This window comes from Schistocerca cancellata, chromosome 1 (assembly GCF_023864275.1).
Source record: "Schistocerca cancellata isolate TAMUIC-IGC-003103 chromosome 1, iqSchCanc2.1, whole genome shotgun sequence".
Classification (NCBI taxonomy): Eukaryota; Metazoa; Arthropoda; class Insecta; order Orthoptera; family Acrididae; genus Schistocerca; species Schistocerca cancellata.
The window spans coordinates 611,637,162-611,709,250 of record NC_064626.1 but is presented as its reverse complement, the minus strand read 5'-3'; the positions used below and the strand labels follow the sequence as shown (position 1 = coordinate 611,709,250).

The window sequence follows — 72,089 nt, the reverse complement described above, 5'->3', positions numbered from 1 at the left end:
GCTTACAGTTGTTGGCAGATCTTACAAGCAGATGTGAGTTGTACAGTGGTTGCTTCCGGAGCTTTCTGACATTGTACTTCTACACACAACTCCTGTAAATTGGGTCCCATTCATATCAGACTAATTTTATCGCTAAGACATCAATCATAATGATCCTCAAACCATGTACCACGATTCAGTCGTATACCATAGTCAATTACATAAATGTCTGTACACGAAAATGCGCTACAGTCATTCTTAAAAATTTGTGGACAATGTGGCTTAGTTGGTTGAGTACTATTAGCACATTCATTCCTTATATTCAAATAGCAGATACCATGGCATAAGGTATTGTCAGTAGATTCATACTATAGATACCGATAGCTTCCAAATAGCTGTAGATGTAGAAGACTCGTAACCGCAGATACTCAGTTAGTTTACTACAGTAACCATAAACTCTTATTGGTAACAATATTATTCTTTAACTAATACTGATTTTCACTGTAAGTTTGTCTTGGTGTGATGGAAATTTGATACTGATGAAGACAAAACATAAACGCCAATCATCCTTCCAATAAACAGAAACTGAACTAATGCCCAGGCCGGCATTGCATTTTTCAGCGGTTTTTGGACGATTCCTCGTGTAAATCGTTAGTGTTTTGAGTTATACGAAAGACTTCTAAGATGTCCAGCAGATTCATGAATGGCGACGGCTGAGAAATCTGAATATGTGTGCGATTTGTGAAACATGCTCATAATCGACTGGTGGGGTAGTGGGATTTCTATCAGCAAACTTACACACTTCCATAGGCTTTTAAATAATTTTCCAATAAATGTCCATATGATTCTCCCACAGCAAGGGTGCGTACTTGTGCAGGACGTCTTTAGGCTGGTCAAGATAGCAGATGTCAGGGGCTGGATGTGAAATGGCCATATGCGCGGTTTTCGGCGTCAATTGTACAAGCTTGCTACCTTGTAAGACATTGAAATACGTTCGTCTGTAGTGAAGATAGTAACAGCAATTGTTGAACTTAAGGGTTATTCAAGGTCATGAGGAGCGTGATTTTATAAAGGCTATCCCGAAATACTTCAGACGGAGTTCACACTCGGAATATTTTATGTGAAGCGCGAATATGGTTCCAGAACTGAACAATTCTTGCACTGTTCAGTGCAGACTACATAACACTTTACCTCAAAACGATAACAACTTACTCTCAAACTGTAACAAAGTGCCCCCATATCAGCAGTAAATCGCCTCCCACATTGTAACAAATTGCCCCAAAACTGTAAACAAGATGAATGACATCGCAGCCTGCATGGTAAGCGGTCCAAGATGACAGGCCTGGCAGTATGTCCATCTGCATGCTTCTAAGTTAACAACTCCACGATAGCGATGCAAGTTGATCATCCATGATGTCATCAATGAAGTCGGCATCCAAGATGAAGGATCTGGAGATACAAATCAGTTCAAAATAGTTGTTCAAATTTCTGTAGCACTGTGGTCGCTTACTCCCACCACTCCTCACCATAAACTTGCCAGGCAAAATCCGATTGATCGGTACACGCCGGTGAAATGTTAATAATCATAAAGCACCATCAGAGATCTACCGTCTCCAGATAGAAATATCTAACACATGAAACTGTATCAACCCCATCTCAGCGTCTTTAATATTGGCAGGGTATTTTCTTTTTTTTCCAACACAACAGCTCCCGGACATAGCCAACGCAGTGCCTGATATAACTGAGCACCAGAATAAATCAAGTCAATACTCAGACATGTTCCCTGATTTTTGTAGGAGACAGAATTGTTTCCAGACTTCTGAATTTCCAATACATAGAAATTATGCACAGAGTGTCAAGCCACCAGCATTGTACAGTGCATCTGAAAGCGAAACTGTGAGTTCCCAATACGGAAAAAATTAATTAACGTATCAGGTGAAGATATGGATGCAGTCTTACCTGCAATAAACAACATAAATGTGATTTATGAAGAAGTGAGGGCTGTACCGAGCGCATGATCTTCACAGTCTAACAACACTCGTTCATACGGCCACAAAAATTGGCGTTCTGAACACTCTGGAAGCTACTTCCACTGCAGACAGCGGCGAGGATCAGATAATTGTTAGCGCTCGTGAAGTCACCGTCTGCAATGTGAAGAACATAATGAAAAATAGCAATCGTGACCAAATCAAAATTATCACCAACTGAACCTCTGGTTGCAAAACTGATGCAGTAACAGACGTAAGCACCTGTCTATAAGACATGAGCAAGGGGTAACCATCATTGAGGTTCATTCCTATGTCGCTCAAAATAAATTATCAAACTACACTCCTGGAAATTGAAATAAGAACACCGTGAATTCATTGTCCCAGGAAGGGGAAACTTTATTGACACATTCCTGGGGTCAGATACATCACATGATCACACTGACAGAACCACAGGCACATAGACACAAGCAACAGAGCATGCACAATGTCGGCACTAGTACAGTGTATATCCACCTTTCGCAGCAATGCAGGCTGCTATTCTCCCATGGAGACGATCGTAGTGATGCTGGATGTAGTCCTGTGGAACAACTTGCCATGCCATTTCCACCTGGCGCCTCAGTTGGACCAGCGTTCGTGCTGGACGTGCAGACCGCGTGAGACGACGCTTCATCCAGTCCCAAACATGCTCAATGGGGGACAGATCCGGAGATCTTGCTGGCCAGAGTAGTTGACTTACACCTTCTAGAGCACGTTGGGTGGCACGGGATACATGCGGACGTGCATTGTCCTGTTGGAACAGCAAGTTCCCTTGCCGGTCTAGGAATGGTAGAACGATGGGTTCGATGACGGTTTGGATGTACCGTGCACTATTCAGTGTCCCCTCGACGATCACCAGTGGTGTACGGCCAGTGTAGGAGATCGCTCCCCACACCATGATGCCGGGTGTTGGCCCTGTGTGCCTCGGTCGTATGCAGTCCCGATTGTGGCGCTCACCTGCACGGCGCCAAACACGCATACGACCATCATCGGCACCAAGGCAGAAGCGACTCTCATCGCTGAAGACGACACGTCTCCATTCGTCCCTCCATTCACACCTGTCGCAACACCACTGGAGGCGGGCTGCACGATGTTGGGGCGTGAGCGGAAGACGGCCTAACGGTGTGCGGGACCGTAGCCCAGCTTCATGGAGACGGTTGCGAATGGTCCTCGCCGATACCCCAGGAGCAACAGTGTCCCTAATTTGCTGGGAAGTGGCGGTGCGGTCCCCTACGGCACTGTGTAGGATCCTACGGTCTTGGCGTGCATCCGTGCATCGCTGTGGTCCGGTCCCAGGTCGACGGGCACGTGCACCTTCCGCCGACCACTGGCGACAACATCGATGTACTGTGGAGACCTCACGCCCCACGTGTTGAGCAATTCGGCGGTATGTCCACCCGGCCTCCCGCATGCCCACTATACGCCCTCGCTCAAAGTCCGTCAACTGCACATACGGTTCACGTCCACGCTGTCGCGGCATGCTACCAGTGTTAAAGACTGCGATGGAGCTCCATATGCCACAGCAAACTGGCTGACACTGACGGTGGCGGTGCACAAATGCTGCGCAGCTAGCGCCATTCGACGGCCAACACCGCGGTTCCTGGTGTGTCCGCTGTGCCGTGCGTGTGATCATTGCTTGTACAGCCCTCTCGCAGTGTCCGGAGCAAGTATGGTGGGTCTGACACACCGGTGTCAATGTATTCTTTTTTCCATTTCCAGGAGTGTAAATGAGACTGGAACGTGCCCTGCTGGGCCAGTCTGTAGGACCGTGCAGAATTACAAGCATTTGAAGAGATACGACATTGGTGTGAACATGAGAGACTTGTGCCTGGAGCACACAGAGCGTAATAAGCACAGGGACACCATATGCAATTTTCTGTAAAAACCACAGATAATCAGATAGTGGAGTAGCTATTATGGTAATTCTTGACATGTGAGCACAGTTAAGTGCTGCATTTGCTGGTCTATTCAAATGTACCACTGAGCAACAACATGTAAGGACATTATTATACATTTAGGAATGTTTCTACTCACTTACATAGATTCAATGACATTAGCGACAGATAGTGGCACAAAGGGTGTTCAAAACGTTTTGCACAATTGTGTCTAATTTTTTTTATTCTTTGCAGGTGGAGAATGAACTTTTTTGTGAACATACTTGGAACATTTATCTATATGTTGGTACCAGTATATGAAAGTATTTTCTTTTATTTACTGGTGAGCCATAATAGACCGTGAAGTAGACTGTGCAAAAGTTTTTGAGTGCCCGTTTTTGACTCTCGATATTTCTTGGAGAATTTCGTGTGAGCTGTCCGTTACTGGAATGAATTTAGAGACACTGTGACACTCAGCACATGCGCTATGTTCAATTTGCACAGTGAAATATGAATAGTGCATGCAATGTTTATATAATGTATTTTGCAACTGTGACACTAGTGCCATATTGCAGAGTGGTTGGTATGCAGACTAACTGGTGTTCACTGCTGTAAGTGGGTGAAGCCATTGCGAGGCCCACTCTGGAAAGTGGACACATACAGGCATGAGCAAGAAATCTCTCTGTTCATGAGGCAAGAACGATATTTTCGGCCTGATCACCTCTGATTTAAAAGCAAACTAAACAAAAGACACCATTAGTCAGTGCCACATTTTTCCGCATTTGAATGTCATGATAGTTGATTGCACCTATTATTACATATGTTAATGTGCTATTAGTACAGATGTTAATGTGTATGTTAAATATATTGCGTTTTTTTTTTTTTTTTTTTTCGTTTTGTGCACCTCTACTGAATAAGAATGAACTGATCATGAAATTTCTTTCAAGAAGAACAGTATATTTTATTGGTCTAGTCCTTGTTGTAAGATGTTTTCGTTCATGTTCCAAACATTACAGTATTGCTGCCTGCGAGTTGTGCCTCAATTCTGCCACTCCCTAGTTGACCATGTTCTGGCTGATTGTCAAGATCTTGGTATATTTTCAACCTAGCAACTATATACCAGAAATATGTAAACACTAGATGTTATAGTTATGGAAGTTCATGTGTGTAGCCATTCAGATAGGCACATATACTTTTTGCAGTGCTGTATGTCTGTTTAAATTCATCAATTTGCCTGTAGAACAGATAATGTAAATAAATACTATCACTGTGACATCTATGTAGCTGTTTTTCTATCTAATTAGTCAGCTAATGACATCGTAACTACATGAACTTGCTATATTGCTATTTATCTGTGTAAACTTGTGAATTTATCGTAGGACAGATTGATGTAAAAATTAACACTATGGTTATGGTGTGAATGTGACTAAATTGAAGCTGCTTACAATTTACTATTGTTTAACAAAGAACCTTATTCACTGCCACCTCTAAAGCAATAGATAATCATTCTCTACTGAGTATTTAATGTTTGGAGTAATACAATATAAACTGATGGAATTGAAGAGAGGAAAAGAATGGCTAAATGATGTTAATTGTCTCCTTTCATTACACCACATAAAAATGCGCATGAGGTGCAGAATTGTATCTAGACCATGTTTCACCATTTTTTTTCTTCGCATAACTACATTTCTATTCAGTTATTGATTCGTGAAGCACATAAGCTAATAAACCATTTTATACCTCATCAATGACAATTTCATTTATCATTTATCTACCTCAAATAACAAGATTGTAGTCTTCTGTCTTTACTCAGTCTGGCACTGGCACTGCAAAGAGCTGGAAGCTATTCTTGAATAGTCTCATTAATTGCACATTATATGCCTGAGAGCTGCAAATCAGTGGTGTGTGATGCCCAGGAACACCAAGATTAAACTAAGGTAAAAGGAACAACAAGCATTTCTCATTTTTACTTAGAAACTTGTATGTTACTCATTGTTCACTAATTACAGCATTTCCCATAATCAACCAAGCAACTATGAGAACTAATAGGTAAAGGAAATTAGTGAGACACTTATACTCACAGCCTGTGTTGAATGTGTGACTGACTGAATCTGCGAAAGAAGCACGGTCTCAAAAGTCTGATTACATATCATTGAAAATGAATTAACTAACAAATACAGGGAATACTCTCAGTTAACAACATTGTTCTCATATGTCACACATTACCAAGAACTGCCACTGACTAAAATTTGACAACAGTAATATACATGACAAATGGTGTGGTATGTTATAGGATATATTTCACAATGTCATATTAACTGACAAGCATGTCACTACTGTAGAAGTGCACACTATGCCACTGGTAATGGGCTATAAAACCAAAAACAGGTTTTGGCAAATAAAACATTTCTAGTGAATTTCAAGGTGTATAAAAGTCATCTTTTAATACACATATGAAGCTGTAGAGCAACAAGCATTCAAGATTTTTATTTATTACTTTTTCAATTACTTTTTTTTGGATTGGTGATAAAAGTAACACCAAAAATGAGGATCACAGAGGAGACAAAGTGAAGAAATTCTTCTGTCTTGGAGGCAAAGCAACACTTGGCAGATGAAGAAAGGAGAACATAAAAAAAGAGTATCACTGTCAAAGTGGGCATTCCTTGCCAAAATCAGTCTAATACCCTTAAACAATGGCCTTAATTTGATTAATAAATTCTTGAGAATGTATTTCTGGAGTGCAGCATTATATGGTGGTGAATCATGGACAGGTGGGAAACAAACAGAAAAGAATCAAAATGTTTTGAGACATGGTACCATAGAAGAATGTTAAAAGATTGGTGGACAGATAATGTAAGAAATGAGAAGGCTCCCTGCAGAATCAGCGAAGAAGGGACCATATGGAAAACACTGACAAAAAGGGACAGGATGATAGGACACATGTTAAGACATCAGGGAGTAACTTCTATGGCGCTAAAGGGAGCTGTGGAAGGAAAAGCTCTATGGGGAGACAGAGATGGGAACACATCCAACAAATAATGGAGGATATATGGTGCAAACGCCACTCTGAAATAAAGAGGTTGTCACGAGAGAGGAATATGTGGCAAGTCACATCTAACCTGCCCGATGAGTGATAATGCAAAAAATTCTCCTGTAAACACAATTTTTATCCACATCATGTTAGTCTATGATCACTTGAAATTTGGAAGTGGCTAAGAATGGGTACATCTTGTAAAATTTCTTTATTTTATAACATGTACTAAATTACGATTTTAGTTCCATTTGGTCCTTGCCACATCATTATTTTCTGTTTGGTTTCCTTTATAACAATGTGTTAAGGACGAATATGTTATTCTTCTTCGAAGTTTCTACTATCGTTTCTGCAGCAATAACCAAAATTTCCCACTGAAGAATCATACTTCAGTTTTTATCTTACTTTTATAATTTCCCATTATTATCTTGTAATGGGATCTGCTACCAACTACCACCTTTTGCAACAGTTTATATCTTGTCATCAGAATGTCACTACATTGTTGCATAAGTTTTGAATAACTACAATGAAGTGTTTTCATATTCTGAAAGTCAATAATTTTAATATTGTTTTTAGTTTTCTGGTTTAAAATAAGACTTACAACTTCAATTTTCTCATGGCTCTCTTTATGTAAATAAAGCACATGACCTGTTTTTCCTTATATATGATCTTCCCTTACTTGTCACATTTCTGATAGCCCTTTTACACCTTACTTGAACTTCTCTAACGTACTTTCAGATCCTCAAGTTTTGCAATTCATTGTCCCTAAGATAGATTCGGTTGGGTATATAAGGTCCACATTAAAGTGTCCGCACCTGACATGAGAGTGTAACCTGTGAACAAAACCAGACACTCAATGTTCAAATCAGGGTCAATATTTGAATAGCAGTTGGGCAAGATTTAATGGAATTCATGCAACTGAGCTGCAATGACTGCCTTAATCCATAACCATCAGCACCACAGACCTCGTAACATGCTTTCTGCACCTCTGGTGGTGCTCCTTAGCCGTGAGCTGCAAAGCCTCGGATCTGCTATCAATATCCTCCACTGGCAGGAATATTAAACACATGAGTGTCTATTTTAATAAACTTTGTGCATAATGTGTGGACATTAAAACAGTTTGGAATGACCCATGTCCGGAATCCATTTCCCGAGTTCACTCAGTCCACTATTCCTAAAAGTATTTAACCAAGGCTAGAATACTGACATTCCCGGAACTTGGACGGCGGTATGGTCTCAAATACCTTTACTTGTTCCACAAAAGCTTTCCAGGCTTACAAGAGTGTTGTGTGATAAGTGCTAAACCTCTACAGAACTACACTCACATCATTCACAATACATCTGTTTGAGGAGTTGCATATTCTGAGTCACCAGGTTGCTTGTAAAGTGTACTGGTGAGTAGCCCATTCATAATTGTCATAAAGATTGCACTTCATGGGTATGAATGTTTGAATCATACATTCGGATTTGTTATTACAAGCTCTCCTCCAGTTCTTAGTGGTTATCTTTTGCAGCCTTGCCTTTCGAATCTGCAGTTTGTCATCTCAACTTCCAGATTTTCACATATTTTCATAATCACATCTCACCAGTAGTTATATGTTTAAAAGGCCATTTACACACTGTTTTTCTGTATGAATGCATAGTTATCTTACTCAAGAATTATTATATGGTACACAAGAAGTTATTAAGGAGAAATTTCTTTAACTTACATTTGAAAATACTTTGGTATCTGTAATTTATTTCCACCATTAGATTGTCAAACAGTTTTTATAACTATGTATTTCACAACTATATAACCAATTAAAGGATAATGCAGGTCATTTTCTCCTTTCGTGCTATGAATATCTCGGTCATTCTCAAACTGAGCTGAATTATTGATAAATTTTGTAAATGCACTGTGAGGCTGCAGTTAACATTCCCAGCTGCTTAAGAGATGACTGCAAAATGTAAGTTTGTGAACTGCACCCATAATTTTAATTACTTTCTATGCCTAAATGACTAAGTTAGATGTTACCTCAGACTATTAAAGTAGTCATCAGTGAATGAAAATGTGCAAAATATGTCAACTCACTAAATTCTTCACCTCCAAAGTTGGCAGTTATTCTTATGGTGAAAGTAGCCAAAATAAAATATTTTAGCTCATCTACTGCATCATTTTTCCAGTTTAAGTTTTCATCAGTAGGAATAACTATGAACTTAGACCTCTCCACCCTGTTAATTATTTCTTGTTGATATAAAGTATACCATGACTAATTAGGAATTTGTGTTAAATTGGACAAACTTTTTTTTTAATCATAAAGAGAAACTATACTGGATATTATTGATGCCAAGCTCATTTATTGTAAGATGTTGGACAACACTTAAAAATGCATGAAATAAACTTTTGTGCAACATAGAGTTTAGTCTTGAAACAATAGAAGCTCTGAATTTTTCAGGATGCATTTGGAGCTACTACCATGGATGCTGCTCCTCACTGGCTTGATGGAGATTAAGAAGACTACGTCAACCAAGTCTTGAGTGCAGATCGAATAATGGACCAAGAAGAAGGAGCTTCCAGTGAAGAAGAGGAAGTCAATCACAACAATGTATGTACACAAAAACAAGTTTTTACATTTCAAAGTGAATTTGTACGTATTTACCAACTTTATTCACATTAATCTATATTACTAAAGATATTACCTTACACTAAAAGAATATAACAAGAAACGATAAAAGAAAAGTCCACAAGAGTTTTAGACAAAAATAAATACTGGGGATGAAGATGTTGAGGCAGCAACATCACACCAAGTCCCTATTTGGCTGCAGTGGAACATATCATTGTACATCCAGATGACAGCACCAAATAACTAGTAATGTATGTTCCATTTTACAGTAAATGTAGCATATTAATTTCCAGTTCAGTGCCAATTTTGAATACATACAGCAATGTATGTGTGCATTGGTGCCTACATCAAGCCTTTTTAATGTGCCCTTTGAAAACATAAGTTTAATCACATTGTTTATTAAAATATAATATATATTTAATTGCTACATACACTCTGCATTATATTCCTAATTATAGCTTCAACATATCAACAAAAACAATCAACTTTTGAAAAAATAATTTAACGGGGTAGATAAAAGATCGACTCACCAGGCAGCGGCAGTAGAACACACATATAAAGATTAAGGAAATTTGAAAGCTTTTGGAGCCAGTGGCTCCTCCTCCTGGCAGAAAGACTGAAGGGAAAGGATGACAAAAAAGGGAAGAGTTTGCAAAACCTGCCTAGAGCCCTGGGTCATGGAAGACTTACCGGACAGGATGAGAAGGGAAGACTGATTGTTGCAGACTGTACTGTGAGTGATTTGAAAACTTCACAGCTTCAAGGTAGAAGACAAGAAAATAAGCCAAACAGCCGTTACTGACAAGATATCATGCAACAGTTAATCAGAGATGAAAGCTAAGTGCATTGTATGCAGAAGATGTGGCGTGCAGAGAAAATAGACAGGTCAGAAAATAAAAGATACGTAACTAAAAGGGAATAAAGAAAGGGAAGTAAGAAGGTGGGGGTGCATGGTTTGGGTGGGTTAGTAAGTTCTCGTGAGAGGCCTGATGTTTTGAGGGACTGTAGGTCAGTTCCTGTCACAGGAGTGGGATCCTGACAGCAGACTATGACTTCCTAAAATCAAGCCCTGAAATAAGGCCCATTCTGTCCAGCATTTTGGCCACAACACCTAGAGTAGCTTTGCATCCCTCCCTATCTCTGCAATATTCTGGTCAGACCCTATGTGCCTTCTGCACCCATTCCCCTAACTTACAGCTCTCCCGAGGAGTTCACAAATGTAAAATTAGAGAGATTCGAGTGCGCACGGAGGCATTCCGGCAGTCGTTCTCCCCGTGAACCATATGCGACTGGAACAGGAAAGGGAGGTAATGACAGTGGCACGCAAAGTGCCCTCCGCCACACACCGTTGGGTGGCTTGCGGAGTATAAATGTAGATGTAGACACTCCTCCAATTACCACCTATACCAGCCCCGTAAAATGACGAATGTTGTGTATCAACTGTCAAGCAAAAATTCTTTGGGCTTTTACATTGGTATGACTACCACCAAGTTATTAGTCAGGATGAATGAGCATAGACAGAGTGCACACTGGAAACACACAATATCCTGTAGCAGAGTATGATCTGCAACATCACAATCATGACCTCAGTGGCTGTTTCAACAAATGTGAAATCTGGATTCTCCCCCACACCAGCTTCAAGATGTCCTTGGTTCTCAACAACCACTTAATATATGTTAATTTCTTCAGTCTCTGCATTTCTTCTCAGCAACTATTTCTTTCTCCCATCTCTTTTGCTTTTCTATAACTTTTATTTTCTGACCTGTCTATTAAACCCAACATCCCACCTCTACCACATATACTGCACTTAGCTTTCCACCCTTATTAACTCTTGTTTGACGTTTTGTCAGTGTCTTGCTTCTTACCTGTCTCTTGTTTAATGTTTTTTCAGTGTCTTGCTTCTTACCTGTCTTCCATCTTTAAGGTCTCAGGTTTTCAAATCTCGCCCAGTGCAGTCTTCTCGTCCCATCAAGTAAGCTTCCCCTGAGCCATGCTCCATGTGACTTTTCAAAACTCTTCCCATTTCTTAACCTCGCCAGTCCTTTTCCTTCTCATCCCATCGAGTAAGTCTCCCCAGAGTCAGGTTCCACGTGACTTTACCCAACTCATCCCACTTCCTAAACCTCACCAGTCCTTTTCCTTCTCATCCTGTAAGTCTCCCCAGAGCCAGGTTCAAATGACTTTTCCAAACTCAAGTACATCTCAATTTAGACTCATCTGAAAAGACTGTTGTGTTCCCCATCTCTTGCATCCATGTCACATGTGCTTTTGTCCAACAGATTCCACGTGACTTTTCCAAACTCTTCCCATTTCCTAAACTTCGCCAGTCCTTTTCCTTCATCCCTCTTCACTTCCCTTCATCCATTCTGCTAGAAGAAAGAGCCTCTGGCTCTGAAAGCTTGCAAATTTTCTCAATTTTTGTGTGTGTTTCCCTCTGCTGCTTTGGTGAATAGAGTCTTTACTTATGGCTTCACATAACTGGACGCCTATGTTACACACAAAGGCAAAAATTCTTACCTGCACTGTGATGCATGAACACCATGCCATCAAAGTCATGCTGATAAAAATTTAGACTCATCTGAAAAGATTGTTGTGTTCCCCATCTCTTGCATCCATGTCACATGCGCTTTTGTCCATTTTGACTGCTGTTCATGTACTGTTTTTGTCAATAAAGGCTTCTTTCTAGGTCAATGGGCAGCTTCCAGCAGTCTGTTCCTAACAGTTCTGCTGGTTACTGAGATGTCACAAATTTCTTCCAAGTCTCACTTTAATTCAGTTGATGACAGGCAACAACCCATGAGAGAAAGTCTTTTCAGTATCTGATCCTGTTTCATCTAAATCTACATACATTTTTTGTATGCCACAGTACGATGCCTGATGGAGGGTATCCTGTACAACCACTAGTCATTTCCCTACTTGTTCTACAGGCAAATAGAGCAAGCAAAATTATGATCGTCTATATGACTCCACATGAGCCCTAATTTCTTCTATCCTATCACTGTGGTCCTTAAGCGAAATGTACGTTGGCAGTAGTCATTCTGCAGTCAGCTTCAAATGACAGTTCTCCAAATTTTCTCAATAGCGTTCCAAGAAAAAAAAAAAACATAGCCTTCCCTCCATGGATTCCCATTTTAGTTCCCAAAGCATCTATGTAATACTTGCACATTGCAGCAGTACTCAAGTACAGGCTGCACTAGCATCCTATATGCAGTTTCCTTCGCAGATGAGCCAGTTTCCTGAATTCTCCCAATAAACTGATGTCTGACATTCACCTTCCCTACCATAATCCTAATATGCTCATTTCACTTCATATTGCTTTCTAACGTTATGCCCAGATTCTTAAATGACATGACTGTGTCAAACAGAACTCAACTAATGCTGTATCTAAAAATTATGCCCTTGTTTTTCCCACTGATCTGTATTAACTTACTTTTTCTACATTTGGAGCAAGCATTCATTCATCACACCAACTAGAAATTTTTAAAGAGTCATCCTTCTGTCCTCCTACAGTCAGTCACCTTCGACATCTTTCCATCTGCCACAGCATCATCAGCAAACAACCGCAGATTGTTGCCCATCCTATCTGCCAGATCATTTATGTATACTCCTAATATGGCCCTATCAGATTTCCCTGAGGCACTCCTGACAAAACCCTCTTCTCTGATGAACACTCGCTGTCAAAGATAACATACCGGGTTTTGTTACATAAGAAGGCTCCAAGCCACTCACATATCCGGAAACCTATTCTATATGCTCTGACCTTCGCTAACAGTCTGCAGTGGAATACTGTGTCATATGCTTTTTGGAAATCTATAAATATGGAATATGCCGGTTGCCCCTCATCCATAGATTGCAGTATAAAGGCAAGCTGAGTTTCGCATACGCAAAACTTTCAAAAACCGTAATGGTTCATGGAAATAAGCTTTTCAGTCTCTCGTAAATTTATAATATTCGAACTCAGAATATGTTCGAGAATTCTGCAGTAAATCAATGTTGAGAATGTTTGGCTGTAGTTTTGCAGGTTCATTTTTTATGCTTCTTATAAATAGGCATCACCTGCACTTTTTTCCAGTGGCTGGGACATTGTGCAGGGTGAGAGATTCGTGATGAATGTAGTAAGAGGCCAATGCTGTAGAGTACCCTTGTAAAGCCGAATTGGGATTTCATCCGGACATGTCTCCTTATCAGTTTTCAACTCTTTCAGTTCTTTCTCTACACCAGGGATGCTTATTACTATGTCATCTATATGGATGGTCAAATGATGGCATGTTTGTATGATTCTCCTGTGATGAGAATTTCTTAAGTGCGCAATTTATAACACTGGCTTTCGTTTAGCCATCTTCTACTGCCACACCAGACTGATCAACGAGTGACTGGACCCACTTCCAGATCTTTTGCTGTGTGGTGTTGGTAGTTGTATCCTTTGTGCATAGATCTTTTCACAGACACACGAATCTCTACTAACCTTTTCCTGTCGTCATTTGCGTTCTCTCTTTTGAACTGAGAGTTGCTTCCTCAACTTTTCCACATTTCATTGTTGAACTGTGATGGGTCTTTTCCACCCTTAATCAACTTACTAGGCACATACTTCTCCAGAGCACCATTTACAATCTTTTTAAACTTAGCCCAAAAACTTTGTTCATTATACTGGAACTAAATGGTATCAATTCACTGTGTAAGCAAGATGCTAACAACTATGTTTCTGCTCTTTCTGGGAGAAATATTCTCCTAGCCTTCTTGATTGATTTATTAACTTTTGAAAGCACAGTAAGTATGATGACATCATGAGCACTAATCCATTACCTATACTAATGCCATTGGTAAGGTCTAGCCTGTTTGTAACTACAAGGATTTCCATTGTGTGTGGAATGCCGAGCCAGCTGCTCAAGACAGTTTTTGGAACATATGTTCAAAAGTACTTTGCAAGACTGTCTGCATGTATCCCTTGTAATAAATACATAGACGACCAAGCCTATATTCGTAGGTTGAAGTTGTCTACAACTAACATTGCATTATCTGGGTATTTATGTGCTACTGACCCTAGACTTTCTTTGAATGACCATAGAATTGTCACAGTGTAATGAGGTGGCCAGTAAAGACATCCAACAATTAACATGGTTACAGCGAGACTTGTTATGTGTGACCGTATAACTGTAACACTCAGTTTCAATCACAATCATGACAATATTTTTGTCAACTGTAATGAAAATTTCCCCTTCTTCTGTCTTTCCAATACGCATTCTGTGAACCGCTAAGTATCTCAGAGCTTACTACTGCAGATTTCAGTCAGCTCTCAGCCCCAATAGTAATTTGAGCATGAGAAATTTTCTGGATGAGAACTTTCCTGGAGGGCAGTAAATGTGGGAACTTTGCTATGAATACTTTTGACAGTTAACTGATAAAATTTTTACAATTGAAGTATCTTTACTCTGAACATGGTCTGATTTTGCTATTTGCGTACTGACTGGCGAATGTTTATCAGAATACCTCGAAATTATTGCTTAGCCTAAAAAACCCTCACGTGCACTACACATTTTCTGCTACCCAAATAAGTGCTTCCTTTGTTTAGTGCAGCACTGATCTATCAAAGGGAGTCCTACAATTACCCCCCCCCCCTCCTCCTCCTGATAACAAAGGTCCAGAAATCTGCAGCTAAGATCTTCACCGAGTCAATAAAGCCCTTGGTTGAGACCCTACACTTGGTTCCAAACCAAACAACCCAGATCAACTCTGGCAACAATACTGCAAATTGCTAGCTCTCCTTGCACCCCGTGCATGCCAGGGGCCTTCACCACCTCTGCCAGCCATATTTATAAACTGAGGATGGCCTCAGAAACCATGTGACAGGTGTTGTTAGAGCTTCAGATAACTAGCAGGTTGGAGCCAGCTGAAGGGTGGCCACCTGTTCACTCACAGGGTGAATAGGCAAGGCTACATGGCCAACCTCCACATTGGACCTCTGCCTCGGCGACACAAATGCACTACCATCTGCCATTCACTCTGCTGTGAGGGTGGACCTACAGCATCCAGCATAGTACACAGTGCCTCGGCAACCGAGTTCTTGGGGGAAACAAGCGACACCTGAGATGTCCCATGCGAGGTGCCAGATTCTCCGCTATTGCTACATCCTGAGGAAGCACCTGAAGGTGGCTGTTCATCACCAAAAGTACATTCAATTATTTACAAACTGTGGCCAGCTCCTCCTGCATTCACACACAGCATGCATGCATTCTACCCATCCTTAAAAAGGTTAACTGAAGAAATGAACTACAAAAGGCGACAGAAACCTAGGTATGCCACTTACTACCCTCCTGACATAGTCAACAATGGATATTAATGCCTTAATGAGCTGTGTAGCTGGCTATTCAGAAGAAATTCCAGCTTACCAATAAAAATGTGAGATGAAACCTGTTAAATACAAAGACAAGCACAAAATTAAAGACATACACTACTAAAAAACCCATGAAAAATTAACTACGTGACTTGCCAGTGCAGAGGGGCCTGCAGTAGATGCTCTTGTTCTACCTTTTCCTTTCTCATGATCACCATTCCCTTTCTTCCTGGATTTTTCCCCCTACAATAACCTTGAAATTATAGACTGATATCTCTCTTGGTCTGAGACCGATGACACAAAAGCAAGTACAGCTGCTCTCTTCCTTGTTGTTAATTCCACTGGCCTGCCCATTTTTGCACTTCAATACATCAACACAAAATGACTGTATGAAGACTGCTTCATTTTAGATGTCGACCATGGCAACAAGGAGTTGGATAATGTTGGAAAATGTGACAGGAAATGAGATAGTAAAGGCAAAAACACGTAACTGACAATTTAACAATGGACTGGTATAACCTGAAGCAATGGACTGGTATAACCTGAAGCAAACAGCCACCAAAGACAAACTTAGAAGAAATTTTTTATGGCCTTCATTGAACCACTAGATGTTGATACCAAGGTTTGCACTATAATACAATATAGTTCATAATAATTGAATAAGACAATTCAATAGTGCAGGGGTTTTACAGGATTATTATAATTTATTTTTATATGAAGGGTGTTCTGCTCTTCTCTCAGCCCAATACTTCTTCACTCTTTTAGACATTTCCTTTCTTTGTCTGAGATCACTCTTCCACTGATACACTTGCCTAGTATTGTGTAGGACCTCCACAAGCAAGTAGAAGTGCCGCAACACAATGTGCCATGGACTCGACTAATATCTGACGTAGTGCTGGAGCGAATTAACACTGCGAATCCTGCAGGACTGTCCATAAATCCGTAAGAGTATGAGGGGTTGGAGGTCTCTTCTGAACAACACATTGCAAGGCATCCCAGATATGCTCAACAGTGTTCATGTCTGGGGAGTTTGGTGGCCAGTGGAAATGTTTAAACCCAGAAGAGTATTCCTGAAGCCACTCAGTAACAATCCTGGGCATGTGGGATGTCGCATTGTCCTGCTGGAATTGCAGAAGTCCATTGGAATGCACATGAATGGATGCAGGTGATTAGACAGGATGCTTACTTAGGTGTCATCTGTCAGAATTGTATCTAGATGTATCAGGAGTCCTATATCACTCCAATTGCACATGCCCCACACCATTACAGAGCCTCCACCAGCTTGTAAAGCTCCTGCTGACATGCAGGGTCCTTGGATTCATGAGGTTGTCTCTATATCCCTACATGTCCATCCGCTCAATATAATTTGAAACGAGATTCGTCCGATTGGGCAACATGTTTCCAGTCATCAACAGACCAATGTTGGTGTTGATGGACCCAGGCGAGGTGTAAAGCTTTGTGTCTTGCAGTTATCAAGGGTGCACGAGCAGGCCTTCAGCTCCGAAAGCCCATATGAATGATGTTTTGTTGAATGGTTTGCACACTGACACTTGTCAATGGCCCAGCATTGAAATCTGCAGCAATTTGGGGAAGGGTTGCACTTCTGTCATATTGAACAGTTCTCTTCAGTCATCGTTGGTCCTGTTCTTGCAGGATTTTTTCTGGCTGCAGCAATCTGATGTTTTACTGGATTCCTAATATTCACAGTACACTCGTGAAATGGTTGAATGGGAAAATCCCCACTGTTCTTATTACTGGCTGTATTTTCTTGTACACAGTTTCTTTTGAAGCTATTCTCCAATGCCCATTTACTTGATATTGTTTATTTATGCATGTCCTAATTATTCTTCTTTCTACATTCGTAATATTTTGTCAATTTCTGCTATATTAGTTGTCTTTAATATGGTTTCAACTGTGTATGTTATTTATGGTTGTGTAACTGTTTTATGTTTTAATTTTGCATCTACAGATATGCTTTTTTGTTGTACGTGTTTTTGGTAATATTATTTTGTTTGTTCAGTTAATTTTATTCTTTTTTGCAATGATGGTTTCTCATTTAGATTTTAAGTTGTGATTTCACCTAAACATTTAAATTTATCACCAATTTTGATTTCTTGTTCTCCTACTGTAATTTTCTTTGCAAGTAGTGGGTCAGTTAGCACAATAATCTCTGTTTCTTCTAACGATATTCTGAGGCCAATTTGAACTGAAATGAGACTAGGCTGCAAAGGAAATAAAATGTATTAAACATTTCCAATATGAATAACCAGCTGGAGCACATACTGACAAAAAAAAAAAGTTTTTGCAAAAAATACACTTTCTACGTGGAAGGAATACTAACAGACTAGTTTGCTAAGGACACTCCTCAGCTGCCCTTTTCTTTGCTACTACTTCACTGTACCTACCATGTGCATTTCAAAAGCTGTGTATTAACTGCTTTGTGATGGGTACAGGTGCAACACCCTAATGATCTGCACTGCATCGTGAATGGTGCGAATTGCTATGAAAGAGGCTTTAGTCAAATTTTTAGTCAGGTGGAGGAGTTGTCAGAGAAACCTTTAAGGCTGGCACTGGTATGAGAGATAACAAGCAAGCTTTTCAAAATTTCATGTCCCTTCTTAACCCAAATGACCATCATCCAGAATTTATGGTTGCAATCATGAACCCCTTCAACTTCTTTGTGTACTTCCTTCAATGACCTGATCTTTAAAAGATTTTGGAACTGAGAGGCAATGTCATCAGCCTCATGACCACCAAAGCAATTAAAGGTATGCACATGTGTCAGTGTTATACCTGCACCTATAGCCATGCCTGTTAAAGTGCCACTTCCACACTGAGGAGGCATACCAGCTCTGGATCGAATCCAACCAGTGGGGTAACGATGAGGGTTACAGTGCCAGGCAGCCCAGATTTGCTTTTTAGGTTTCCCAAACCCCACTAAGTGAATACTGGGCTGGAACCCAACCGCATCCAGTTACATGACCTGCAAACATTTAGAAAACTTTCACTCGCATAACACTACACACAGACAGTTGGTGCACACATTCTGTCTCGGGAGGGGTAATTGTTGGCGACACCCGGCCAGCCCTTAATTAACCATTTCAAATCCATTCATAACCATTACAACCCTGTGCCAACGTAGGGCAACAGCACAAGAGGAAGAAGAAAAAGAGAGGATGTGTCAATGTTGTGCCTAACAGTCTTTGCAAGGTCAGCATTAATTGCCATTTATGGCTCTAAAAATGTGATGTTCTTCGTAAAGGAATATGCCATGGGTGAGTTATCCAGAATTTGGAATACCATAATCTTCAGAAATGTGTGGCATTCATTCCAGAATGCAAAGATATCTTTTTCTAATATTTCACACTGAGCAAGAGCTTTTTTGGTTTCATACCCAATGTCCACTTCCTGAAGTCATAACAGCTTTATGTTGTCTCTCAGATCCATTTTGGAGATAGTCTATTTCTCCTTAACTTCTGGGTTGACTGAGTTTTTCATTCTGTTTCTGACCATAGATTAGAGGGAAGTGCAGAGGAACAGAGCTACGGGAAATCTGACTGAGATTTAGTCGGAAACAGATCAACTTAAGCAGCCATAGTCTCAAAACAGGCAAGGTAAGTCAACAGCATATTGCCAAAAACTCATGTACTACTTGGTGGCTATGACTCCTAACGTTTTGATGACATGAGAAGTAGTGCAAAACTGGACTGCATTCAAAATTCACACCTCCCTCTGATCAGTTGACTTACTTGATGTGTCTAGCCGATACTCTTCTCTGAATAATCAGCTAGCTCGATCTTCCAAAACTTCTTCTCCGAAGACTCTAGCTGGTTATAGGAATTTTAAAGACTCTACTTTTGGAATAATTGGTTACTCGCCAAATACTTTCCGTTTAATCACAATATATTTACAATCATCACAAAAAACAACTTGGCCATTTCTCTTATAATCATTTAAACTTGTGCAAGTCAACTTAGGCATCAAAAATTAGAGGTCCAAATCATTTTTGAACATGACGTATGTCTTGCTTTGTTCACAGCTACGAGATGAAGTAAGTAAAAGTCTATGGTCAATTGTTCATATGTCTTTTTTACAATAATCACAGTACCAAAAACCACAGAATATTACACAAACACTCCTTGTCCTTTTAATACAGCTTCCACGGTGCGACTGGCAAACAATTGTCAGTGCCGCTGGTCTGACGCAGCTCCTGTCTTCCCACGATAAATGTCAATCCTGCACACACAGACATGTGTCGCGCAGTAAATAGGCTCTCTCTCATACTTATCTTTAAAATATCGTGTGTTCTAGGTGGCAGAAGGTCAAGTGGTTCCAGAATTTACATGTAAATTCTCGAAGCACCACATATTCCCCTCCTCAGATCGAACATGCAGCATTTTATATATCACTATTATGTACATTAATAACATAACAATCCACATTTCAAAAGTAATCATTTATTACATAAGTTTATTTACACACTTTCCTTTTCCCCCCATAAATCCTTGTACTCTATAGAACAGGCTTCCGATTGTTGTCTTTCCACAAATTATTTACTCTACTTCGTTTTTAGAACATAAGCCTCTATTTATGATTTCATTTTGCATTACTCTTACTTGCAAATGGTGAGGACTCTCACTTCAGCTCCAATCGTAAATTCCAAGTGTCATGGACACTTAAATATTTCATCCTTTATACTAATTTTTTGTACTATTTTTTCCTCAGTACTAACTAGTATCATTATTTACCGCTGTCTGCAATCTGGAGGGACTAGGGAAAAATGAACGTGCTCTTTCCGACATTCATAAAACCTAATAATGCGAGTGGTATATAGAATCCAAACTTACTACAATAATTCCTACAAAATGTGTGACTTCTGTCACAGAACTGTCCTTTTCCCCTCGGATCAGTATCTTTACCTTACATATGGGTTGACCCTATGAGTGCACTCCATCCCTCCATTTTGGTAGGTATGCCCCTCTTGATTCCTATTCCCCTGTGGTACAGGTCAATCCCCTTCTTAGTACCCCTGTCCGCACAGTACAGGTCAGCCTCTCTTAGGTCTGCTTATCTACCTTTTATATTTAATAAATGCTGGTGCAACCCCCTTATACTTAATGAGTAGGCCTCATGATTCCTTGCCCTAGTATCCATCTTTATGTACACTATAATTAAATATTCTCTGGTAAAATTAAAAATCTACTTCACACTTTACACTTGCTTCTTAATACTTCGTTTCATACCGTAGTGTCCTCCTTTACTCAACAACTTCTAATGAAGCCTATATACTCTATTCAATATATTTTACTCAAGCTATAAGAGTCCCACTATAATCCTACAATTCAAATTCATCAGAATATTTGTTGGACTGTCCTCTGTCTTACGTTCTCTTTCCTTACTCATGCTTGATTTTTAAGCATACTCGATGTGGAATCATTCTAGTTTTTATATACTTATGCAATTATCATTGGGTGATGCTGAGGGAATTATATTAGGAAATGAGACGCTTAAAGTAGTAAAGGAGTTTTGCTACTTGGGGAGCAAAATAACTGATGATGGTCGAAGTAGAGAGGATATAAAATGTAGACTGGTAATGGCAAGGAAAGCGTTTCTGAAGAAGAGAAATTTGTTAACATCGAGTATAGATTTAAGTGTCAGGAAGTCGTTTCTGAAAGTATTTGTATGGAGTGTAGCCATGTATGGAAGTGAAACATGGACAATAAATAGTTTGGACACGAAGAGAATAGAAGCTTTCGAAATGTGGTGCTACAGAAGTATGTTGAAGATTAGGTGGGTAGATCACGTAACTGATGAGGAGGTATTGAATAGGATTGGGGAGAAGAGAAGTTTGTGGCACAACTTGACTAGAAGAAGGGATTGGTTGGTAGGACATGTCCTGAGGCATCAAGGGATCACAAATTTAGCATTGGAGGGCAGCATGGAGGGTAAAAATCATAGAGGGAGACCAAGAGATGAATACACTAAGCAGAATCAGAAGGATGTAGGTTGCAGTAGGTACTGGGAGATGAAGAAGCTTGCACAGGATAGATTAGCATGGAGAGCTGCATCAAACCAGTCTCAGGACTGAAGACCACAACAACAACATGCAATTATCATAGTTCTTCTACACTTATGCACATATATGACTCCTTGTCCACATATATAAAACAGGCAATGTAGAACCATTACAGTAAACAACGATGTGTGCAATGTAGAACCGTCATAGTAAACTACAATGTGTGCATCCTTTCCTAATGACACATTCCTTTCCCTCTACAATGCTTGATGGTTCTTCGCTTTCGATGTGTGACATCATTGTTTGTGTGTATGAGTAAGTGTGTTTGTGTAGTCTGATTCCCCGGCCTACTTATACGAAATAAGTTGTAGGTTATTGGAAGCCATGGAAAATGAGAAGGACTTCTGCGACAGAAGCAGTTTAATATGGAAAGATAGATAGGTGCTCAAATGAGAAGTAAGTAAGGAGAAATTAGAAGTGGTTGCTAAGATTGAGGAAGTGAAAGAAGATAGCCCCAAAGACAGGAAACTCTTCCCACCCCCCTTCCCCAGGGTCCCTACCTCGCCGGTACTTGAGTGAGAAGGCGGAGGAGGTATGGTGTTAATTGTCTCCTACAGAATGGACAGTCTCACCTTCACCCTTGAGGTCCCCAAAGAAAAATCTTAGCAACCCCGATAGAACGGCAAATGGTTAAGAATCAGTCACACTTGTTTGCGAGGGACGTTTGGAAGGGTTGGTGTGTGTTCTGTGTTAGCCATGTTTGTACTTACACTGCCCACCCCTTCAAAAACCAATATAACCCCCCCCCCCCCCCTTTACATCACATCTCATAAAAGGTATAAAATACTCTATAAAAATAGACAATTATACTACAATCAAATAGTTGTTTAGTTAATCACTTTACACTATATTTTATACATACATAAAATACTCTGTTCAGTTTATGTCGTCTCGATATCACTCTGTTTGAATAGTACCATGATATTATTTTTCCATTAATACTATATTCTATGTATTTCATTTCATGTCTAGGGATCACTGTTTATCTGTGATTCATGTAAGTCTATTATTTTTCGGTCCTATCCGGTTTTCTACAAACTAAAATTATAGAATAGTCAAGAATTCATTAATAGATAACAGAATAGTTTAAGATTTGAAGGGAATTCAGTGCAGGAAAATTAGTACAGAACAAACACCATAAACAACTTGGGATCCGACGGTCATCAGTCTGCCCGTTAACATAGAATGTTAACGTCCCTGGGGAATATATGTGACCCCATCCGGGTCCTTTAACCTCACTTGAGCAAGCGCAAACCAGTACTTCTCACCAAATTTTGTGTGTAAGTCTCCACACAGCGAAACAATCATCACTTTACTAGGAAACACAACATTAGGTAAAGTTATTCTATTTTCTACTTCATCATGGACAAGCTTGAATTCTAGTTCGGAAAATGTTTCCGGAGATTATACTCTCGGTAACTTCTCGATCTTTTATTAGTTCAAATGGTTCCGCCACACTACTTACATTTATGTCAAAGTTGGCTAGTTTCTCTTTAAAATTTCTCTCTGCGTTATCAACTCAAGTGTTAACGCCTGCAATTTGCGATTGTATTATTGGTAATAATTTGTCCTGTTTCTCAACACTCTCCTATAAGGTGTGTAATCTATGTTTTACAGCATCAAACGTAACATTACAGACACTTTGAAATGATCCTAATTCTTCACCAAGTTCAGCTTCTACATTATTACACTTATCTTCAGTATCACATTCTAACTTGTTAGCTAAGTCCTGAAACGGATTACTCTGTGTCTGAATAAAGTCAGTGAACAGTTGGTTTACATGACTACTTAACGAACTAGACAACTCCTCTCTCAAATCTATTTTAAAATTCTCTACTTTAGTAGTTAAATCATCAAATTCAGTCTCCAAATATCCCATGCCTTCCACATAACTGAGTAAATTCTTTACTTTATTCATCTACTCTAGCACTTAACAATCCTAAAGTCTCATTCTGAACATCGAATGTATTATTTAATTGAGTATTCACTGAATCTAATTTAAGACTGAGCATTTATAGTTGTATTTAGTCCATTTCTTAAATAAGTATTTTGAGCAGTAAATTCTTTACTTTGTGCATCTAATTTAAGACTTCGCCCTTTAATTAAATTTGTTACCTCAGTCCAGTCTGGCAATTCTTTATTCGCCGTCGTAGCCATGGCTGTTTCTGATGTTTCCCCAGTCTTTTGAGAATTATTCATGTTTTTCTTACTTGTAGATCAAGTTATCATTAAAAAAACTCACCTCTAAATATACCAACTTCTCTCTTTGAACAGTTTCTTTAACTTTCTATTCAAACAATTATTGTCTCTCGATCAGCCGGCATAGAGTTTTAGGCTGCGTCGCTGAGCAGGTATGGAATCAGCACTGGTGAACAGCACAGGCGCTGTCGACATTGAATGTTGGTTTCAGCATTGGCGTCAGAGTGAAGATTTGGAGTAAGTACCGGTGAGCAGCATGGGTGCTGGCAACGTCGAATGTTGGTTTCAGCATCATCATCAGCTGACATGTGTGTGAGAGCTGTGTACTCTCCACACCAAATCTTCTTAGTTGAGGTATTCTCGGCATAACTCTTCTTAGTCTAAAGGTTGAGGTCTTCTCTCTGTTCTTTTGATGTTAGTACTTTCTTACGTCTTTTACTGTGTTGCATTCGCAACTTTCTTCCATTTAGTTTCTTGGACTCAATCAAATTACTCAAAACAGTTCCAGTGTCTTGTTATGCCTGGTTGCAATGGCAACTCAAAATATCTTCTTCCCTTTTCCATCTTAAAATTCCCTTTTCTTCGAGCCCTGTCACTTAGGATTGCATTCAAAATTCACACCTCCCTCTCATCAGCTGACTTACTTGTTGTGCCTAGTTGATCCTCTTCTCTGGATAATTTGCTAGCTCGATCTTCCAAAACAACTTCTCCGAAGACTCTTGCTGGTTATAGGAATGTAAAAGACTCTACTTTTGGAATAATTGGTTACTCACCAAATACTTTCAGTTCAATCACAATATATTTTCAACCATCATAAAAAAAACTTTGCCATTTCTCATATAATCATTTAAACTTGTGCAAGTCAACTTAGGCATCAAACATTAGAATTCATTAAACACAGTTTAGTGTCAAATCAGTTTTGAACATGACATGTGTCTCACTTCATTCAGTGCTAAGACATGACGTAAGTAAAAGTCTATGGTCAATTGATCTTTGTCGTCTTTACAATAATCACAGTACCAAAAACCACGGAATATTACAGACACTCCTTGTCCTTGTAATAACAACTTCCAAGGCACGACTCGGAAACACTTGTTGGTGCCACTGGTCTGACGCAGCTCCTGTCTTCCCACGATAAACATCAATCCTGTACACACAGAGCATGTGTAGCGCAGTAAATAGACTCTCTCTCACACTTATCTTTGAAATATCGTGTGTTCGAGGTGGCAGAAGGTCAAGTGGTTCCAGAATTTATGTGTAAATTCTCGAAGCACTACAGACTCCTATACTAACCTCTGGTATTGGTTTTACTGGCTTCTGTTCCTCTTTACCCTTTCTACTTCCTTCACACACTTTTTAGTAGCCATTAACATATATTGAACTCTGTCTGCCACCATTTTATTTTCCACCCACTGAATGGTGCAAAACTTCCACCAGGAAAGCAGAGGTACCCTTAATATTGGTGAAATTGGTTTAGTGGGAGGAAACATTTTTAAATGAATAAATAAATAAATAATAAATACAGATCAAGATTGCAGCCAGTAGCATTAAACTCGGTCTTAAGGCACCATGAATTTAAGAAGCTCGACATCCTTTAAGTCCAAAATCAAAGAATGCTCTTGAGTTTTAAGTCTGCTTCACAGGTTTCTTAGGAATGTGTTATTAACATTAGGGCCATCCATGGATTCTTTATTACATGTGCAAAAAAGATTGTTTGTTTGCAATTTTGGGAAATATATGTTGCTACAAGACTCAAAACGGGTCAGATATAGGGATCTTAAAATTTAGTTACCTTAATTAGATCAAAATGGCTTGTAATAGCTGGAGCACATGCAGGTTCTGTTTATGTAGTTCATATTACTAAACTTATGCTTAAATGGGCGGCCATAAGTGAAAATTCTTAAGCAGCCAGTTTGCAGTCTTAGATCTAAAGAAAGCATACTACATTTCCATGAAAAATGTCCTGAACTAGAAGCTGTAACATCTGCAGTTGCCAGCTATTTCACAGATCCACACAGAATTATTGTGTATAAGAAGTCTGTTTAAAAAATTCTGGAATTCTGTCAGCAAAATTTTTCTACACTTACCTTTTACAGACTGTGCATGGTCTCCTTCAAGTTCCAAATTACCGATAATTGACTGTAATTGTTACTGAGTGCCTCACTGGTATAAACTGCCCTGTTGTGAGTGCAGTGTTGTCAGTACTGTGGTTCTTATAGACGCCAATAAATTATTTAAATTATGAGTACTGCAACAATATGAGTGACAGCAAAAATAAGTGGGGCCTGAGTAAGCAATTATTTCTATGTTATCAAATATCTAATTAAAAGAAAAAAGTGTAATTCCAGAACATTTTATTGCATTACCCAATCGGATCCAGGACCAGCACGCTTTTTTGAAGGGGATGTTGTAAGAGATCTACACCACAAAGAAAATGGTTCTCATACTGTAATAAATCTCTATAGGAAAACAGGAGAACGATTATTCAGAGAGCAAATTGCTTACATAATTATATTTTGCTACAATTCCACATTTTCATTTCAATAACAGGTAAATGTACCTGTACAAAGAAGAAACTTTACCACATGAGTAAGAACAAATCTTTAAAGTAGTGTCACAGAAAATATATGAGGATGATCTGTTCTTGCTTTAAGGAATCTGGCATAAACCACAAAACATCACTCTAATTGTTTGAATTTTTGCATGGGCTGATTTACTAGTTTCTCAAGTATTTCTCGATTCTTGGCAATGGAAGGTAAGGCTGGCAATGGCACATCTTTGGGAAGCTTTTTCACCACGTAGGTTGTCTGACCAATCTTAACTTTTCCTGCTCGTTGGTTCACCTTCTGACTCTGAACAATAGTCTGTTGTGACTGTTGTTCTGTAATTGAATGAGCATGTGTGTAGTCTGAATATACTTCACACTTCATATGCTCTTTATTTTCTTGAGCAACACTTGGAGTGGTGTTGCCCTCGTAAAAGAGTTCACAATTAATTATTTCATTTTGCAACTGCTGTGAGGTGCTACTTGGATCATTTGGTGAAGATTCTACATGTTCAGTAATGTAGTGCACAGCATTCATCAGTTCCTCATTGATGGAAACATCTTCGATGAATTGGGAAGCTTGTGATTCAGACTGACATTCTTGCTGTTGTAAAGATTCATTTTGTGTCATAATGTGTTCTCCAGAAGATGTGCTAGGAATCAATGGGATTTCAGTTGGTTTCTGGGATGTTGACTCGTTGCGTTGCTCATCGGATAAATTAGCAAAGGCCAATTTTCTTGACTCACCGAATACAGAAAGTACATTTTTGCGTAACTCTTGGGCATATAAAACATTGTCAATAGCTCTTACCACATTTGCTTCACAAAGATCTGAAACCAAAGGGAAACATTCCATCAAAATCGGTGAAAGACATTATGTCAAACAAATATGTCAACTTAAGTCATATGTATACCGGCTAAAATAACTTTAAAATAAATCAGGGTTCCAATCCCACCTTTTTAGAAACCAAAATAATCTTTAAGAGGGTACATATATTCTATTTCAATACACTTAATAGTTACCGTGGCAGTATTTTAGTTATTACTACGTAAAGCTTTATTGAAGCACTAGTTACTTAATGTTTGGCATTAAAAATATAGTTGCTGATGATAAATGAAATTTTTCTATAAGTATAAACTACACCACTTGCTGTATGCTTAGATGCTAGCTACAGGAAACTGACGTGCATACAGCCGGGAGCGGTTCTAGGTGCTACAGTCTGGAACCGCACAACTGCTACAGTTGCAGGTTCGAATCCTGCTTGGGCATGGATGTGTGTGATGTCCTTAGGTTACTTAAGTTTAACAAATTTCAAATGTATACTGCCTGACAAAAAGAGTCAAGAACCCAGAAGACTTGATCAGAAGTCAATGCAAATTCATACATACATGCACCATTGGTGGATGTGTATATGATTAAGAGTTGCAATTTTCTGTGACAAGTAGAATGGGCACTGAAATACATTACTGTTGTTGGCAGACTTGGTAGGGTATATAAAGGTTGTCGACAGTGTCAAATGTTGCATGATTACAGTTAAGGACATGGAGATGACACATATGCATGTGAGACAGTTAATTTCAGCACATGGCAGGGTTTGAAAGGGCACTCGCTGTGGGTCTCCATTTGACCTGTTGATTAAATCATGGAATATCCAGATTTGTGTGGCTTTTGGATGTGACAGTGGCCCAATGTTGGACTACATGGGAACAAGAAGGCAGGCATACTTTTTGTCAAGGTTCTGGTCGACCATGTCTGACTGCCAAGAAAGGAGGACACCGTACGCCTTCACATTTGCATCTGCCATCCAAGAACAAGTAATCGCCTCCCTGCAACATTCTGTGTCATTCCACAACACTAGTGGAGTCTAGCAGTAGCTGGACTAGGGAATTACTGACCCATGATTAGGTTACCACTTGCACCACAATAAAAACGACTGTGTCTGGAGTGATGCTGATACTGGGAAGCATGATCTGCTGATGAGTGGTGTTATATTGTGTTCTGCCATTAACCCCTGTGTCTGAAAAATGCTGATAGTGGGAAGCTTTATCTGCTGACCAATGGAATCACATTGTGTTCCGCATTTACTCCTTTGTCTGTACGATGCTAAGACTGGGAAGCATGGTCCACCGATGAATGGTGTCACATTTTATTCTACATTACCCCGGACAACCATGCTGGTGGCCTGGTGACGTCCCGTTCTTTCAATGTTTTTGAGAGGCACAGTGATGTTACTCCTGGTGTCATGGTGTGGGAAGCCTTTTTGGCTGCTGTGGACCAGGTGACAGCAGCAAATAATTGGTAAAGTATGTATCATTTTACAATAAATGAAGCATATAAATTTTCACTACAGTTCAGACTTCCATATTTGGAAACATACAGTAATACGAGGGTGGTTTGAAAAGTTCTTGAAATCACCACGAGAGGTGAGCGCTAATGCAACGAGTTGTTCACGTGATATTCATTGGACTGTTGCCTGTAAACACACACCACATCAGTGCTCTTGGAAGAGAGCTGTGGCGGTGACGTAGCTCTGTTGTCCCTGCGTAGTAATTTGTGGAGAGGGAAAAAAATTGAGATTCGAGCAGTGATTAAATACTTAGTAAAGAAAGGTATGAACGAAAAGGACATTAATGCCAATTTCCAGAATACACTGGGGGACTGCTCCTTCATATTCAACTGTTACCAAGAGGACAAATTAATTTAAATTTTGTCAGGAGTGCTTAGATGATTGTCCACGCAGTGGTCAGCCAACAAGTGTCACTACTCCAGAAATCATTGAAAAAATGCACAAAATGGTCATGGAGGATTGCCAATTGAAAGAGCGTGAAATCCCTCACACTTCCCAGATGACCTCTGAAAGGGTATATCACATTTTAACTGAAGAATTAGAAATGAAAAAAGTATCTGCAAGATGGGTGCCACGGCTCTTGACACACGCCCACACACACATGCTGTCGCCATAGCAAAATTACATTAACTAAGGTATGAATTGTTGCCACACCTGCCTTATTCACCTGATATGGCTCCGTCAGACTTCCATCTCTTCCCAAAACAGAAAATATTTCTTGGTGGACAAAGATTCACTTCAAAAGAAGAATTGATAGCCGGAGTTGACAACTAATTTGCAGGCTGGAGGAAACTCATTTTCATAATGGGATCAAGGCACTGGAACATCGGTGGACCAAGTGCATTAATCTACAAGGAGACTACACTGAAAAGTAAAAAAAAAAAATAAGTGATGTAAGTACTTTTTTTTTCCTATTCTGTTCCAAGAACTTTTCTAACCACCCTCGTATGAATGCACATTAGGCATACATCAAGCTTTACTGTAACCTTTGAATATGTATTTTAACTTTGTTTAATCCTACTGTTCCTTTTTGCAATATCATTACATTGGTTACTTCTAAATTAAATATACTGTGCAGTATTTTACATAATATTGCAGTTCACTTATATTTTATTTAATCACTACATATACAGTGTGTTTCAAAAAGGATTTAAAACTTTGAAAATTCATACAAATTAATTCATGGCACCTACCGAATTGACTGTACTGTCAATTTGTAGCGAAATACATCACGTTTTGTCTTGTGTAGTTCGCTAGTGCCAAATCGTACTGTAAGGAGCACTAGTGGCAGTTACGTTAAAGATGGCTGCCTCTATTGGACCTGAGCATGTGTTTTGGTTTGGAAAGCCGACGTCAGTGACAACAGTTCAGCATAATTTCTGTACCAGGCATGCTAAAGATCCTCCTAGTAGGCATACAGTTTGTGAGTGGCATAAATGTTTTGTAGAAACAGGGTGCTCGGTAAGACATGGGAAATCATCAGGTTGTCCAAGCACATCTGATGACGACGTTGAGCGAGTGAGACAACATTTTGTCAACAGCCCTACGAAATCGACCCAGCATCATCTCGTGAACTGCAAATCCCACATACGACTGTCTGGTGTTTGTAGAGAAACTGTCTGTATTTGAAACCGTACAGATTGAGGGTTGTACAAGCAATAAAAGGCACTGATAAAATTGCTCACAAGAACTTCTATGTGGATATGTTAAATCAATTATATGAGGATGAACATTTCTTTGACAAAATCATCTTTTCTGATGAATCGACTTTTCACTTCAGTGGCAAGGTTAATATACATAACTGTAGGATTTGGGGCAGTGAAAATCCACATCAAACATTCCAACATCAAACATTCCAACATATTCATGATAGCCCTAAACTGAAAATTTTTTGTGCACTGAGCAAGAACAAAGCGTATGACCCTGTTTTTTGTGAGAGAACCAAGAGCCATCGACAGGATAGTATAAATGGATGTGTTACAACAATTTTTGATACCACAGATCCATGAGGAGGACCAAGAACGAAATCTTTACTTCATGCAGGATGTTGCCCACCCCACTACCTGGCTGACATCTGAGATTTTCTCAGTGACTGCTTTCCAGGTCAATGGATTGGCCATGATGCACCAATTGCATGGCTCCCACGTCCCTAAGACCTGACACCACTCGATTTTTTAAAATGGGGATTCATCAAGGATATTGTGTTTGTACCCCGAGTGCAGCTTCTCTACCTGAACTTAGAGCAAGAATTTACACCGCCATTGAGCAAGTTACACCTGCAATGCTACAGCAAGTTTGGGAAGAAATTGACTTCTGATGGGATGTGTGCAGGATAACCAACAGAAGCCACATACAATATCTTTAGTTTAACATTTTAAGCTCTATATCTTCTGTCAATAAATTTATATGAATTTTTAATGTCGTAAAGTCCTTTTTAAACATCCTGTTTGTACATTATATTCCTAATTTTAACTTCCGATAACTAATTTAGAAAAAAGTTCTATACTTCAGGCTGGAAATCACTCAATTAGTCCAAATTAGTGAGGTTCCATTGTATTATTTGTAAATCAAGTGTAATCTATTATGCAACAAAAACATAGTTACATTTTTCTGTCAACTCATTAACATTATAACAGAACTTCAATCAAAGCTCTTTCACACATTTAATTTCACAATTACATACAAGCCACCATTTCATCCGACCAGAAAATCACAAATAATTAATAAAGGGTTCTATATTTATTAGTGCAGTCACACTGGTCATAGTCCCTACAAAATCTTCTTCTTACGACTTCAGCTGTCAGATTGGTTGGAGCGGCTCACAATGCACTTCCATCTTTGGGCTTCTTCTTGTCCGTGTACTGTGCCTTCGATGATACTTTTAATGACACCATCATGTCTCATCAGGTGGACACACCACATGTCCCTTATGCATTGGATAAGCTTCCAAAGACATGGCTTCTCTTCCTCTACTCTCAGGAAGCACCTCCTCATTTCATACCTTGTCTATCCACACTATCTTTAGCGTTCTGCAGTAGCATCACATGCCAGACATGTTTGTCTATGCAGCTGGATGTGGTAAGTTTTGCTTCTGTTGTTAAAAACGACTTTTGTCAGGTAGATTTGGCTTGCAATATCCTTCTTTTTACTCCCTAGGTAAAGAAAGCGTTCAACTGTCTACAGTCACTCACTGTTAATTGAGCACTAAGCAAAGGTGTTTTGCCTACTCACCACTATGATTTTTGTTTCAGCTTTACTAATTTTCATGTTAAGATGAGCTAAGGGCGATTTCCATCTGGCCAGCATCACTTCTAAATGTTCTGCATCTTCACATTACATTGCAATATCATCAGCAACTCTAAACATGTCTATTTTCTTATAATGGACTTTTAATTACTCCTGTAGCTCCTACTTTCTTTCTGACTTCATCTGTTACCCACTGAATGTATCTGTTGAACAAGCCTGAAGGTATTAAATACCTCTGCCACACACCCTGCTTAACATTAGCTTCTCCTTGATGTTCTCCACATCTTATCACAGCCACCTCTTCACTATACAGTCTCTGCAATACTCTTCTCTCCTCATACTTAATACCACTTTCAGCATATTCAAAAAGCTGTCACCAGTCTACCCTATCAAAAGGTTTTTTTTACATCTTGAGCTTCTTTAGTCTTTTCTCAAGAATTTATCAGAAACTGAGTATTGCTTCTCTTGTGCACACATCTCTTCTAGAGCACAATTGGTTCTTTGTAATCAATGAATCTATCCTGACTTCGATCCTCCTAAAATGGTAGTGGTCTTCAAGGTCTTGGGAGCAAACTATGGGTCTTATAGTGTTCAAACCTGTTTTCAGATGCTTTCTTTGGTATTGGCAACTTTAAAAGCTGTTGGTAACTTTTGGGTTTGTATGAAATAGAACAGTTCATCACATAGATGTTTTTCAGTAGCCCTACAAAAATAAATGGAGATGCAATATCAGGCTGTCATTCATCATCAGAAGTGGTATGGAGGTGCATGGGGCCAGCACAACACACTCCCGGCCATTGTCAATGTTCCAACCTTGGAGCCTTACCTTCTATCAGCCACTACCTCTCAATGAGGTAGCTTCTCAATTGGCATCACATGGCTGAGTGCACCAGGGTCCAGCTCTCTCAACAAGGAAAAATTCCTGCCAGTACTGGGAGTCAAATAGGGCCCCTCCATTAAAATCTGTCACGTTAACCACTCTGCTATGAATATATTTTGTCTTTTAGCAACTGGAAATGCATCTGAGTAATTAACAATTCATTATAAATGACAACCACAATCAAACATACAAGCAACTAGACAGAGAATGAAAATGAGGTTATATTACCATTCACCTTTATAAAGAAGAAGTGAATAGTGTGTTGTGAATAGTGTAACTGGTGATACCAGAATCAATATTTAGAAAGGATAAAAATAAATAAATCAACTAATAACAAAATGTTATGAATATATAAAATGACAAATAGGGAAGGGTGCGATTGTATGAGATCTATGACATTAATAGAAGCAACAAACTTGAGGGGTGGAACGAAATACAGGGAGATGAATTGATTGAGGCCAAAGCAAACAATGAGATTATATCCGTTGTGTGGGCTCTAATTGTCAAAGTATCACAACCGCAAATAAATATTTTTAGTTCCTCCCTGAGGTACAGCACCATAGCTTGTTTATATAATTTATTGAAATTAAAAACTTTGCTTCTTACACTATCTGACTGGTGCAACAACTGCTTTATTTCTGATAAACCATTTTGGTTTGAATATTTTCAAGCAGTACAAATCTGTTCATCAAAACAAATTTGGTTCACTCAAACAATTAAGTTCAGTTACTTTTGTTCAACGTATACTTGCTAATCTTGGAAACAAATGTATCAGCCTCCTGACATATCTTTCATATTTCCACTCAATAATGTTGTAAGCAGTAATTTTCTTGGGTAACTCATCACTTAGAAAGTATTGATTGCACAAAAGAATCAGTAAGAATAATATGTGGTGTTCATCCACAGATTTCATGTAGGTACCTCTTCAAGGAGCTACACATTTTAGCTGTACCATCACAAGACATATTGTTACCAAGGAAATTCATCATAAATAATCCTTCACAATTCGAGAAGAATTCAGATGGCGTATGTGGTGAAACAGGCTCTGAGGTCATGACTGTCATGTTGTACAGCATGCTCCACAACAGGATATTGTGTGTTGTCTGTATACACCCACTGCCTATGCCCATTCATCCTGACTGATAATTTGATGGCAGTCATGCCAATGTAAAAGGCTGAACAGTGTTTACATAACAGCTGGTATACGACTGATTTCACAGGTGGCTCTCTCTTTGATAGTATTTGTTTTGCCAGTTACAGGGCTGCTATAGGTGGTGGTAGGAGAGTGCATAGGGCAAGTCTTGCAGTGGCGACGGTCACAGGGGTAGGAGCCATAAGGTAGGGAGATGGGTGCAAAAGGTGCATTGGGTCTGATGAGATTGCGAGGGTGATGAAAAAACTATTCTAGGTGTGGTGGGTAGAATTTCAGACAGAACTGATCTCATATAAGAGCATGATTTAGGGAAGTCATGCCCTGTCAAAGTAGCTGATTATGTTCCATACCAGTATAGTACTGAGTAACCAGTGGTGTACTTCAAAACTGTTTTTAGGAGGGGTCAGCAGTATCAGGAATGGATGTGATAGTGAAGCTCTATACCAGCTGTCTGACACCTCTTTATATGGTGTCTGCCATCAAGATCCCATCACTGTGATTCAAACTGACCTACAGTCCCTCCTTATTACCTCATGCCCCTCACAAGGACTAACACCCCAATCCATAGAACTTCTCATCCCACCCAAACCACCCACACCCACCTTTTCCCTTCTTCCTAAGATTCACAAAAACCAATCACCCTGGCCATCCTATAGTTGCTGTCTTCAAAGCACCCACCAAACGTGTATCAGCTTTAGCTGATCAGCAACTGCAGATCATAGTACAAAGACTCCCCTCCTGTATCAAGGAAGTTGCTGGACTGCAGAGACAAGTCGAGGATATAGAATCAGTGCGTAGTGGGAATGTCCGTGTTACTGATAAGTCACATATATGTACAGTATTTAATAATCACTTTCTGAATATAGCAGGTGAACTAAATAGAAACCTAGTCCCAACAGGGAATCATATAGCGCTCTTAGAAAAAAGTGTTCGGAGACTGTTACCTGAAATGCTCCTCCATGATACTGACAAGAGGGAGATTGAGTTAATAATTAAATCACTAAAGACCAAGAACTCTCATGGATATGACGGGGTATGTAGCAGAATACTAAAGTATTTTTCTATGTATGTTAGCCCAGTTCTCAGCCATATCTGTAACTTTTCCTTTAGGAGTGGTCGGTTTCCTGACAGATTAAAGTACTCGGTAGTGAAACCACTTTATAAAAAGGGAGACATTGATAATGCTGACAATTTTAGACCTATTTCTATGCCATCGGTGTTTGCTAAAGTTATCGAGAAGGTTGTATATACAAGGTTACTAGAGCATTTAAATTCACATAATTTGCTGTCAAATGTTCAGTTTGGTTTTAGAAATGGTTTAACAACTGAAAATGCTATATTCTCTTTTCTCTGTGAGGTTTTGGACGGATTAAATAAAAGGTTGCGAACGCTAGGTGTTTTCTTTGATTTAACGAAGGCTTTTGACTGTGTTGACCACAAAATATTACTGCAGAAGTTGGACCATTATGGAGTAAGGAGAGTAGCTTACAATTGGTTCGCCTCTTACTTTAAGAACAGAAAGCAGAGGGTAATTCTCCGCAATATTGAGAGTGGTAGTGATGTTCAGTCCCAATGGGGCACTGTTAAGTGGGGCATTCCCCAAGGGTTGGTGCTGGGGCCACTGCTGTTTCTTATTTATATAAATGATATGCCTTCTAGTATCACAGGTAATTCAAAAATATTTCTGTTTACTGAAGACACCAGCTTGATAGTGAAGGATCTTGTGTGTAATATTGAAACAGTAACAAATAATGTAGTTCATAAAATAAGTTCGTGGCTTGTGGAAAATAATTTGATGCTAAATCACAGTAAGACTCAGTTTTTACAGTTTCTAACTCACAATTCAACAAGAACCGATATTTTGATCAGACAGAATAGGCATATTATAAGCGAGATGAAACAGTTCATCTTCAATAAAATTCTTCAGGGTATCAGACCGCATCGTCATAAGTTAAAATGCGCCAACGTTTCGGCCAGCATTGCAGCTAGCCTTCATCAGGGCCTTACGTTAAACTGCTGAATGAAACACACTTGGTTCCTTAAATAGCTTCACGAGAAAACCGTGTCGTTACTTGATTGGCTGTAAAAGGAGGAGGGGGAGGGGTGAAAGGTATGGTTTATTGGTGTTTCCTTTATTATCTGTCATTGGCTGAAATAGCTGTTTTCTATTGGTCTTTATATTAATCCACCCCATTGGAGGAGACGGACGAATAGCGAACAGGTGATGGCTGTGACGTCACACTGTTTACATGCTGTCCAGAAGCCGGCTGCGGCGTGCCATTGCTTTGTGTGCTCGCGACCACTACTGCGGCTCTCCGCGTGTCTGCATGGGCAGCCACGGCTCTGCCGCCGCTCCGTAGCCCTGCTATTGCAGGCAGCCAAGACCTCGGAAGCTTGTACCCGTCCTCTCTATTCATGTTGGCGGGTCTTTTGGCTATTTCTATCGCCTCTCTAATCTTTCTTTTGAAAGTGAGAGGCTGTTTCGCCAGGACGCGGGCTTCTTGAAAAAATATTGGTTTCCCGCACTCGTCTCGGTGTTCCGCCACTGCTGACTTAGTGTGTTGTTTCAGGCGGATATATCTTTCATGTTCCGAGAGCCTTGTGCTAATCGGACGTCCCGTCTCACCTATGTAGACTAATCCACACGCACAACCAATTTCATACATGCCAGCTGTGTGTAGTTTGTCAACTGCATCCTTGGTAGAACCGAGCATGTCTGATATTTTGTTTCTGCTTTGGAAAATTGGTTTGATGTCGGCTTTTCGTAGAATTTTGCCAATACGTTCGGTGACCCCTTGTACATATGGTAACACAGCAATGCTCTGTGCCTCCTTCTCCTCTTCCCTATTAGTCTTCTCCCTTGTCGACATGGTGCTGTCTATCGTCTGCTTCCCATAGCCATTAGTTCCGAAGATGGACCTGAGGCGTTCAATTTCTGTCTTCAGATGTTCTTCGTCGCTTATCCTGTACGCTCTCTTCGTTAGCGTGTGCAGGGCGGACTTCTTCTGCATGGGGTGATGGTGGGAGGAGGCGTGAAGGTACCTGTCCATACTGGTTGGTTTCCTGTACACTTTGTGGCCAAGTTTACCATCAGGTTTTCGATAAACTTCCACGTCGAGAAAAGGCAGCACCCTATTCTTCTCTGTTTCCATTGTAAACTGAATATTCCTATGCTGTTGGTTAAGGCGCTTGTGGAAGTTCTGTAACTCCTCTTCTCCGTGGGGCCAAATGACGAAAGTGTCATCGACATAGCGAAGCCAACAATTTGGACGTAATGGTGCGGACTGGAGGGCTGTTTCCTCAAATGCCTCCATGAAGATTTCTGCTGCGATAGGCGATAGGGGTGAGCCCATAGCTACACAGTTCATGTTCCTAGGCGTTCGGATAGATAGTAAGCTGTTGTGGAAAGCCCATATCCAGGATCTTGTTCAGAACCTAAATGCTGCTTTATTTACCATTAGAACAGTATCTGAAATAAGTGACACTTCAACACGAAAAGTAGTCTACTTCGCTTATTTTCATACGCTTATGTCGTATGGTATTATTTTTTGGCGTAATTCTTCTGATTCAAAAAGGGTATTTTTTGCTCAAAAACGGGCTGTTCGAGCTATATGTGGTGTAAGTTCGAGAACGTCTTGTCGACCCCTATTCAAAAATCTGGGAATTCTGACATTGCCCTCACAGTATATATTTTCTTTAATGTCATTTGTTGTTAGCAATATTAGCCTATTCCCAAGAGTTAGCAGCTTTCACTCAGTTAATACAAGGCAGAAATCAAATCTGCATGTAGAATGCACTTCCTTGACTCTTGTGCAGAAAGGAGTGCAGTATTCTGCTGCATCCATTTTCAATAAGCCACCACAAGAACTCAAAAATCTTAGCAGTAGCCCAAACTCTTTTAAGTCTAAACTGAAGAGTTTCCTCATGGCTCACTCCTTCTATTCTGTCGAGGAGCTCCTGGAAGAGCTAAAAAATTAAGCAAATTCCAGTGTTAGATTGTTGATTTTCTTCATTTAAACTTACAACTTGCCACCTGAATATGTTTTTTTATATTTCATTTTATCTGTTTCTAATATCGTATTATAATTTCATGTATTGACTCGTTCCATGACCATGGACACTTCTCCTTAATTTGGTCCCACAGAACAATAAATAAATAAATAAATAAAAACCATTTCCTATATCATCTGATATTTGTGCCCATCTCACTCCCATGACACACTTTACTTGTCACCATTGATGCCACCTCCCTGTATACTAACATCCCCCACGTACATGGTCTGCTGCTACTGAACTTTCCTCAGTCAACAACCACCTGATTCCAAACTATGACATCCTTGCTACTCACCTTAATCACCTCTGAGGGGCTGACATACAAACAGATCAGGGGTATGACCATGGGAACCAGGATGGCTCCTTCCTATGCCAACCTTTTCACGGGTTGCTTGGAGGGGGCTTTCTTGGTATCCACGAGTCTTCAGCCCCTGGTTTGGTTCAGATACATTGATGACTTCTTTACAATATGGACTCACATTTTGACAGTTGACATCCTTTCCATGTCAAATATTCCCTCTCCTACAGCCTTGGCATTTGAGGCGAACATATTTGTTCAGATGAAGACTCTTTACAGCAATACACCACCATTTTCATCTTGGCCTTCACTGCACATAATTACCCCATCACCCTAGTTCAAAAGCAGATTTCCTAGGCCATCACATCCAATCCTGGTACTCCTGATCCCTCCTAAAAACAACTTCGGAGCACACCACTGGTAACTCAGTATTATACTGGCCTCGAATGTATTAATCAGCTACTTCGACAGGACCATGGCTTCCTAAAATCATGCCCTGAAATGAGACCCATTCTGTCTGAAATTCTACACCTAAAATAGTTATTCATCGCCTTCCCAATCTCTGGAATATTCTTGTCAAACCCTATGCTCCCTCTGCACCCACATCCTTATCCTATGGCTCCTACCACAGTGACTGTCCTCACTGCAAGAATTGCCCTATGCACTATCCTACTGCCAACTATAGCAGCCCTGTAACTGGAAAAACAAACTATCAAATCGAGAGCCACCTGTGAAATGATACGTCATGTACCAGCTGTATGTAAACACTGTTTGGCCTTTTACATTGGCACTACCACCGATTTATCACTTAGGATGAATGGGCATAGGCAGAGGGTGTATATACGCAACACGCAATATCGCACTGCACAGCACGCTCTACACCATGACAACTGTCATCTCGGTACCTGTTTCACCACATGCGCAATCTGGATTCTTTCCCCAGACACCAGTTTCTCAGAACTCCGCAGGTGGGAACTAGCACTACAACATGTCCTTGGTTCTTGCCATCCACCTGGCCTCATTTACATTAATTTCTTCCTTCTCAGCATTTCTTCACAGTAACTATTCTTTTCTTAGCTTAGTTTATTTTTCTATATATTTCATTGTCTTACCTGTCTATTTTTCACCATCTCCCTCCCACCTCTGTTATGTACAATGTACTTAGCTTTTCACTCTTATTAACTCATACATGGTGTTTAAGCAGTAATCTGTCTTATACCTAAAGCTCTCAGGTTTTCAAATTTCATCCAACGCAGTCACCAACAGTCTTTCCTTTTCATCCCTTGCAGTAAGCCTCCCTTGATCTGTGGTTTTGGGTGACCTTCCCAAAATCCACCCCCTTTTCTGGACCTCTCCAGTCCTTTTCTTTCACCCCTCTTCCTTCCCCCTCAACTCTTCTGCCTCGAGATCCACTGGCTCCGAAAGCTCGTCTAATCATAATCTAACCTTCTTTCATGTGTACGTTCTGCTGCCACTTGGTGAGTAGATTTTTTTTATTTATCTATTCAATTAAATTACTTTGTAAAAAAATCTGCGTACTGAGTATTATGCATGTCCTCGAACTGTTGTATATTGTTTCCAATTCAACACGTAGGCATACTGGACTTGTATTCAAGGAGAGAGAAGTTCAAATTCTCACCCAATCATTGCGATTTAGTTTTTCCTTGTATTACTGGACAAAAATGATAGGATGGTTCCTTTGAAAGGAGCACAAACAATTTCTTTCTCCCATCTTTGTTCAATTTGAATACATGACCCAGCTTTGAGACCTCTCTTTTGTCAGGTCCTTAAACCCTGATCTTCCTTTTGCAAGTGTTTCTAGAGTTAGACTCCTACACCCAAATGTTCATATCATTTACGAATGTACATCAACCTCTAATATGAGTCATTTGTCCTGCTACATCTCTCTCTCTGTCTCTCTCTCTCTCTTACACACACACACACACACACACACACACACACACACACACACACACACACACACACTTCCATTACAGTCCCAATTAGGTTATGACTCCCACTGTCTGATCATTTGATTGATTTCATTTTCTTTCCCGATAATCCTTAGATGAGTGTCTCTCTTAAAAAGCCCTCAGTTTTGCATTATGAATTCACTTTTCACTGATATCAGTCAAATCCTGGTAATGCACACTGATTGTAAGGTCTGTTTTTATATGTTAGGGTTGGGAAGCAACCTATTTAGTTCACTTAAGCATTCTGGGCCTTTTCAATTTTTCATTTTATTTCTCTACCTCTTCAAGCAGTCATGGTCTTCAACTGCCATAAATATAAAAACTCGTAAACAAGTCCAGTGACTTTAATATTAATTAGTACTACTTTATTTTTGTATGTCTGTGGTTAATAACTGTAGTCTTTCGGAACTACTTTCAAAGTTTTTCTGATGAATTCTTTCATTTGTGGGAGTGACAAGTCAATAGTGGACAGGACACTGAAACATTCTCTTTGCGAGTGAGGTTCTTTGGAGGAAACAACCAGTGTTCGTTTCCCGCGTGAACGTATGTATGTATTGTGTTTGTGTGGTACAATAAAAGTGGTTATTCACAGTATAAAACCCATGTAATCGTTTTCCTTTATGTAGTGGAGTTACCCCTACATAAGTGGTGACCCCATAACTAAGCGGTGTGACTGTAGACAAGTTTTTTTTAGACATTTTCCGTGACATCTCGTATCGACATGTCATCTGCACAGAACCCCTTCCGCGACATCGACGGCGTCATCCAGAATATCAAGAAGAAGCTCGACACGATGCACCAAACCCCTCAGTTCACAATGCCACAGATTTCTACATCTCATACCGACTTCGTCCACGACATTACGTTTCCAACCGCGCTGCGTGTGCCAGCGGTTCCCGCACTGCTGCCACAGGATATTGCCTCGCATAACCAGCCCGCAGGACACACCAATATCAGACCAAATGTGCTAGTGTTTTCATCACCCGCGTCGGTGCTGCTCCCACGAGTTTCACACTATCCATTCGCCGGTTATCGTGGCCCACCCGTGTCGCGGTTACAAATTTGGCCCACACCTTTCGTTCCCGAACGTCCGAAAATTTGGTTTGCTATTATGGAGAACATTTTCGTGCAGCAACAAATAGTCGATGATTTTGAACAGTTCACGATAGTGATGTGCAACCTGGACCAACGTGCATCGTCAGTGGTATCGGATATAATTATGCAACCCTCACCACAAAAGCCTACGCCACCCTCAAAGACTGCGTTAATTTCGCATTGCACAAAACCTGTGGACCAGCGGAAAACACAGCTCCTGTACCACGAGAAACACGGTGATGGGTCACCTTCAGACTTTTACCGGCATTTATGTGCTATGGTGTTCTCAGACACATTACTTGTGCACATCTGGCGACAGCAGTTACCTCCGCAGGTGTGCCAACGCATCCGCCGCATCACGTAAACAACGGCACCGGTTATTGCTGGTTCCACCAGCATTTCGGCGCACAAGCGACGAAGTGTACGGCGCCGTGCTCGCACCCAAACGCATCCCACGGCCTGCTTTAGGCACAGCCGACCGTGACAACAAGCAACTGCGCCTAAACTCACAGACGCATGGGAGGAGAACACCCCCGTTTCAGCCAGAGCCTATGTTATGCGGATCGACTTATCCCACAGCTGTAAGGTAAGCAACTTCACAAAGACTTTTCGTTCCTGATCGATCTATAGGATGGATGTTTTTGGTTGACTCCGGCTCAGATGTCAGCACTCTGCCTGTAAATTTCTTCCCTTCAAACGTGCTGAAGAGACCACTTTGAAAGTAGTCAACGATTCAGTCATCCACACATATGGACAGAAAACACTGGCAGTGGACATTGAGCTACCAGAAAAATGCAACTGGACCTTCGTTATGGCTGATAGCGACCAACCTATACTAGGTGCTGATTTCCTGGTAAAACATGCATTGTCTGTGGATTTACACAAGTCACAACTCATAAATTCTGCCAATGGATGGGTTATCCCGGGAATACAAGCACGTCCGACCTCTCATGCCTGCCCAAGGGTAGATAACCTCAGTGCACCCACCTGGGAGGACACCATAGCGGCGAAGGAATCTGAACTGCAGATGACTCAAATGACATCAAAACATTTGACGGCACAACAACAGGCTCCTGCTGTTTCAACCGCAAAGGTGACACCCAAGCCACAACATGGAACAAGAAAGAACAGAGCGAAACATGAGATGGTGCACCACATCCGTACGACTCCAGGCCCACCAGTCTCCTCATGCGTTCGCAGGCTTGCACCTGATCGTTTGTGGGAAACCAAGACCATTTTCAACGAGATGCTACATGAAGGAACTATACAGCCATGCAACAGTCCGTGGTCCTCTCCTCTGCACCTTGCCCATAAAAAGAATAGGTCATGGCGCCTGTGTGGGGATTATCGAGCTTTGAATGCCTGAACTGTTCCAGACAGATACCCTGTGCCACATATACAGTATTTCACCCATTCACTGGCCGGGGCAACAATATTCAGTGTTTTAGATTGCCGTAAGGCTTATAATCAGATCCCAATGGCAGAGCAGGACATACCAAAGACTGCAGTGACAACCCCATTCGGGCTGTTTGAATTTTTGGTGATGCCATTCGGGCTGAAAAATGTGCCCAAACATGGCAACGGTTTCTAGACAGCATGCTAAGAGGGCTACCATATTGTTTCGCCTATTTAGACGATATTTTGGTGTTTTCGGGAAATGTTTCTGACCATCAGAAACACGTAAATGAGGTGCAAAGTAGGCTTAGTGCTCATGGAATAACACTTAACAAGGAGAAGTGCGTGTTTGGGGAACCCGTGGTGACCTTCCTGGGTTATAAAGTGTCAGCCCAGGGCATTCTCCCACTGCCTGAGAAGCTGGAGTTGTTGCGTACCCTACCACGGCCTCAAAACTACCACGATCTCCGACGATTCCTAGGAATGATAAATTTCTATCGTCGCCACCTCCCCGGAACAGCAGCAATCCAGACACCACTGAACAATGCCTTGGTCGGACACAACAAAATTGGCAAGCGCCCCCTCCCATGGACACCCAAGATGGACTCAGCTTTCAAGGCACTGCAAAACAGCCTTCACAACGCAGTGGGGCTTGCACACCCTGCACCAGGAGCTCAGCTAGCCCTAGTAGTCGACGCAAGACATGTTGCAATCGCTGCAGCACTGCACCAGAGAGTGAAGGGTCATTGGCAGCCACTACGTTTTTTCTCACAAAAACTACAGATGAGTCAAACTCGTTGGAGTGCATACGACAGGGAACTCCTCGGAATGTATGAAAGTGTCAGGCACCTCCACCCTTTCGTTGAGGGCAGGCAATTCACAATATACACCGACCATAAACCTCTCGTGGCAGCTTTCTACAAAATCAGCGATTCATGTTCCCCACACCAGGCCCGCCATATCGAGTTTATATGCCAGTTTTCGACAGACGTGCGTCACATCCATGGTGCCGACAACATTGTGGCAGACTATTTCTCGCGCATTAACGGGATAAGTCCCATGTTGGATTATTCTGAATTGGCAAGGGCACAGGCTCCAGATGCGCAGCTGCAGTCCTTGTTGGTGGACCCGTCCACTGGCCTACGTTTACAACTTGTGGACGTCCCCTGCAGCCCAGTTAAGGTATGGTGCGACACCTCCATAGTTAGAACATGCCCATACATCACCCCCCAGTTCCGACGAAAGGTATTTGACAGCATTCACAACCTGGCACACCCAGGAATCAATGCCTCAGTGAAGTTAGTGACAGACCGTTTTGTGTGGCCTTCAATCAAGAAAAATACACGGGAGTGGGCCCCCAGCTGCTATCAGTGTCAATGTAGAAAAGTGGGACGCCATGTTCATGATCCAGTAGGACAATTCCCAACCCCAACAGCATGTTTTGGGCATGTACACATTGACTTGATTGGACCCCTCCCCCCATCGGAAGGTTACAGGTACTTGTTTACGGCAGTGGATCGTTGCAGCACACGGTGGGCACAGGCTACACCAATCAGGGACATTTCTGCATAGACTACTGCACGGGCATTCTTGGAAACTTGGGTAGCTCATTTTGGGTGCCCATTTTTTATTACCACTGACCAAGGACGCCAATTCGAGTCGACACTGTTCCAACAACTGTCGAAACTCTGCGACTTCCAACGAAACCGGACAACTAGCTCCCACCCTGGTCAGCAATGATTTGGTGGAAAGGTGGCACCGGACTTTAAAGGCTGCCCTGATGTGCCACAAGAACTCATGGACTCAAGCGTTGCCATTGGTTTTGCTGGGGTTACGGACCACATTAAAAACAGACATCAGTTGTTCCTCGGCAGAGTTGGTATATGGAGAACCACTACGTGTTCCAGCAGAATTCCTTGCGCCAGTTCCTCTCCCAGATGAGACACAACTACCACACCTCTTGCAACAAATGAGGAAGCAGGCAGAGATGCTACGTGCAGCCCCGACCTCTCAGCATGGCACGCACCCAGTGTTCATACACAAGTCCCTCGATACTTGTTCCCACATCATGCTCCGCACAGACTTGGTATGTCATTCATTACAGCCACCGTACACTGGACCATACCAAGTGCTAGGACGGGGCACACATACAATGGATATCCTCCTCCAGGGAAAGTCGACCAAGGTTTCCATTGAGCGGGTAAAACCCACTTGGACAATGACAGCACCGACTGCAGTCTCACAGACAACTTCAGACACAACTCGCAACGAACCCACACCTTCCGCAGAGCCAGACAGCTGTGACCCACCGGAGCTCCACACCAGGGGACTTAATGCAGCAGCGGAATCATCAAGCAGCACCCACACCCGCACTCGGGCAGGCCGAGAGGTGAAGTTTAAGTACCCCACCATATCGGGTGCTCCGCACTTTGGGGGTGGGGGGTGAGGTGTGTGTGTGGAGGGGGCTGTATGGGAGTGACAAGTCGATAGTCGACAGGACACTGAAACATACTCTTTGCGAGTGAGGTTCTTTGGAAGAAACAACCAGTGTTCGTTTCCCGCGTGAACGTATACATGTATTGTGTTTGTGCGGTACAATAAAAGTGGTTATTCACAGTATAAAACCCACGCAAGCGTTTTCCTTTATGTAGTGAAGTTCCTCCTACACATTAATGAGGCAAATACTACAATATCATCTGAAAACTATAGTCACTTCAAATATGTATTTGTTCTTCATTTTCGCTGTTCAAAGATCTGAAAAATTCTTTTATGATTACTGACAATAGGTCTGGTAACAATACGGTATCCCTTATTAAGACTGCTGTTTCAATTCTGAATTCGTCACTATCCACATGAAGTTTAACAGGTGCTACAGCACTGATGCATATACTTGTATTTTTCAGTATAGTAATGTATGTTGGATCAATACCTTGTTCCTTAATTGTTGTTAGTATATTGTACATGGGCAGGGAAGGGGGATGAAGGTTGTGGCACCTGGCTTATCATGACAATGTACAGGAGGTCAAGCGGTCAGGGCTTGGAAGTGGGCACCCAGGGCTGCCGTTAAATGACAGAACAGGAAACTAGGTAAAATAAGCGAATATATTTCAGTGTATGGTACACAAGGGGTGTGCCAAGGGTTGGAAGTTACCAGGTTTAGGCCGGTGTAGGACGTTGAACATTTAAGTGGGCAACGGAAGGGTAGGCAATTCATGTTAACTGATGTCAGTCGCCAGTTGTGAAACACAGAGCCAGAGGCTCTGCCTCCCAAGAAAGATGGCTGTTCTGCTCGAGGTCTGGATCACAAGGGGGAGAAGAAAATGTGTTCTGCACTGTAGAACACTCCAGTGTCCACACAGGTGACCTGTATCTCACACATGCTATTGGCTAAAACCTATGGTGTGAATTTGCTAGCAATTTCAGCAGAGGGCTTAAGGCGTCTCTTGTCAGCAGCTTTAACTGGACAGAACTGCCTTGGTTCTCAAAGGTAGGCAACTTGTGTTACATACGCACAGCAGAAGTTGCTCTGGGAGAGAACTTGTAAAGATTTGACTGGGACTCTGAAATAAAATTTTTAAACCAATTCCCTCATATATTCCTTGACTGGCTGCCTCCTTGCACATTCCTCCCCCCCTCCAGAGGAGTAGTGACTCATATTCTTTACAAATGGGTGTCAGTCACTCCCCGAAAGACAGTTTGCCATAGTAGAGGCCTTAATACTGCAGCAGCACTAAACCTAGTGTCATAGAAAGCAGAGCCGAACTTAATCATCACTGATCTTTCAATGGTTTACAGGCATCCCCATAAATATATAGTTGTTTGTATTGTCTGACCACCTGGCTTGGGTTAGAATTGGATTAGGCACATTTGAAAAGAGTGATAACAAATGTAAAACCTTAGTACATCCTCCATGTATTAGCTATAGGTAATGGTTACATATAGTTTCACAGGCTACAACATATTACAAAAATTTCAATAAAATGTAGAATGCAGCTAGCAAGTTGAAGAGATGGTGTACCACAAATCACATGACAACATTTAACCACATTAACCCATGTTAAAATACTAAGTACAAAACCTTTTCTTATACCGATAAAATACTGGAATTATGGATTAAGTCAGAGGACAGCAAAGGCTACACATCGAAACCCGTGAATTTCTAATCTCAAAATGTTACCTTCTTACTTTAGAATAAATTATATCGCCTTGTAGAGCAACAGTCCTCCAAAAATGGCATATTGAAATACTTCAGATAGAGGAAGGGAAGGAATCCAGCGATTTTTTCATCTGTTCACAAAATACAAAAAGGTTCAGGGCTAGAAGGTGGTTCTGTGCGACAGCAACACACACACTGATTATAAGTAAACTTCCAATTTACAGAAGAGCACGTGGCTAGTCTGTTGGGGAAGGAGAGATATGCATGTGTGACATAGACAACTTTAATGGCGCTTCTCTCTAGTAGGGTGATGGAGGGGATATTATCTGTGGCGTAATGCACATCTTGCAGGAGGAGCAAGGATGGAGAGGTAGGCACAAGGAAGAATAAAAGATGAGAGGGATGAGGGGGAGGTGGCACTTTCAGCAATCAGCAAAGCACACATATGCTTGCTGAAGCAATCTTGAAGAAAACGGTTTTTGAAGCACAGCGGGTGGCATGTACCAGTAGTATAACACTAAGAATGCGCAAAAATGGATAAAGATAACAGATGGTCAAACACCAAGTACAGATTGACACCAAATTTGTACATGAAAAGATCTTAACTTTTGTATGACAAAAGTTAGTACAGTACTAGTTTTAAATTTAAAACAGAACTAGGGTGACATAGAGCATCTCTGGGTTAAATTTCAGCAAACACAAAATTCAGGAAACGCTGGCCATCCGTTTTAAGAATTTGCTGTCCACTTAAAAATTACAACAGAGTTGCCTCAACACAACTCCGAAATGTAACGGTCGGTGGGTGTGATGAAGAGCACTGCACGGCTTAATATACCATGTAAAATATGTAGGTAAGGAAAAAGTGTTAATTTCACTGGACACAGGACAGGAAAGTTTTGTAAAGAGAGATTGAAGGGAAGCAGTCAATTCGGCAGATATGAGAGTTAAAACCATGCAATCATTCTTTACAGTTAGTGACAGCTTGAAAGAAAACAGGAAATAAATGCTTCTGAACCGACAGTGGAACTAGCTCATCTGCAGAACAGTGGCACTTTAATTGCAAAAGTTAGATGAAAATTCGAAGTATCACAATCCATTGAACAATAAAAGACAAATAGAACAGACACCACAAAGAGCGGCTCCACATTCTGGGTTTGGCCACAAAACGAAACATTCAATGAAGCAGTAGCACTGTAGAAAAACTTAAGTGAGGTGAACTTGATGCATTCTTTTGAAAGACAAAACAAAATCCTTGTCAACAAAAAAGACCTACAAATGAAATACAGTACAAACCAAAATTCTACAACAAAGCTAAATAAAGCAAATTCCTTAATTCGTCACATGACAAAGACCTATACAGCTGTTGGGAGGGGTACTTTTAAACACCTCAAAATCTTCAAAATACCGGAATTTTCCATGTAATACAAATAGGTATGTACCTGGGCAACCCTTCTCACAAAAAATATTAACAGTTACCTGTAACCACTTAATATTTATAATCTATATACTACTCTCCATATACTGCCCTCAAAACCTGTGCAATAAATGACTTATAAATCAAATGGAAATTACACTTAATTTATGTCACACAAGACGAAGAAGAGGGAGAGAATTGATAGCGTGTGGGGATGTGTCTGGCTTATCGCAAGACGACAGCTGTGCCAGTCTACGTGTCTGCACCATGCGGCCTATGCTTCTAGTGTTTACTGGTGACACAGGCTGCAATTTAATCGACTCTAAATGTATTGCCTCAACTGGAAACTCACTTCATGGTAAAATGAATCATGGTTAACTGTTCTACTCTGACCTCTGAGGGTGACAGCATAAAACAGACCATTTAACATGACTTAATCATCTTCTCTCATGCAATTAGCAACATAATTAGCATACAACAGAAATAAAAATCACCTGAAATAACTGGCACAAGAACTCTTTCCTGTACATAATTATCTTGAACTACACAAATGACAAGACATCTTGCCTGCTCACAAATAACCTCAATAAAACAACATCATACACATCTTCACATCAACAAAACTTCACTGCCCTCTTGGGGATTACAGCCGCAAGTTGTCATATCCTCACTTAACAAATTACAGGGGTACAACAGATAAATTCTCCATCATCATTCATCACAACTCTTGTTATGGTACATCAGTTACTACAATGTAGATTCTTGCATTGAGTTAACCAGTTCAGCAACTACCACTTATGAAACACAGAAGGCATGGACAGAAAAAGAATACAAGGTCAGGAGAAAGGAAGTAGAGAGACGCAGAAAGAAGAGAAAGAGAAGGCAGAAAAAGTTCATTCCTTTCGTTCTGCAACCCAGCATGCCACACAGCGTCCTTCCAATTTTGGCAACACAAGTACTAATCGTAAATTACAATTGTGTATGCGCTTGGGGCCTCAAGTTGCCTAGTACCAATAGTAAACAATGGACAATACCAGGATCGTCAAAAGCTAATCATTTGTCGCTACTCTTACCAGGCCTAGAAGCAGATTTTGCATTTGTGCCTGGTCTAACTCCCATCAAGATATAGAGATTTAGTGCACCAACGATTTTGGAAACTTTGTAGACGTGGGGTAAGGTTCAATTCATTCTAGGTAAAGGCACCTCCAAAAACCAGGCAATAACTGCATAAGATGCAAAATTTAACTGTGTACTATAACTTACTGATCTTATATGGCTGCAAGTGCCTCACTACATATCAACACTCACAGTACAGTCATCGTGTTGCGATGCACAGAATGTGGCGGCAACAGATGGGTCGTGCAGCTGGGTGACAACAGCTGAGACTGCAACGTAGACATCCAGGCCCCTGTGTGGCAGCAAGGCCTGCCACACTGCATTCAGTGGACTGGCGGCATCAGTGGGCGACGCAAGCAGCAGGAAAGTCACACCGACTGTGAACAGTGTGCCGCGTGCTCCGTGAGCCACAGCACCGGCACAGGGCACGGATGCCGTGCATTTTCTTCATGGCTCGGCACCCAGCTCAGAGTTAGCAGGTGGAACTGAGAAGCTGCTCTGGCTGCGACTGTCAAATGGGGCTGGCGCGCATGTAGCACACACTTGTGCTGTGTAGCACAGCTCGGTTTACTCAGTGCGCATGCCTTGGTGTGCTGCACCGCATGCAGCCCTGAGCAATGGTATGTGTGGACACAGCATCTGGCATGATATCATAGCTAACGTGCTGCAACACCCAGGCTCGGCTCACAGAGGAGTAGCAGTGGCAAATACTGACCGACCACGCAATGTTAAACATGAACCAAAAGTAAACAGCCACCCTATGGACCGAATGATGGGAATGAATCCCCCTCCTGACACCAATGTACATGGTTAGGGAAGGGGGAAGAAGGTTGCGGCATCCGGATTATCACGACAATGTACAGGAGGTCAAGCAGTCAGGGTTTTTAAGTGGGCATCCAGGGCTGTCATTAAATGACAGAACAGGAAAAGGTAAAATAAGCAAATATATTTCAGTGTATGGGCACACAAGAGGTGTGCCAAGGGTTGGAAGTTACCAGGTTTAGGCTGGTGTAGTAGGTTGAACATCTAAGTGAAGTGGGCAATGGAAGGGTAGGCAGTTCATGTTAACAGATGTCAGTGGCTGGTCGTGAAATGCAGAGGCAGAGGCTCTGCCTCCCAAGAAAGACGTCTGTTCTGCTTGAGGTCCGGATCACAAGAGAGAGAAGCAACTGTGTTCTGCACTGTAGAACACTCCAACATCCACACAGATGACCTGTATTCCACACATACTATTGGCTAAAACCTATAGCGTGAATTTGCCAGCAATTTCAGCTGATGGCTTAATGTGTCTCTTGTCAGCAGCTTTAACGGGACATAACTGCCTCGGTTCTGACGGCAGGCAACTTGTGTCACAAAGGCACAGCGGAAGTTGCTCTGGGATAAAACTTGTAAAGATCTGACTGTGCCTTTGAAATATTTTTTTTAAAACAACTCCCTAACATATTCCTTGACTGGCTGCCACCTTCTACAATATATTTAACTGACAGTGATTCAAACACTTCCTTAAAATTTATGAATCCCATAAAAGTGGTACATCATACTCAATTCCTAATTTCGTAATTTTGTTCATGACTTGCAAAGGGTGCACTGTGTTACATCCATTTCTAAATTTAACTTCTCCTTTTTCTAATTGCACTTCAATATTGCCTACAAATACAGTTGCTGGTAATAATATTGAATGTCTTGAAAATGATGGACGGCACTGTTTTAATTCAGGAGAATCTTCTTACTCTCCAAACACTCTTTACACTTTTCCAATTCAATTTTTGTAATTTTGGTTCCAGTTTTAAAAATTCCAATGCTAGCACCATTACATCCTAGTGCCTTCTTTTTCTTCTTACTTCAAATTGCTTTATACACTTAATCTGACATGGCTTCCAGAATATCATTATTTTCATAAATAGCTGTCTGTGTTTTTCATTCATCTTTTGAGCTGTAGAAACATTTCAAGAATTCTTGGAATGCTTGCACAATGCCTAGGCGATTTCTAATGACCACAATGTCTAAGCACCTCTGGTTAAAGAACTTCTCCTTTTATCTGTACCTGTACAATGTTCATTTCGCAGGATGATCAACTTTATGTGTAAACTAATGGTACAACTCCTAACTATTACATAAGTTTTCATAATCTATATTTCTGACTTCCTGGTTGGTGAATCTCTTTTTTTTCTAGCCTTGTACCTATTTTAATATAGTAAATAACTCTATTTGTTCAAGGATCATTTTATAATTATATATCAACAATGTAGGAAAAGACAGACTGCTACATATCGTAAATAAGACACGTCAAATTCCAGACAGGCACAATGAGAAGACACATATAACTTTCAGCCACAGCCTTCATTAGTAAAAAACACTCATTAGTAAGACACACACACACACACACACACACACACACACACACACACGCTCCTGTGCACACAAGCAAGCACACCTCAAGCACACATGACTACCAACTCCACATCTCAGTCTGGAATGCCAGCTTCATAAAAGGACTCACTGCATTGATAAGTCAATGGCCACTTGAAACTGTTAGATGCTGTAGTACCACATCTTGTGCAGTTTCTTTATTATTCGATAATATTTAGACAATTTAATTTTTAGTTCCACTTAGTCTTTGAAGACTTAAATGACTTTTGTTTCTTATTAAGATCAGTTGAGCTAGTCTGTCTGCAATTTCTTCAATGTCTGTAATATTGTTTTTAATTTTCTTGTTTACACTTGAATTTCCTCACTTACAATGCATCCCTAAATATGTATAATGCCGTAATGATTTAACTTAACACAGTTTCATCATGGCAACAACCTTTGAGCATTCTTAATAGATAACAGCACAGCTTAAGTTTTTATTAAGCACTGTTACATTATTTCCCATATTAGATGTTCATCCAACAATAATCCAAAAAAAAGTATTTGTGATCCTCTTGTCAAATCTGACTGTTCCCTAATGTAAACTTTACACTGGTTCTAATTTTATTTCTTATATGATTGAAGTTCGTCCACCGAGTTTTCTTATCATTAACAAATAGACATCTACTTTAAAACCATTTTTCTATTACTTTCATTGTTTCGTCAGTTTTTTTTGTTGTGGCTCATAACCATTCTATCCTTCATATAGAAGTTGGTATCATCAGCAAATAACATAGTATTTGCTATTGAAAACAGTTACCATAACTCATTAACAAAAACCAAGAACAACAAATGGGCCTAATACTAAGCCCTGGATCACCTCATAATTCATTAATTTATATTAAAAATGGTACACTTTACCTTCCTGGACAAATTCCACTCTTTGTTTCCTATCAAAGAGTTCTGAATTTAATTGTTCTTAAGCAAAATATGATAAAAGCATTTGGGTATAGCAGACCTTGAATCATCAACATCTACAATATGGGTTGGTGAGGATACCATTCATATTTGTTCCCAGTAAAGCAATACCCGAAGCTGATATCTGCATGACATGAGCTTCTGGTTTGAAAATTGTGATCTATCGTGATATGTTCGCTTAATCAAGGGCTATTCACCAGTTTTCACCACACACTTTCTGCAACCTAATTTTTGTGTGTGCAAACTGAAAATCATAGATGGAGTACCATCAAGCAAGTGAACAAAGACAACCACTCTCTATAAAGAGGAAATACTGACAAGTAACCCCCCCCCCCCCACACACACACACAGAGATACATTTTCCCATTTGAATGAGTCCTGACTTACACTGCAGTGATAGAAGAATGCAACTGTGTCATAGAGGGCAGGAGAGTGGGGGTAGGAAGAAAAAGTGACTGAAATCTGAGCTCTAATGTTCATAATCTTTTTTAGATGTAAAACTACTCAGCACCCCATCTCTACACTCAGCCTTTTTCTTTTGTCAAGCTGCTTGAATCACCATTCAATGGCATTATGCACAGCAAATCCACTCTGTGTGAAACCAGGGGGTCATGCGAAAATAAAATGCTAACAGCTCGAGTTTACAGTTCACTTCAGGGAACGTTATAACTATGGCTAATTGCTGAGACTTACCTGATTTAATGTTGCTTCCTCCTATCTCAAGCATACATGAGCATGCCAACCATCACATTAATAATACTATACATCACAACATCTATACCTCTTTCAGATTTGCTGTGGCTTGATTTTCATATCTGGATTGTCTTACATTGAGAGACTACCACTAGCAGTAGCACAACAATAAAACTGACAATAATTAACTCACTTACCAAGCAATATGTGAGCAGACTGATAATTAATGTCTGGGAAAATATCCATGAGGCGACTTCGATGCAGTGCTAAGACATTAGGATTCACAGTTCCAGGAAATGATGAATCACCAGAGAAGCCACCCTTAGACAAACACAGAAAAGATATTATTAGAAACTGGATCACCATTAATCAAATACAGGTGCAGCGAATTTTATTAAAAATTGTGTTTAATATTTTCATTAAGTAGTTCACATTAACTTGCACACAACATGCGGCTAAGCAGTCTAGTAAACTCGTAATTTAAAAAGCATGTAAGTCTATACACTTATTGGGTTTGTGAATTCTTCACCACACTGTTCCAGTGTCTTCTTGACTATAATTAATGCTCCAACATATCTTTTGTTCAGCAAGTGACGTGCACACTAACTCAGGAAGTAAGTAGCTATTTGCTATATGATCACGCAGACATTTTATCAAGTTTTATAGTCACATCCATTAATGTGTTCATCATACATATGTATATCATTTCTTTCATTATCTTTGGCTCTTATGAGTGTAATTAACCCAGTAATGATAAATTTAAAAATTGACACTATTGCCCGTGGCACTATATTTGAAGCTCTGTTTACTTACCTTCACACTGTAATGGAAGCTGGAAATTGTGAAGGACTGGTCTATGAGTGAGAAAGGAAAATCACTCTGGAAGTAGACAAGTGTTAGAAGACTGAAGTCAATAAAAACAAGTAGGAAAAAATGAACACATCAATTATACCATGTGCATATTCATTAATTGTGGAATACTTCATCTTAAAATTGCATCAAAATTCAGATCCTCCAAGAATTCATCCAATATTTTTAATAACTCCTCCCTGATCAATCACATGGGAGTGCACTATGCCGACAGCAATGTTGTCATCCTCTGCCCTTTGGGGAACACTGCTGTTTGGTATCACTCAGTGCCACACAGTCAGCATAACTACTCTTCCAGCCATTATCAGCTTTCCATATCTTGGAGTCGCTACTTCTCATTCAAGCAAGCCAGTGGGCATCATGGAGCTCAGTAACCTAATTCCAGTCCTCCCAACTCTGCATGGCTAATTCCTTTTCAGTCCGGTATTATGTACTATCTGGGTACTAAACAATAATAGCAATAATAACTATTATTATTTAGTACCCAGATAGTATGTAATATCAGACTGAAATCCCATGTGAGGTTATTAGATCCTCCATCGGGCACCTCCCCAGGTGGTGAGTAGGGGAAAGCCTCCCAGATATGCGAGGTACCAGGGAAATCAAAATACAGTGTGGACCAAATATTAACACGAACCCAAGAAATCCAGACACGTCTGTTTGAAAATCACTCGTACTCTAGTCAGTGTCTGTCATCTCAGTACGGCTGAAAACAATATGAATGAACCAGGCCAAACAACTGAAACAAGTGAACATGAACTGTGTATACAATCACAACTTTACCCCAGGTGGTACCCAGTCCACCCGCCAAGACATGGCAACTGGATTTTTGGATTCTGAGGAGTCGAGGCAAGCACAGCGGTGAATGTCGGAATCTTTGGTAAACTTCCCTACATACAGTAAACATTCATCAGAACACTGAATGTCAACACACTCACCCAAACAGGAAAACTACACAACCTCACTCAAGAAACTGACTAACAATGAATCCTCCTCCTTGCTCTTCAAGAAAGACAACTGACCAACAACGAAACCATGGACTATGGAAATTACCGCATCTTCCAGAGCAAAACACAACAGGAAGTTGTGAAAGGTGCACCAATATTTGGCATGGCTTTGTTTGTGCATAGATCTATCATCACCTCTATCAAGGAAATCTCACCCGTAAACAATCAACTTATGACAATATGACAGTAAGAAGAATCCCGAAACCATCGAAAAATTCTGGAACCAACTCAAAAAGACCATGAGCAAAACGTGTGATGTGAAGATCCTAATGGGAGACTTCAAAGCTCAACATGGCAAGGAAAATATCTATTGAAAAAGCATAGGCAAGAATTTTGCACACGAAAACGCAAACACGAATGGCACGCAGCTGGTTTATATCTGTCAACAATTTTACCTCAACATTATGTCTACCCACTTCAGAAAACCCACACACAAACAGAAGACATGGCGATACACAGTCCAACAACTCGGTGAATACCAGATCAATCACGTAGCAATCTCCCACGCCCACTACAGAACCATTCATGATGTCCAAATCTGACGGGGTGCAAACATCAATTCCGACCACTGCCTTATACGAATGAAAGTAAATTTTTCTCCGAAGGGAGTTCACCCAAAAAAAGCCCACATCCAGAAGTTTGATGTATCGAAAATTCAGAAAACAACAATTCCAGAAGAATGGGAGAAAGAACCGGTGAATAATTGGACTGACTTCTGCAACAAAATAATCAGAGAAGCCAAAGAACTGATCCCACTGCAAAGGAAGGTAAAACACCCCTGGTGGAATTCTGACTGTGATCAAGCCTTCATTAACTACCGACTCATCTTCCAAACATACAACAGCCACAAATCCCTAGAAACCCAACAGAACTTCCTCAACATCAGCAAGCAAACAAACAGAACCCTGAGGAAAACAAAACGCGGCTACATCACTGAACAACTCAAATCAATAGGATAACTTCTTCAGGAACTTCAACAGCGGAAATTTATGAAAGACCTTCGCGAGCAGAATTAAAGGTTCCTCACCACAAAATCTGACTTTCAGGAAACGAGATGGAAAACTTGCACCCACCAACCAAGAAAACTGTGAAGTACTGGCACGGTACTTTTTCGACCTCCTCAACTGCCCCAAACCACCCAAACGTTCAACAACTAGTCCCAGAGCACACAAAACCCAATGCAGAACGACCAACACAAGAAGAAAACCAGCACATCATCAAGAAACTCAAGAACAGATAGACATCAGGAGAAGATGGAATCATCGCAGAATTACCAAAAGAATCTGGGGCCCACGATCACTTCAGGAAATCACGCAGATCATGCAAGAAATCGGATAAAGTGAAAAACTCCCAGACGACTAGAAATGTGCACTCCTCCACCCACTCCACAAAAAAGGAAACAAATCCGATGTAAATAGCTAGAGAGGAATCTCCCTCCTCTCCTTCCTTACAAAATACTCTCCGCCTGCCTCCAACAATGCGCACAAGGACAGATCGAGCTCCTAATTGGTGAATACCAGACAGGATTTGGAGAACACAGATCATGCACTAAACAAATTGTCAACCTGAAATCCACATTAAAACTTCGAGCCACACGAATCTCCCAACAATTTGCACATTCGTCGACTTCAAGAAGGCCTGCAACTCCATCAACTGACAATCCCTCTTTAATATGCTCTAAGAAAGCAATCTTGACCCAAAAACACGACGACTGATCCAACAAATCCGAACGACACAACTTCCGAATTCAAGTTCAGCGGAGAAATCTCCCAACCTTTCCTCATCAAAACCAGTGTCCGACAGGGTGATGGACTCTCCCCCAACTACTCTTCAACATCGTTCTTGATAAGATCATCAAAGAATGGGACACGGGATAACATCAATGTCACATGTTTAGCCTTCACTGACGATCACACGATCTTCTCGGAGGAAGAACGAACAGCAATTCGTCAGATTTGAGTACTCAAAGAATGTGCCGAAAAAGTTGGGCTGCAAATCTCTTTCATAAAAACTGAATTTATGACCACAAAACATGTCGAAACAGAAAATTTGTTCACACAATACAGCAGAATAAACAGAGTCAACCACTTTAAATACTTGGGTGAAATCATCAAACCCACTGGAACAGACAGATTACCCCAAAAAGCACGAGAAGTCAAAATGTGAAAAGCATATGGGAAAATTGTGAACATCTGCAGCAAAAGGTGCATGAATATATATACACACATCAAAAAAAGTTTTGTATCACCTCGGTTCCGCGAGTTCCAGAACCTGTACAGAAAATTAGAATAGAGATTAATATAAACATCATTTCTGCCTTTTTATTGCTTATGAAAACCACACATTGCATGTTGTACCACCATACAGTGAGACCTTCAGAGGAGGTGGTCCAGATTGCTGTACACACCAGTACCTCTAATACCCAGCAGCACGTCCCCTTGCATTGATGCATGCCTGTACTTGTTGTGGCATACTATCCACAAGTTTATCAAGGCACTGTTGGTCCATATTGTCTCAATCCTCAACGTTGATTCGGCATTGATCAATCAAGAGAGGTTGGTGGGTCATGTCGTCCACAAACAGCCCTTTTCAATCTATCCTAGGCATGTTCGATGGTTTCATGTTGGGAGAACAAGCTGGCCACTTTAGTCGAGCGATCTTGTTATCCTGAAGGAAGTCCTTCACAAGATGTGCATGACAGGGGCATGAATTGTCATTCATGAGATGGATGCCCTCGCCAATATGGTTGCACTATCGAGGGGGGCATGAATTGTCATTCATGAAGACGGATGCCTCGCCAATATGGTTGCTCTATTGGTCGGAGGATGGCATTCACATATCGTACAGCCGTTACGGCGCCTTCCATGATCACCAGCGGCATACGTTGGCCCCACATAATGCCGCCTCAAAGCAGCAGGGAACCTCCCCCTTGCTGCACTCACTGGACAGTGTGTCTAAGGCATTCAGCCTGACCAGGTTGCCTCCAAACATGTCTCCAACAATTGTCTGGATGCAAAGATGGACCTCGCCAAGGACGCCAGGAGTGGAGTTGCACATCATGCAGCCTTTTGCACACAGTTTGAGTCATAACATGACATCCTGTGGGTGCACGAAAAGCATTATTCAACATGGTGGCATTGCTGTCAGGAATCCTTCGAGCAATAATCCCTAGGTAGTCGTCATCCACTGCAGTAGTAGTCCTTGGGCGGCCTGAGCGAGCCATGTTATCAACAGTTCCTGTATCTCCTCCAAGTCCGAACAACATCGCTTTGGTTCACTCTGAGCCACCTAGACACTTCCCTTGTTGAGAGCCCTTTCTGGCACAAAGTACCAATGCAATGTGATCGAACTGCGGTATTGACCGTCTACGTATGGTTGAACTACAGACAACATGAGACATGTACATCTTTCCTGGTGGAATGACTGGAACTGATCGGTTGTCAGACCCCCTCCGTCTAATAGGTGCTGCTCATGCGTGGTTGTTTACATTTTTCGGCAGGTTTAGTGACGTCTGAACAGTCAAAGGGACTGTGTCTGTGATACAATATTATTTAAAAAAGCGGATAAAGTGTCACTAGAAGCCTTCCTAAGAGACAATCTCCACTCCTTCCGAACTGACTATGCAAATGTAGACGAGATGTAGCTCAAATTCAAAGATATAGCAGCAACAGCAATTGAGAGATTCATACCTCATAAATTGGTAAGAGATGGAACTGATCCCCTATGGTACACATAACAGGTCCGAACATTGTTGCAGATGCAACGGAAAAAGCATGCGAAGTTCTGAAGAACGCAAAATCCCGAAGATTGGCTAAAATTTACAGACGCACGAAATCTGGCATGGACTTCAATGCGAGATGCCTTAATAGGTTCCACAACGAAACAATGTCTCGAAATTTGGTAGAAAATCCGAAGAAATTCTGGTCGTATGTAAAGTACACAAGCGGCAAGACACAGTCAATACCTTCGCTGCGCAGTGCCGATGGTACTGTTATCGACAACTGTGCCGCTAAAGCGGATTTATTGAACACTGTTTTCCGAAATTCCTTCCCCAGGGAAGACGAATGGAATATTCCAGAATTTGAAACACGAACAGCTGCTAGCATGAGTTTCTTAGAAGTAGATACCTTAGGGGTTGCGAAGCAACTCAAATCGCTTGATACGGGCAAGTCTTCAGGCCCAGATTGTATACTGATTAGGTTCCTTTCAGATTACGCTGATACAATAGCTGCCTACTTAGCAATCACATACAACTGCTCGCTCACCGATAGATCTATACCTACATATTGGAAAATTGCGCAGGTCGCACCAGTGTTTAAGAAGGGTAGTAGGAGTAATCCATCGAACTACAGACCTATATCATTGACGTCGGTTTGCAGTAGGGTTTTGGAGCATATACTGTATTCAAACATTATGAATCACCCCGAAAGGAACGATCTATTGATACGCAATCAGCATGGTTTCAGAAAACATCGTTCTTGTGCAACGCAGCTAGCTCTTTATTCGCACGAAGTAATGGCCACTATCGACAGGGGATCTCAAGTTGATTCCGTACTTCTAGATTTCCGGAAAGCTTTTGACACCGTTCCTCACAAGTGACTTCTAATCAAGCTGTGGGCCTATGGGGTATCGTCTCAGTTGTGCGACTGGATTCGTGATTTCCTGTCAGGAAGGTTGCAGTTTGTAGTAATAGATGGCAAATCATCGAGTAAAACTGAAGTGATATCAGGTGGTCCCCAGGGAAGCGTCCTGGGACCTCTGCTGTTCCTGATCTATATAAATGACCTGGGTGACAATCTCAGTTCTCTTAGGTTGTTCGCAGATGATGCTGTAATTTACCGTCTAGTAAGGTCATCCGAAGACCAGTATCAGTTGCAAAGCGATTTAGACAAGATTGCTGTATGGTGTGGCAGGTGGCAGTTGACGCTAAATAATGAAAAGTGTGAGGTGATCCACATGAGTTCCAAAAGAAATCCGTTGGAATTTGATTACTCAATAAATAGTACATTTCTCAAGGCTGTCAATTCAACTAAGTACCTGGGTGTTAAAATTACAAACAACTTCATTTGGAAAGACCACATAGATAATATTGTAGGGAAGGCGAGCCAAAGGTTGCGTTTCATTGGCAGGACACTTAGAAGATGCAACAAGTCCACTAAAGAGACAGCATACACTACACTCGTTCATCCTATGTTAGAATATTGCTGTGCGGTGTGGGATCTTTACCAGGTGGGATTGACAGAGGACATCGAAAGGGTGCGAAAAAGGGCAGCTCGTTTTGTATTATCACGTAATAGGGGAGAGAGTGTGGCAGATATGATACGCGAGTTGGGATGGAAGTTATTAAAACAAAGACGTTTTTTGTCACGGCGAGATCTATGTATGAAATTTCAGTCACCAACTTTCTTTTCCGAATGCGAAAATATTTTGTTGAGCCCAACCTACATAGGTAGGAGTGACCATCAAAATAAAATAAGAGAAATCAGAGCCCGAACAGAAAGGTTTAGATGTTCGTTTTTCCCACGCACTGTTTGGGAGTGGAATGGTAGAGAGATAGTATGATTGTGGTTCAACAAACCCTCTGCCAAGCACTTAAATGTGAATTGCAGAGTAATCATGTAGATGTAGATGTTACAGTCTATGTCTATCTTCAGGAGTTCTGGGAACTGGGGCGATGCAAAACATTTTTTGATTTTGTGTGTGTGTGTGTGTGTGTGTGTGTGTGTGTGTCTATATAAATGACCCTAAACCTCAATTACAAAGTGGATCTTGACAAAATAAAAAAAGCTGAAAGGAAAATCATTCACAAAATCCTGTGTCCGAAGGTCACTGACAAAGGATAACATTGAAACAGACTGAAGTGCTATGGACACATTATGAGACTGGATGACAACAGATTAACAAAGTAAATTCTAATGTACTCACAGAAAATAAAAACGACAACAGTCTGGATCAAATTCAAACTGATCTCAAAAATGCCAACATCACATCCACAGATATCGCAGATCAAAAAATCTTCCGGCAGAAGATCCACTGATGGGAAGTTCCACCAGGAGAAAAACCCAGAAGATCTACGGGAAAACTGATGGAAGAACATCGAGCTAAACATAGCGAGAGGATGAAACAATTCTGGAAGGACAAGAAAAATAACATCCACAGATCGTAGTTCGCTTTGTGTGATCCTCTATGAGTCTAAACAATTTAAATAATAATAATAATAATAATAATACTTTATTCAACATTGAATGACTCATTGCATATGTATAAAAAACAGGTTACAATTCTCCATACATAGCACAATACTACATTCTTCTGAAGACGTCACTGATTAACAAAATGATCAAATTGCAAATGAAATGGTTTGCGTAACACTGTGAATGAGCGTATGGTTTTGATGGCCGGGAGGCCCCATCCAGGAAGTTCAGCCACCGAGTGTAAGTCTTACTGCAGTGCATTCTTCTGAAGACGTCACTGATTAACAAAATTATCAAATTACAAATAAAATGGTTTGCTTAACACTGTGAATGAGCATATGGTTTTGTTGGCCGGGAGGCCCCATCCAGGAAGTTCGACCACCTAGTGCAAGTCTTACTGCAGTTGACGTCACATTGGATGTTTTGCATGCGGTGATGAGGATGAAATGATGATGAGAACAACACAACACCCAGACCACGAGCGGAGAAAATCTCCATCCTGGCTGGGAATTGAATATGGGCCCACTGCAAGGGAGCCACAGGCGTTACCACTCAGCTAAGCAGGCGGACTGCTTAACAGTATTTACATTTTTATTTTTATTTTTTCACAGCACTTCTTATTCTGCACATAAGTATGGTTTTCTTCTAATGTGTAAAATGGATTTGTAACAGGAATTTCTTTAGCTGAAATCTAAGCTTTGTTGTGGGTAGGGTCATAACTTTACTGGGCAGTGCATTGGCTAACTTTAAACCCACATACTGTAGACCCTTTTCATAAAGTGCTGATCTGTGGCTGCTAATGTAAAATTTTTCTTTATTTCTGGTATTGTACTGATACAAATTGGAACAAATGTTGGGCTGCAGTCTTTTAACAAGTAAAATGGCCTTTAGAATGTACATATTTACTACGGTTAGTACATCAGTTTTTGGGAACAAGCCACGACATGATTCCTTATATTTTGCTCCACAGATGAGTCTTACATCTCTTTTCTGAAGCAGCAATAGCTTATTTAGGTTTGCTTTGGTTGTTGCTCCTAATATTTCTATACAATTTAAAAATATGTATCCGGTCACAATCTTTTAATCAGGTCTATGTGCTCAGAAAAGAAATGATTTTATTGTGTTCTGTAAAAGTCCCTTAGACGATACAGGAATGCTGAAATGACAAATTATAGCAACAGAAAGAAATTACAATTTCATGTATCAAACTGCAGAATGGTAGCTCTAGGAAACAAGTAAGAAATTAATTTTCAGCCCAGTGTAGGCATTTCAGCTTTTGCAGAGGCAAATAGCATTTGGTGTACGAGTACTGTTGCTTCAACATTAACATGTAGTGACACTCCTGCAAAATAATGTCTTCCATTAGAACTTGACATCCATGTAATGGTGATAACACAATATCCTTGATACGGATTTTGTGGCAAAGAATGTCAAAGTATTAGCAGTTGTATGACCAGCAACTGTCTCTGTCATAAAACCATTGCTGTCCATGCCTTTTTAAAGTTAATAGCATACTTAAAGACATTAAGAACATTTATTACTTTTGTGGTGGTTCAGCTGTTCAATATAAAAATTTCAAAAATTTCATCAATTAATGTCTGCACAAAAAGGATTTTGGCATCACTGCCAAATGAAATTTTTTGGGAACAAGCCAACGTAAATTGCTTTGTGATGGCATTGGGGGAACAGCAAAAAGATTAGCAGTCTGTGCTAGTCTTCAGAGGCCCTTAGATAACCAAATATTAACTCCACATGATTTGTTCAAATTCTGTGATGATAGTATTCCAGACATAAAGTCTTTTTATGTACCAAAAGAAGAAATTGAAAAAATTCAGCCTGATCAAGAAAAAAAGGTTTTCCATGTGACATACAATATCTGGAACAAAAGAAAATCAATTTAAGCCAATTAATTATAATCAGCTCAGAGGAAGCAAGAGTTTCCAATGATGCTACAGCATTCACATTTCATGCCTTCAAAGAAGGATAGTATGCTGCGTGTACATATGACAAATTTTGGTGATTTTGTTAAGTTTCCCATGAACAACAAAGATATCTTCATCAGCTTTAAGCACCTACATGGTTCTGCTCATTTCTCCACTGGCCAACTACTAAAGTCACCTGTTGCATTCCTGAGGAACGTATTTTCATGACTTAAGAAGATCCATCAACATCAGGAAGACAATACAGTTATCCATGATCTGTCCATGACCAAATTGTAGAACTGTTTAACCAAAAATGGAAGTGACTCTGCAGAACTTTTGTTTTGCAAATTTGCTATGTTGTTTATTGTACTTGTTTTTATGGCATGTGTTACATAAATGTTTGAAACTGATTTATATACTGGAATAAAAAAAAATTAATTATGGGATTTAATGAGCAAAAATTTCACTTTTCAATCTTCTCGAAGTGCTAAAATAATAACTTTTGAAACATATTCTTACTCATCAAAACGCAAGATCCAGAAATTAAACAATATAGCTTTGAAAGCTTAAAGCAGCTCTTTCCAGCTGTGGCAAGAAAAAAAGAATTGAACAAGACACAGTTGAGATATTGCCCCCCCCCCCCCCCAAAATAACCTAAAATTTGCAGGTAGAAACTTTGGCCAACTTTGCAGGTGCGTATCTTTTTGTCTAGGCATCCAACGTTAATTAAATTTGATCCATATAAAGACATCATTGGTAGGAATAACCCTCTGAAGTTTTGGTGTGATTGGTTGATTTAGAAAGTAGCAGTGGTCAGTCAAACCTTGGCTCTCAGAATAGCGTGACAAATCTTTTAGCCACTTTAGAGGCTTTTATCTATATTTAGGTGTGGCTACATCACTAAATTTTGCCACTGTGTGATTCAGCATAATAAGGCGTCTATGTATTATTAAAGCAAATGACCAAATGTCTGCCAAAACTTTTTAAAAGCCTAGCAAACTTGGCACATTTGCACCTTTGTTTGTGATGCGAAGGTGATTTTGGAGATGGTCAAGTGGGGACCTGTGGTCCGTTTGACGTGGAATGAACCAATAGTATCGCAGAATGGTTCACATACAATAAGTTAAACATAAATGAAGGAAAAACTGTAGCACTTAACTTCCATAATGTCAAGGAAAAATATAAAAAAAAAAAAACAAATATAAATATTCAGCTGTCAAACAAAGATGCAAACAGAGTTGACGTGACAAAGTTTCTTGGGTTCTGGATCCAGGTAAATGTCAGGTGGAGAACTCATACCGATAATATCAGCAAAAAATTGAACACATCCTGCTATGTGATGAGGGCCCTTTAAAGCTGCTGTAACAAAGTTTGCCTAGAAAGTGGGTACTATGCAAGTGTCTAACCAATTCTGAAGTATGGAGTCATTTTCTGGAGAGCTTCTCCAAACACCACCAAACTATTTAGAATCCAAAAAAGTATCGTAGAAGGTGAGAAAATCTTGCAAGAAAACTACAAATACTCCCACTTCCATACCTTCATATCTATGAAACCATAATATTTATACAGCAGTATGTGACTGAAAATCCTGCACTCTTCCTCAAAAATGAAGATGTACACACTCACAACACAAGGCAAAAAGTGCACCTCCATATGCACCATAGAAAAACTAAGCTCTGTGAAAATGGATATTCAGAAACTACCAAGTAACATACAATCGATAAACAACACAGCCGGGTTCAAAGCTGCAGTAAAGGCATAAGGTAAGAGAACCTATGTTTGACAGGTCACCCTAAAGTCGACATACAATTTAAAATATTCAAAATAAGGAAATGAAGTAATATAGAAGGCTGAGCTTTTAACATACATTGTTGTTATACATTATTTAACTGTGGTATCTACAAAGTCACAGAGAAAGCATCGTGGTTTTGGGAGGGAAAAGCCACATTTGTTATGACCTGCACTGCAGACAGAAGCAAACCTTAAGGAAATCGCAAGCAGGTAAGTTTCATTCAGTGTGTCTCAACTTCTTTCTGTATGTGTTAGATTAATTTTAATTCTTTTGGGTTACTGAAAAGACTTTATTATTGCCTTTGTTTTGTTAAACGTGGGATAAAATTATTACTTTAAGAATTCACATGTATGTCAACTATTGCAACTATTAGCATAATCTTAAATATGACAGGGGTGTCAACTTTAGGTTTCCAATTACAACTTGAGTTTTAGACTGTATCTGAAAGTAACTTCAATGCTGTTCATATTGATATTAGTTTTATTAAGCTATGTCACTTACAATCCATAATTGACATACGGTATCAGCTTTACGTATTCAAGTGTCTAATTTGGGAGTGCTACCTGATAATTTTAAATCTTTTATTTTCTAACATCATCAGTATTCTAAATAATTGCTATTTTTTACTGTTTTTTTTTTTTTTTTTTTTTTTTCCAGAAACAAGGGTCCGAAAAAGTATCAACAATACACGCAAGTCTTTGATAGTGACCATTGATGCAGTGAACCATGGAATGAGCTATTCTTCTGCTTCAAAACAAGTTGGGATTCCAAAGGTAACTTTGATGGGGAAACATAAGGGGCAGGTCCCATTACAAATGAAAATGGGAGGTTCTACAGCATTTTCAGCAGATCAGGAAAATTTGCTAGCTGAATGGGAAATAATGACGAGGAAAAGAGGGTTCCTAGTTTGGAAACAGACATTATTGTATTCTGCTAGAACACTGGCTGACAAATTAAAGCTTAAATTGAGTCTTTTCCAAGTAAGAAATGGTACAATGGCTTTATGCAACAACATCACAATTTAAGCTCAAGAATTTGCCAAAATTTAACTACAAACCGAAGAAATGCCACTCAAGATAATATAAAATTTTGGTTTAAGGAGGTTCATAGTTATTTTGGGGAGAGAGGGCTAATTTCAGTGTTTGAGGACCGAAGTAGAATTTTTAATGGGGACGAAACTTCCTTCTTCCTCAATCCAAAGGGTGGAAATGTTCTGGCTGAACGAGGATCAAAGACAGTGTATCAACAGACTGGAAATGATGTAAAGAACATCACAACACTCATTATGGGATATGCTGTTGGGGAACTTGGTCCACCAATGATTGTATTTAGGTAAATACTTTTACCTGTTTAGTAATTTTTGTATTTGTATTATCTAGCAAGCCTAGTTTACATTCTGAATATTTTCTTTCAGGTACACCAGAATACCAGCAGCTGTAGCCACAGCAGTACCAAAGGAATGGGCCATTGGGCATTCAGAAAGTGGGTGGATGAACCATGAAAACTTCTATGAGTATACTGCCAACATTTTCTACCCATGGTTGGTAAAGAAAGGATTTCAGTTCCCCATTGTTTTGTTTGTGGATGGTCATACATTACAAGTCACTGCCCCGGTGTCAGTTTTGTGCAGAGAAGGGCAGTGAAATAGTGGCCTTATATCCAAATGCAACACACATTTTCCAACCTATGGATGTTGCTGTGTTCCATACTCTAAAAATGTCTTGGAAGCAAAAAGTGCAAGAGTGGCGCATGGACACTTAAATAAACAAAACTTCGCACACATGCTCAGTTCAGTTCTAGATGATATATCGCCCAAGATCCTTCAGAATGGGTTCCGTAAATGTGGATAATTTCCCTGAAATGCAGAAGCTGTTGTAGTTCCACAATTAGATGTAAATGAGCCACAAGTGGCAACAACAACAACAGCAATCCCGGAGTCCCAGTTGAAAAAGCACGTAGCTTGGCTCGAAGATCAAATTGGACCAGAGAGACTACGAACTTTTGTGGAAAATAAGGGAGACAGGGCAGGTTGTGCAGAAGATTAGTTTTCATAAGCAGAACAACCTCCTCAACTTCAAGAAGTGGGAAATACAACACAGTCACAACAAATGAGCCGAAACCATCCATTAGTGTAGGATTTGTACCATCACCCTTTAAAAGAGCTTTTGTTTTGGCCTAGTCATACTACTTCAACCAGAGTAAAGAGAAAGAAAGAAAAAAATTCCATCTGTTGCCACATCTCCTCAAATGATAGAGTACTTCCTTGAAAAGGAGGAAATGAAAAAGAAACTAGAAATGGAGAAACAAGAAAGGAAGAAGGCTAGAGAGGAAATGAAAATTATTCAACAAAAGAAGAGGGAAGATAGACTAGCCAAGAAAGGGAAAAAGAAAGTGGTGGTGTCCGATTCAAATACTTCAGATGAGAATGAAGTTCCATTAATGAACAGTGACTCAGAATTGTATGAACAAGATTCTGACGAAATGTCATTAGAAACTACCAGTGAAAAGAATGTGAAAGAAGGGGATTTTATCATTGCAAAATTTGTTGGGGAAAAAAAAAAAAAGTCGTCAATCTTCAGTTACCTTTGCGTTGTTCAAGAGATGTCAATAGATCTGATAAAAGTTATAGGACTGAATAGTATTGACATAAGTAACACTGAGTTTTTAGCAAATGAAACTGATATTTCCTTTATCTCACACCATCAAATAATTGATTTTGTAGAGATGCCTGAACTGTCAGTGATGGGGGAAAGGAACAAATATGTTTTCAAAAAATCACTTAATGTAAAAGAAAAATAGGTCATACATTGGTTTCTGACATTCTTTTGTAAAAATCAATTTTAAACAGTAAGCTCCTTTCTGAATTTTCAGTTGCTTTTACTCGCCTGTTTAAAGATAATGAATAATTTGGTAAGGAATGTTAATTTTTGAGGACTATATTTACATGTACTTCATAAGATTTACACCTACTGTAAATGTTTGCAGTTAAACTTAAATAATAAAAAAAATATTTGGTGTGACTAGCATTGCAGTTTTCTTTCCATCCTTGTCTAATTTTATTGTGCCAGTATAAATAATAATGTACCAGTCCTATCCACTGAAACCATAGTAACATTGTAACCACTGAACAAATACAAATAATTTACCAACAATAACTAGTGTCATCACAAGAGAGTACTGATGTTAAAATGACAGAAACAATATTGTGTTAAATGATGTCCCACATCTTATGTACATTCTATATACCAACCAAGTCTCATGGACAAATAAATAAATACCCACGTACCAAATATGACTAAATTCCAAAAGTGGTTACCTTAGGATTCACCAAAGTATCTGTGACCCATACTTGAGATGCCTGAAATGAGGTGTATTTCTATGATTAACTACAACTACAGTACTGACAGTAATTTTACAAGTGTATAATACCAATGTTATCATCAGGTACAGAGGTACATGCTGTTGGTTGCAAAAGGGGACACTGGCATGGCAAGGCACAGTATATACAGTTCTGTACAGTTAACGGCACAACACCATTGATAATTATAGAGTAATGGAAGTCTGTAGCTAAGGCAGAAAACTCCAAATTTTTGGGTATGTGCAGTGACGAGAGATCGAACTGGAAGAAACACACTGATGATCTGATGAAAAATTTAAGTGCAGTTACTAATGCTCTTAGGATTATTGCAAATTTTGACAATATATGTATAAGTAAGCCTAAATTAGCTTATTATACCTATTTTCATCCAGTGGTATTATATTTTAGGGTAATTCATCAATAAGGAAAAAAAGTAATCATTGCACAAAGCACGTAAGCTGAATAATAGTAAAGCAGCAGCAATGTGCACAGATTAAACACTAGGAGAAAGTTGATCTTCACTACCTTCAATTAAATCTAACTTTGACACAGAAAGTGGTGAATTATGCGGCCACAAAAATCATTTGTCTCTTACCAAATAGCATCAAAAGTCTGAGAGAGCCAACCAAAATTTAAAAGCAAATTAAAAGAATTTCTGAATGACAGCTCCTTATTCAATAGATGCATTTTTAGATACAAATCAGTAATCTTACAACCACAAAAACTAACTAACTTGAATTAAGGCATGTAAAGAAAACTTTTGATAAACTGACATGTTCCGTATCATTTTGAAGTCATCATATTCATGACCTCTGGTACAATTATTAATATAATCTAAACATGTCAATACGAATGAAATCATGAAGTCTTGGAGAGCCAGTAAAATGGACTGCACAATAAGGTCATTTGTCACTGTAATAATAAACTGTTCCTGGACAATAAAAACAATTCTTTAAGTAACATGACTAATGCCCTATCTAACTGCATAAAACTGGAAAAGAACAATCAGGCAGATGTGAACAGGGAGAGATCAGTCAGTGTGTTTGATCATTTTCCGTTATTATGCCCACTAAAGTGTCATCAGGAGCTACAACACTGCAGAGGAACTCCTTTTAAGTGCTTTATGAAACCGTGATTCCTAGGCAACAATAAGGAACACTGGAACTAAGATCACTGGACCATAGCAACAAAATTAACTGAGATTTCAAGCACTTCTCACATTCCCTCACTTTCAGATATCTAATACGACTGTTGTTACCTAATACATTGAGTAAATAACGTTGGTTCTATTTATCTACAATTTTATGGGGCAAATTATTTACTTAATAAGAAACAACAAGGCTTCATTTAGAAAATAACAATTCCACACGAGTTAAATGAGTGGAGTAGGCAGTAAAGTAATAGTTCACAAATCTGAAACGCATGTAGACAAAGATCTCAACATTTACATCATTAAATCTTTCACTACCTATTTTACACTACAAACACAGGCACTACGTAATCCAAATTTAACAATCATTTGTTGAAGAATCCTGGTAGGTTGCTTTTTGTTTGTTGATAACATCGCAACCAATGTACATGGAAAATTGAAAATTCTGTTGAACAATTAGTATGGTGCCGGTGTTTAAGAAGTCTGCAACAAAAAGCTTTCGAAAGAATTCCATTCATCAGAAAATCTGAATATGTTCTACAGTAGATCTTTACAACGGCAACTAGCTTGAACTTAAACAGCACTAATACTGCTAGTAATTATGAATGCTGATTAAAATGTCCCTTTTTTGTTATCAGAAGTACTGATGGGATTGCTGGATGTCTTTTGAAACTGAATAGTAGTAAAAATAGTTTTGATGCCATGTTTGTACCAGTAACCTTCTTTTCGTAAAATGCTTCGCGCACTGAGTTACATTACGAAATTAAATAACTTCGGTACGATTACTGTCGTCTGCATATCATGAAATTAAAATCCGCCATATTTTCAATAATAATTGAAAAAAATAATGCAACAGTTCACGCTTGGTCCGCATCACAGAAATAAACCAACAAAACTATCTACAGTTGTAGGAAAATGACACCACCACTAAAACTTGAAAAGTTTAAAACCAATTCACACACACAGGTAAGACTATATGTGAAACAATTCAAAAGGCGCAACATTCGCAGTTGAATATTTAAGTGATTTTTTTTATTCCTCTGACTTAATTTCAAAGTTATATCAGTAACTTACTCGGCGACCTCCTCTTGTCTTGACTCTCCTCATAGCCATACTACGCCAAGCAGCAACCTTCCCTAACTCGGTCCCGCTTCGCTTTCAACAATGTACATTTGCGCAATAAAGCCAACAGAACTACAGTGATCTTCAAACAACTTCATCTCAAACGATCAGCGTTGCCAACCGTACGCTCTGGTTCCTACACCCACGATAATTGAAGATGGTGCACGAACATACTACCCACCCTTCGGATCGTGCGTTTTTATTGTACGATGTTTTGAAAAGCTTACTATTTTTAATATTTCAGCTTATTTATTATTTTAATTTTATGGTTTAAAAGCAAATTAAAAGAATTTCTGAATGACAGCTCCTTATTCAATAGATGCATTTTTAGATACAGATCAGTAATCTTACAACCACAAAAACTAACTAACTTGAATTAAGGCATGTAAAGAAAACATGTTAATGTTTTACAATTTATTTCACAGATATGATTTTGAGCAGCCTACATGCCAGTCTGTCCAGTCGTGGGATTTTCCAATTTCATTACGCTGCAATTGCAAAAAGTCAACGTAGGCTATTCCCCGAGATGAATCTCTCCTCTCCCCCCGGGAAATTCACCGCAGTGACTGCATTAAATCCTGCAGTGTGCTCATGCATTGTTGGCTCAGGTGAGGACAGTGAGCGATTTGTAAGGTTTTAAGTAGTTCAAAATTGTGTCAGCGGAAACACAAGACAGTGACAGTGGCCCTAGTACACCCAAGGAATCTACTGCAGGTATGTTTAAACGTAACAAGCGAAAACAAAATTATAGCAAAGTCTGTGAAACTAATTCTGAATTAAAGGTTGGTTGTGCTCTGACTAATGTAACAGGGCCAGATGTAGAATCTCTAACGTTAATTTGTGTCTGAATTTAGACGTGTTAAAA

At 40.1% G+C, this 72,089-nt stretch overlaps 1 protein-coding gene across 1 annotated transcript; it reads right to left on the bottom strand.

The window, feature by feature from the left end:
* Window positions 1–26,728: 26,728 nt before the first annotated feature.
* Window positions 26,729–71,297, bottom strand: LOC126161963 (uncharacterized). The gene is made up of 3 exons (XM_049918150.1): window positions 71,177–71,297; window positions 54,007–54,130; window positions 26,729–27,493 (listed from the first exon to the last, which is right to left on the bottom strand). Exons 1-3 carry the CDS (start codon window positions 71,213–71,215, stop codon window positions 26,796–26,798), a joined length of 861 nt encoding a protein of 286 aa, XP_049774107.1. The 5' UTR covers window positions 71,216–71,297; the 3' UTR covers window positions 26,729–26,795.
* Window positions 71,298–72,089: the final 792 nt, after the last annotated feature.

What these genes read in the sequence shown, in the direction of transcription:
- LOC126161963 (XM_049918150.1), bottom strand. Translation starts at nt 71,215, where the DNA reads ATGGCTATGAGGAGAGTCAAGACAAGAGGAGGTCGCCGA. An exon ending in AGACAAGAGGAGGTCGCCGA is followed by an intron (nt 54,131 to 71,176) that starts GTAAGTTACTGA and finishes TGTTTGTCTAAG; the next exon opens with GGTGGCTTCTCTGGTGATTC. An exon ending in GTCTGCTCACATATTGCTTG is followed by an intron (nt 27,494 to 54,006) that starts GTAAGTGAGTTA and finishes CTTTGGTTTCAG; the next exon opens with ATCTTTGTGAAGCAAATGTG.